This window comes from Gossypium arboreum, chromosome 9 (assembly GCF_025698485.1).
Source record: "Gossypium arboreum isolate Shixiya-1 chromosome 9, ASM2569848v2, whole genome shotgun sequence".
Taxonomy (NCBI): Eukaryota; Viridiplantae; Streptophyta; class Magnoliopsida; order Malvales; family Malvaceae; genus Gossypium; species Gossypium arboreum.
This window is the reverse complement of record NC_069078.1, coordinates 60,642,375-60,714,463: the sequence shown is the minus strand read 5'-3', so window position 1 is coordinate 60,714,463 and position 72,089 is coordinate 60,642,375. Positions and strand designations below refer to the sequence as shown.

Genomic DNA, 72,089 nt, shown 5'->3' with positions numbered 1-72,089 from the left:
TATAGTTATGGTGAGACCGAAAATATCGTATCCACGAGGACTAAAAGTACTAGTAATTACTATATTTTTATTATCTAGCCTAAAAATTAAGAGAATGTTTTATTTAAAACCAATTATCTAATTAACTAGGATTGCGATAGAGATTAAAGTTGGAAAATGCTTTTTAGAAAATCGATGGAGAAGACAATACCCAAGGAAGAATCCACCTAGACTTCACTTATTACCTTTGAATTAGACGATTTATTCACTTGACTTAATCCATAGAAATCCCTGATTTATGTTAATATCTCTTTCGAGACTAAAAACAACTGACTCTAGGTTGATTAATCGAAATCTCTTTCTAATTAAAACCCCTATTGTCGCATTAACTCGATCTATAGACTCCCTTATTAGATTTGACTCTAATCCAACAGATTTATGTCGTCCTATCTCTAGGATTGCATACAACTCTGCCTAATTATGAATGATCTACTCTTAAATAGGGATTTTTGCTCCACTGAATAAGCACATCAAAAACCTAAATTAATATCCTAGAATATTAAAGCAAGGGTTAATCTCACAATTAAGAATAAGAACAAGTATTTATCATATAACTCAAATAATAATAAGATCCATCTTAGGTTTTATCTCCCTTAGGTATTTAGGGAGTTTCATAATAATAGTGGAGGGCATCTCAAAGTTTGGAAAAAAACAAAACATAAAGAAACCCAAAGACTTCTAGGAAATTAGATGGAAATCTTCAGTCTTGATGTAGATCCTGCCTCTAAGGTGATTCTCAACTCTACGTGTCCCCTCTAATCCTCTTCTAGGGTGTTTATATAAACTTTCGAATGCCTAAAATAGCCCAAAATTAGCCTTTTTCGAGTAGAATTAGACTTGGACTCGACAGGGACACGGCCGTATGCTACGCCAGTGTGAAGGTGCTCAGGCCGTGTGCAATTCTGACTTGGATTAATGTCGACACGGCCATGACACACGGACTTGTGGATCACCCGTGTGGAAGTGCCTAGGCCGTGTGAAACACTGATTTAGGCCCAATTTTTCTATTGTTGGCCGTTTCTCGCTCTTTTAGTAATCCTAAGCTTTCCTGAGTATAAAACATGAAATTAAAGGATTAGGAGCATCAAATTCAATGAAACCAAGGAAAAATCATCCATAAAAATGCTAAACATGGGGTAAAAATATGTATATATTATGGTTTATCAGAAATATGACTGTAAAGTTACATATGGTCTATTTTGTTATAGTCGCTCTGTAAGCATGGTCCCCTACTGAACTGTTTTTAGGTTTACTGTATCTGTTTCTGCTTCAATAGCTAGTTGGTTTAATCTCACACTAAGCTCGTATAGCTTACCCTCCTCTTTTGTTTCCCCTTTCAGGTACACTTCAGAATTTTGGATGCTGGGCTCGGTATGCGGAGGACTCAGGCAGTATAAACCATTAGTTTGTGATTTCAATTTTTTATTTTGTTATTCAGTTGAAATGTAAAGTTTTAATTCTGTGGTACTATTTTGGTTTTAAGAATTAATAGTTTTATTATTCCGGTTTTAAATACTTGATATTAATGTTTTCAGAAATTGAATTAAGAGGGACTGGTTTTTGTAAGATTTTCTCACGATCACTTCGGGGATCAATGTAGCATTCCGAATTCGGTCTAAACTTCTAAGCTGGGTTTGGGGTGTTACAATTCTCTATAGAAGGAATTAAAGCTCTAAAGCATTTAAATGTGAAATTAAAATGTTGTCGTTGATGCTATAAGTCATAAGACTTTGTTCAGAAAATCCAGGAATTGCAAAAGATGATCCATAATTGTTAGCTAAGCGAGAACAGATTCAGAATGGTCAGACCACTAGTTTCAGTGTTGGTAGTGAAGACAGTTTGTATTTCTGAAATCTATCGAATGATTTGACATTAAAAGAGATATTTTACAGGCAGCTTATACTAGTGTTTATTTAATTAATCTAGCTAGCAAAAAAATGTATAATGACTTGAAACAAAATAATTGGTGGCAAGGAATGAAGTGAGAAATCTTAAAGTTTGTCTCCAAATATGTGGTATATCAGCAAGTTAAGGCTGAACATCAAGTTCTGTCTGGTTTGTTACAACCAATAATGACTCCTTAGTGGAAATAGGAAAGAGTATAAATGGATTTTATATCAGGGTTGACTGTGTCTCTGAGGAAGAAAGATGTTATCTTGGTTGTGGTCGATAGATTGACAAAGTCAGCTCATTCTATCTCGATAAGAACTGGTTATTCATTTGAAAAGTTAGTATAATTGTACGTGGATAAGATAGTTAGATTACATGGTGTACCAGTATCTATTATTTCAAATTGTGATTTGTGATTTGTGATTTACTTCCAGATTTTGGGGTAAGTTACATGAAACGTTGGGTACCAAACTGAATTTCAATACAGAATTTCATCCACGAATGGATGGTCAGCCAAAGCATGCAATTCAAAATTTAAAAGATATGTTACGATGTTTTGCTATGGGATTTGAAGGTAGTTGGGAGAAATGTTGGATCTGGTGCCCTGAGTGTAGTATTTTTGTCAATATATGCTTGTAATTTTTTTGAACAGATTGGTTAATAAAACAAATTTATTGATTAAATTAATTTACTTTGTATTATTTTTCTCACGTGATTTTTTCACACAAAGAAAAATAGAATCAAATGTTGCTCATTGGTTGTCTAAATGTTTAACTAATACTAAGCGGTATTACATGGTCGGATCGTAGCACAGAAAGACAACTTGTATTAGTAGACGAACCTAAACATGTCCTTAGTCTAATCAGAAATGAGCAAACTGATTGAAAGACTAATATGTCATCTATCAATTCTAATTAGGGAGATGCCTTGTCTTGGGCATCAGAACAGATGACTCTTAGAAGATAGAAACATAGATGTGGTTGACTGGACTGACAGTACATCGGATAGGACCCAAGTAGAATAAGATCCTGAATCCATTTATGGATTTATTCACTTGTGACGTCTATAGTGTGACATCCCTAAATCCTAAGTGGATGACAAACTATGTATGTTTGACTCATACACTTTGATGTAAGTAAAAGCCTGAGTTCAAATAGATACAGAACTGAAAGCTGATGTGTTGGGTGTATAACTTCTGTATTATGTAGAGTCATTCACAACAGTGGAATTCATATCCCAAAATATTGGTAAATGATATCCTCTCATGGACAGTACATGGTTGATGAAAAGTAAATGTGTTCACTAGTCGTCCGTCTTTGTGATGGATAACTTGATCACTATTTGATAGTGATTATAACAATCTGTTTTTAGTGATGTCAGAAACAATGGTTTCGGGACCACAATTTTGACTAGTGTGTCAGTTTTTATTAATTATTTATTATTCATAAGATTATTACAAGTTTGTATTAAAATTTGGTTAAGAAATTTTAATGTTTAGCTAGTTAATTAAGTAAAAATGACAAAATCGTAAAAGTTGGAAAAGTTAGTTTGTATTAGTTAAATGTGTTCAATGGCTATGTAAATGTAAATTAATGGTCTTAAATGGTAAATAAACCATATAGAAAGATAGTGAACAATCATGGACAAAACTTTATTAATTATTAAGTTAAATTAAAAGGATAAAATGGTAAATAGGTAATTAAAAACAAAAACAAAAGAAAAATCAAGTATCATCTTATTCCTTCATTTTTTTCCCATATCTGAATCCACCATTAAAAAGCTTTGAGAGCTTTAGTCAATCCTTGTTATTGCATGTAAGTGATTTTGATCTCATTTTTAATGATTTTTATGTTTTTGAGGTCATTTTAGCTTAGTCTAGCTAACCCGGGGGCTAATTCATAAAATTTCTAAACATTTTAGATTATGTCATTGCTGATTTTGAGGTGTTTATGAAATTTTAGGATAAATTACTAAGCTGGTTGAGAAATAGGATTACTTTGTAAAGTAGTTTTTAGTAATTTTAATGTTTAGGGATTGAATTGTTAAAGTGGTGAAATTATATGAAATTCTTGTGAAAAATTAATAATGGTGAGCTTAATAGGGACTATATAGAAATCGACTAGCTTGTATTTTGCTTAAATGTGGATAATTCGTAAGTTTCGAGTTTAAGGACTAAATTGCATAAAGAGTAAAATGTTGGGGGTAATTTTTTAATTTTATATTAAAAAGGGTTATAAGCTTAAGTTAATTATTTGATATGTTTGAATTGAATAATTGAATGAAAATTATTGTTTAGATCAAGAAACAAATCAATCAGACTTGAATTGTAGAAAAGCTAAAGTAGTGGAATAGTCATCAGCATCGTGTTTGTGACTATTTTTGTCTAGGTAAGTTCGTATGATGATTAAAATTATTATTTTTTATTTTGATTGAAATGTTAATGAATGTTTATGCTAGGTATAGCTTTAAATGATTGTTGTGTGATATTTGGTAATTGGGATTAAATTGCTATGTTGATCAAATTGATGGTTATGTTTAAAAAATGTGAATTAATTGAATGTGATTGTGAAATGGTATAATGGAAATGAAGTTAAAGGATTCAGATATATGATGTGTCCTATTTGAACCTTGTGAATATTTAGGATACAAATGACATGTCATTAGGGGTTATTTACAATTTCGGGTGCTGGTATTAGATGTCCTATTATGGCTAAGGTCATGCATTTGTTGCAGATTCTCCACAGCTCTGTGAGCAATATCGCGTAGCCCAACATCTCGACCTACAGCTCGTGTAAGGAGGCCCATTTCACAACTCGTGTGACATCTATAGTTATAGTCACAGCTTAAGTGAGCATTTTTTCGAGTATCTGATGTTATTTCATATGGTTTAATAGGTAATAAAGGCTTAATTGAGTGAACTTAATTATATGATAAGTTATAGGATTTTGATAGATGAAATGGAGAATGTTGGTATAAATGCTTTGAAATGGATGAATAATACATGTTGAAGATGTGATGCATAAAATGTATATTGATATGTTCCTAATATATATTTCATGTTATGGAAAGATTAATTGTTTTATTGTTAAACTCGCTAACTTGTAGGACTTGTGATGTGTATAGTATTTGAATGAACTTTTGAGCATGTCAATGGAATTATACATGAATCGTATAAATTGAGTCTATTTAGTAAGTTTTCATTTATGATTTTTACGAGCTAACTAAGCACTAGTTACTTATGTTAGTTGTTTTCTCTTATTGTATATCATCGAAAATCTCTACCGATTGGAATCAAGTCAGAGCATACACACTATCCATCCCTCATCTCAATAGAAGTTTTGGTCATTTTGGGTGTTGGTTATAAATGGCATGTACTAGAGCTTTTAAGTTCTTTTGTTATAGTGATGTTGTTTAAACTAGGTTAAAGCATACTTGTGTATATATCTTTGGTATTGTCTTGAATATGTCCATTTATGTATGTGCCTTTGGCTATTTGGTTAAATATGGTAGAATTGAATGTGGATGGAATGGATGAGTTGATATGTTTGGCATGTGTTTAAAGTAAAGACTTGTGACCTTTGAATGTGAATTAGATTGATGTATGAAATGTGATGCCAATGAGGGCATATCGATTAGACACTTAGGTTGTAACACCCCTCACCTGTATTCAATGCTGAAATAGGGTTACGGAACATTACCAGACTTACAACACATTTAAACATACTTTTTCCATACATTTAATCAATACATACAATCATCATTCAATCTCAACCAATTTGTCCCTATTACGAGCCTACGAGGCCTTAAACATGCTTTGGGAGTGGTTTGGGACTAAATCGATAACTTAAGAAACTTTCACGAAACTTTGAAAATTTTTCTCGACATAGGGGACACACGTCTGTGTGGCCTGGCCGTGTGAGACACACCCATGTCACAGGCCGTGTGGACATTCAAAATGGGAGCACATGGCCGTGTCTCAACCCGTGTTTGACCCCGTGTAACTCTCTGACTTGGGTCACACGACTAACACACAAGCCAGTGTGGATAGCCCGTGTGCCTTAAAAATGGCCATACACGCCCATGTGCTAGGCCATGCCATACCTGTAGGGTATACTGACTTATGCCACACGGCCAAATCACACGCCCATGTATGAGGCCATGTAGAGCATACTGACTTGATTTCAAATTCAACACTATGAGACACACGGCCATGTAACATGACCGTGTGTCACACACACCTAAGACACACGTCCGTGTCTCTACCCGTGTAGATAAAAATAGGCTATTTGCCAAGTCAATTTTACCACCCAAATTTCATGTACCTACACCATAATTCAAAGGCACCAACTCAAGGCATAATAAGCATTAAATTAATCTTATAACAAGCATATTTCATACCATTTCATTACTCATCAATACCAATCACAAAATACCACAATATGCCATCTAATTTCATACTTAAATTCACATATACAATTCAATTAACTAACACTTCTAAATGTACATCTTTTAGCTTAGTTTCACCAACAAACCAATTTCAATAAATCATCCATTTAACTCCACTTTGGTAGTGGGGGATCACTCTGGGCTAAGATAGTCTCTTAAGTACTAGCGTAGCACTTATGAAATCTATTACCATCAATCATCACACAACCATCAACCAACACACTACATGATTCAACATGCCAAAATAACCAAAATATGTCATCACTTATGGCTATTCATACAAACTAAAATATATACATTTACAAGCCAATTCATTTAACCAAAATCATTATCAAGACATAACCAAAATGACCAAAGTCCCTATACCTGTCATATACTTAAAATACAAAAGTTCATAGATGCCAAAATATAGGTGGATAGTGTGACGATGTCTCCGACGATCCCCGAATCTGTATTAGCTTTGGATTCACTAAAAGCATAGAAAAATAAATGATGTAAGCTATAAAGCTTAGTAAGCTCGTATGACATAAATTCAATATAATCATAAACACATAATTCAACAATTGATCATATGTATAAGAATTCACATCAACTAACAAACCTCTCAATTACTTATTCACAAAACTATATACTTTCTTCACCATTTCTTCGATTCAAAGCTAATATGGTTTATGCACATACCTATACCATCTCGTACCAATCTTACACACAATCTCATATTTCTTTTACTCGTTGAACCATTTGAAATAGAATTCGGATAGTCAAGGTTTTCACACGATAAGTACCTATACCATGGCCCGAAGCCAAATCAATGTAACTTATCTCCAAAGTACTGATATCATGGCCCGAAGCCAAATTAGAAAATATGCATGGCCCGAAGCCAAATCGATATAACTCACACCCGAAATGTTATATCATGGCCCGACGACAAATTAATATATTCCTTAATGACATGTCACTAGCATCCTAAACGATTCCTAAGGTTCAACCGGGATTTCAAATGTCGAATCATCATTGAATCACTATCGTTCATTTATACAGTCTCGTATTCACAATTTATGCAATATCAAAGCATATGAAATACATTTGTATTGACATTTATCACATACGAACTTACCTCGAATGTGAAAACGACGAAATAAGTTGTTTAGTCAATAACTTTTGTTTTTCCCTGATCTAGATCTGAATTCCACTTTTCTTTATCTAAATATATTCAAAATTAACTAATTTAATCATATCTATATTCAATTTAATCCAAAACACACATTAGGACTATTTTACACATTTACCCCAAAACTTTCATATTTTTACAATTTAGTCTTTATTACACAAAATCACAAATTCATGAAATTTCTTCAATACCCATGATAGCCAAATTACCATAATACCATTAGAAGCCCATATTTCTCATTTATTTCACACTTTTACCATAAAGTTTTAACATTTCTCAATTTAATCCCTATTTTGCATTTTCACTAAAAATCACTTAATAAAACTTGTATAATTCACATCAAACATTCATAATCTATCATCAAACATCAAAACACATGCTTATTAATCAATTTAAACATTCAAAATCTTTAAAAATTTTGCAACATAGTCCCTGGGCTAGCTAGAATTAGTTGCAACGATATCAAAAACATAAAAATCATTAAAAACCGAGCAAGGAAACACTTACATACATGGATTGTTATGGCCAAAATCTTCAAACCCTTTCCATGGAGATTTAAATTTTAATTTTTGGTCAAGTATGGACAAACAAAGATGATGGCTTTGTTTTTTAGTTATTTTACTTAAGTTATTTTAAAAATTACCACACTAACCTTGTTTAAAACATTAAAAATCACTTAATATATACCCATAATTGTCCAATCATAATTAAAATGGTATATTTACCACATAAGGACTTCCACTGTTCAATTTCATAGGCATTTGATACCTTTAACTAATAGAACAACACTTTTACACTTTACGCGATTTAGTCTTTTTTACCGAATTAACCAACCAAACGATAAAATTTCTTAACAAAATTTCACACAATCACATTGTCGTCTTGTATACATTAAAATAGTAATAAAATAAATATTTTTACTTCAGATTTGTGGTCCCGAAACCACTGTTCTGATTTGACTAAAAACGGGTTGTTACATAGGCTGAATGTTTTGGTTTGTTTTAAGCTTGTTTGAATGTGTTTTGAAACCATATTAATTTTTTTATTTTGGTTTGGCTTGGCACCTAAAGAATCGGTATTGTTTTGTCTTATTTTGGAAGTTATTTTAGGTGCACACGGCCTAGGATACAGGTTGTCACATGGTCGTGTGCTACACACGGTCACACCACAAGGTCGTGTGGACTATTTAATTTTGGTACAGGTTTGTCCCACACGGTCTCAAGTTGTTACATGACCTGGAGACATGACCATGTGACCCCAATTTTAAACCATACACAGTTTGGCCTCACGGCCATGTCCATGAGTCACACGACTTGGGCTATGTCACATAGCTGTGTGACCCCTGTTTTCAAGTTTTTCTATATTTTTTTTGTTTTATTTCAAATAAGTCCCTAATTGTTCCCAAATTGATTTTTAGGTTCCTTAAGCTCGATATAAGGCTCGTAATCATATATATGTTATGAATGATGATTCATTTTGAAAATTTGGTATTTAATTTAATAATTAAATAGTTTTATGTTGTCATTTGATTTGATATGTCTCGTAATACACTGTAACCTTAACCCGATGATGGAGATGAGTTAGGGGTGTTACATTTATTGGTACCAGAACTATGGTTTAGTCGGTTCTCGGACTGAATGTAGCATGTATAGAGTCTAGAAATACATGTCATTTTATAACATGTGATAAACGATTTCTTCTGAATCCAAACGAACTAATTTCGATGAAGTTGAGAGCAATGCTCAAGCCTCAGTACATGGGGTTGTTCATAGTGAGCCTATTTTTGAGGGCTGAAGAAGTGAGGCACAAGAAGCCTTCTTCTACATGATGTTTGAGTGGTTCATTGATTTTGTAAGAACTAATTTAATGGCTCGACAACCTTCACCCCCTCCCGTACCCTAATCAATACCCCTTATTCCTTAGGGTTTAAAGCAGGTACATTTTAATTGACCTCCTATTAATAAAATTCACAAATGTGGGGTTGAATTTCACGGTAAAGTCGATGATGATCCAAAAAAGGCTGAATTCTAGTTAGAAAATACTGTGAGAGTTTTTGATAAATTGTCGTATTCTCCAAATGTTGCTTAAAGTGTGAAATTTCATTGTTGAAAGACGAAGCATACCAGTGGTGGAATACTCTGTCAGCGGTTGTACCGAAAGATCGGGTGAGCTAGATATTTTTCCAAACAGAATTTTGAAAGAAATATGTATGGCAACAGTACTTGGACAAAAAGCAAAAAGAATTTTTTTAGTTGAAACAGGGACACATAATAGTAGTTGCGTATGAAACAGAATTTTTTTGACTCAGTAAGTATGCCAGAGAGTTAAATCCGATAGAAGCTACTATGTGTACTCATTTTGAGGAAGGATTGAATGAAGAAATTCAATTGCTCATTGGCGCACTCGAGTTGAAAGAGTTTGTTGTGTTAGTTGACAGAGCACAAAAAATAGAGGGCATTAGCAAAGAAAAGAAAAAGGCAGATTCTGAAGTTCGAGACTTGAGTAAAAGACAATTGGAAAAATCTTTCTCTTCTCCTTCAAAGAGAGTAAAAGAATCTCGCAGTCATATGCCAGCTCCGTCTGGATTTTCTGGTAGAGATCGAGAGGAAGCAAGTTAGCTCGAGACCTCAAGCTACCTCTATAGCTAGTGTTGGCAACGTTCGTAATGTAAACAAACCAGAGTGCTAACATTGCAATAGAAGACATTTTGGTGAGTGACGGTTGAAGAAAGGGTCGTGCTTTAAACGTGGTTCATTAGATTATTTTCTCCAAGATTGCCCAGATAAATCTGACAGGGATAAAGCTCAAAATGTGCAATCAGGGAATATGCCTTTTAAAGGTGGACCACCAAAGACTAGTGGAAATGCGAGAGTCAGTAGAAGTGGAATGAAAGACACTTCAGTTCGATCTGAGGCACGAGCACCAACTAGAGCTTATGTGATACGAGCTCATGAGATACTTCAGCACCTGATGTGATCGCTGATATATTCTCTCTCTTGATGTTACTATTAATGCTTTGATTGACCTGGGGTCAACCCATTCGTATATATGCACTACATTAGTAATATATAAGAAAATATCAGTAAAGTCAACTGAATTTGTGGTCAAAGTAACTAATCTGATATGTCAGTATGTGTTAGTTGACAAAGTTTGTAAAAATTGTCCATTGAAAATTAAGGATTGTGACTTTCTGACTGATCTGATGATATTGTCATTTAATGAATTTGATGTTATTCTTGGCATAGATTGGTTGGCCTTGCATGATACAGTTGTGAATTGTAGACGAAAATAAATTTCTTTAAAAAGTCAGAATAGTGAAATAGTCAGAGTTGAATTAGACAATTTAGACAGTGCCGCCAATATTATTTCTGCTTTGTCAACTCAGAAACTTGTACGAAAATGGTGTGAAGCGTATTTGGCATATAATTTTGATACCCGACCACAGTTTAAATAGTTTTACAGTCCAAAAACCAAATAAATTTAATTAAAAACCAAGCAAAATAATAATGTTCGAAGTCCGTCGCATGCCCGCGTGCCATGTATGGTCCTAGTCTCGAGCATTATCTAATATTATTGCAACTATGAGATAAGCTAACTAGCTCAGTGTAAATAAAATCAATAAGAACATTCAATCATACATGCAAATATCATTTACCACTATTACATTTGTAACACAAACATATCATAAATATAATAATTCATAAATGACATGGACATATCATAATGCATAATGAAATCCTACCCAAACCATCTACTACACACCACGAGTCCCCTAGAACCCGTCTACCAAACTTCAATCATTGCGAGCAACGCTCGATGTGGTTTAACCACTATAATACATAATGCAATTATATTTCCATTTAGCATAAAATGTGATATAATCGTTGTTCTCCTCATTACTCTTAGTGCAGTGCACTGAAAATATATATCCGGACTTAATATACCACCATTACTCTATGGAACTCCTCCGTGAACCACAATATCCCACCCCATGTACATGTGATATGTCATACGAATTTCAATTAAATTCACGTTTCATACATTTTCATTTCAGTAGCATTATTTATATGCCCTGATTATAATGTTCACTTATCAAGCGTTCAATTTTACCATCAACACAGTGACATTCAATCATACCATAATTTGTTATCACTTTAGGAAATTTTCCAGTGCATGTATAGCAGTTTTTCATTCAGTACATTTCATGGCATTTCGCCTAACATAGATTCCATGCATTCAATATTTATTTCCATTTTAATACATGTTATACATATAACTAATCATACATTACATTAACAAATCATTCATATCAGTATCAATCAAACAACCATTCAATCAATCATACAACTTTGCAAACATGCCATTTAGTTAGGGCTCATAACGTGTAACACCCTTAACCCTGTCCTGTTACCGGAACAGGATTACAGAGTATTACCAGTCATTACAGTACTTTTGCACATAAACAAGTATAAATGCAATATATCCATCTAAATATAATTTTAATGTGTCCACAGTACTTTACAAGTGTAATTAAAACAAATCGGGATTCAATCCTAAAGCTTAGTAAATTTTTCGTGAAATTTTAAATTTTCTTCTTTTGAACAGTACCACACGCCCGTGTGGCTAATTTAACATGCCCATGCAGCATGAGACACGCCTGTGTCCTCAAACCGCGTGCAACACTGACTTTTAAACACTCCCATGACACACGTCCATGTGGCCTGCCCGTGTACTAAACTGACTTTAAGACACGGCCGTGGCAACCAAGGCACACGCCCGTGTGACAAACTATGTGAACCCAAAATGAACCTTGTATTTTAAAAATTTACCAATCCTGTAAATTTCAATCCACAACCAATACAAATACCAATATTACACCAATCCAAACACATTTTATATATTATCTAATACTTAACTTTAAACACTTATCATGTATCATTATCAATTATCAATTTACTTATTTCACTATTACAATCACAATTCCAATATAACACACTTAAGACATCCTAGGTACATGTCATTACCGATAATTAACATGCTTTACCTTTTTGAGTTCAGATCGGCTTATGATGCTGATTTGACGATCTGTCTTTAACCTAACCTGCGCACGGAAGCAAACCGTACGCTGAGTATGAACTCGGTGGTATTTCTATAAACCCATACTTAAGTCAATAATAAATCATATATCAATGAACCTTAAGAATTCAATCTATTACTCCTAATAGTTCAATCATTTTTTTTTATATATAATGCTAAGATCTTGTTAATCACTTTCGACGAAATGTATACATTTTCAATGTTTATTCATTATCCGTCGATTTTTCATATTTATTCAGTAATAACCTGTATTTAGTATCATTCAGACATTCAATAGCAGTCCATTATTCAGTAACAATTAGTTTTTCAGTACTTTTATTTACAATTCATTTGAGTAATAATATTATTCACCTTTCATTCAATATTCTGTATTATCTCATTTCAATAACAGTCAATATTCTTTGGTAACAACCAATTGATCTTTATCGTTCAGTACCAGTCAGTCAACAGTAATAATTGGTTAATCAGTAATATTTATTATTCAGTATCAGTCGTTTATTCCGTAACAGTCAATTATTCAGTAGCAAACAATCTTTAATACTTTTCATTACCCCTATTAACATGACTCGGACCTGGACGGATACACAGATCCAACCTACACACCGGGGATAGTATACAGTGTTTTATCGGCCGAAGCCGGAATACACCGTAAGGGTAACAGTAACAGTAACGGTACACAAAGTATCTCATCAAAACAAATCGGAAACAGTAACAGTAACAGTCAGAGTACCTCTTCGAAACGAATCCGGAACAGTCACAGTAGTCGACACATATAGTGTCTCATCGACACACGGTCGGAATATCCCTGAATACTTCCAATCCTATGGCATGCCAACTATATCCGACTAGCCCGATACAGTTAATAGGGTATTCAATAAACTTTCAAATTTCAATTTCATTTGTAATTTAATTCCAATTCAATTTAATACACTTTTCCATATCCTTCCACATGCAAATCAATTTCAATGCAATATTTTTTTTTTCAATTTTCCACTCAATATTCACATATTCTATTCAATATAAATAATCACTAATAATTCATGAATTTTTATTCAATTCAATACCATAATAATAATAATACTTACCATTCATATAAATAATAAATTCAACAAATAATTATTAGATTCGGTTTATAGAAATACAAACCGTAATTTTCAAGCTAACTCCCGTTGTCTTTGTCTTTGTCTTTGCTTAGCCGAGATTTTCCGAGACAACACTAGCTACGGAAATTAAAATAATTATACCATTAACTTTCAGCACTCATTATAACAACTAATTGAATTTCTATTCAATTTACACCTTATTTCCAATTAGGTCCTAACTAATTGATTCACTTTACTAACTTAATTCATTCTCCATTTCTATTCAAATTCCATCCAAACTCAAATTTTAACTATTAAATTTTCAGCTTATCTCATTAATTTCGAAATTTCCTCAAATTAACCCCCACAACATAAAACTTATGAATTACTTAACAATTCAATCCTTATTTCATTTCTAACTTGAATTTCTATCAATTTAGCCCTTAATTCATCATTTTATTTAACATAAACAATATCTAGAAATCTAATAACTTTCAAAATCTTAACTTAATTTCATCAAAACCTTGTTCCAAGGCTTCTAAAACATCAAAATTAAGTAAAAATAGCTAAATTGACTTACTTGTTAAACTTTCAAGCTTCAAAATCCCTATTTCCCCTTTTTTCTTTCTTTCCTTTCTTTTTCTCCTTCTTTCTCCCTGTTTCATTTCTTCTCTGTTACTTTCTATTCTTTTCTTTTCTTTGTTTTGTTTATATATATATATATATATATGTAATAATATAATATTATTCTTAAATAATAAGTAAGTATACATGTATATTACAAATGTATATATATCATTGGTACACATATATATTATTATTACCACACACTTGTCTTTATTTAATTATTTACTTTAATTAATTAATTATACAATAATAATATTTACTTAAATAATAAGTAAATACATATATGTATTACAAATGTATGTACAATATTTATTACACATGTATTTCATTTATCATACACTTGGCATTCACTTTGGCTTATTTATTTATTTAGTCCCTTCAATTTTCTTTGTTCTATAATTAAACTTTCACATTATATTCAATGTAATCCTTTTTCCTAATCGCTCTTAATTAAATTAAATTCACTTAATTAAACTCTAATTGACCACTCATTTTACTTCGTAAATATTTTTAATAAATATTTACGAATCCATTTGTCAGAAACAGAGACCTGAAAATACACTTTTCCTGTAACAGTAAAATTCGGGTCATTACATAACGTACCTAATTCAGCCACTTTAAAATCATTTACTTAGCCATTTAACTAAGCCCGACCAACAAGCTTAATCAACGTTTATAACATTTTAAAATTTATTAAAGCATTTGAGTTAACAAATTAGGACCCATACCTTATTTTCGAACTACTATGGCACTACTTGTAAAGTACACGATTTCTTTTTAAGATCTTAAATCAAACCTAAATTAAAAATAGAAATTTATTGAGTTAGGAAGCTGTCAAAACCAACCTTAGAACATTCCCATAAGGATTTAACCGAATCGACTTTACCATAAAAATTTTCAGATTCAAAACGACTAGGTTACTTACACTGGTTTGATGTGAAACGTACGTGTGAATGTTTAATGGCTTCACTGTTGGTTCAGGGCGTTTAATTCAGCACCTAACACGATAAAATACTAAAAAATCAGTAGCTATTCAATCATTAAAAACCTTAATCTAATCAATTAACAACTTTGTTAGACAGTTCACACGTTAGCGAACATATAACTAATTATAAATAAACACATGCGAAATAAAATATAAATAGAATTATTTATAATTAATTTATCAGATAAGAAAATCAAATAAAACGATAATAAAAAGTTGAAATAAAAAGTTGAGGCCTGTGAAACACAGCTTCCTTAAGACATATTCGGCTGCTCCTACGATACTTGGAGAAACGTTGGCCGAATGTCTTCCAGGATACAACAACAACAATGATCAAAGTAGTAGCACCTCTACAACAATCAATGAACTAACTTTGCCTTTTTCTATCACTAGAACGTTTGAAAAAATACGGAGAGGAAAAGGAAAAGTTTGAGAGTAAAAGAGTTTCAGTGTGAGAGAGTATGAGTTAGTAAATCTCTATAGAATACACAACCTTTTATAGGCATTTAGGATGGTAGAAATTTGGAAATAACCACAAAATCTGTCATTAATGAGCCAAAAAATCAATTTAATTAAAAAATTAAATCAATTTGATTAGAATCGGATACTGTCCATATATAAGCAGATTATGTCTGCTGAAGAAAAATAAATTTATATTGGGCTTGAAATATCCGCAAGCCCATTTGGGCCCAATCGGATTGGACATTGTGCGTCGTCCACTTCGTGCGGGTGTGCCCCAACCCTGTCGGGTTTGGACCTACACCCCTTGCGCACGAGGCAAGGTTACAAGCTTAGTCATTCAATTACCCTTCAAGAGGGTTCACATATATAAACACATCTCACACTTTGGTATTTACCCAATGTGGGATCTAATCATTTACTTTTCCTCAATAATATTTCCAAGTAGCTTTCTTTGACCATCAATTTCTCATTCATTACTCAACCATTTTAAGCATATGATATACAATTGTAAAAGTCTCATTGAGTAGAATATGAAACCATAGTTTTGTGATTCAACTCTCCACCTTTACCTATTGAGAATATGCCTTAAAGTTCCCATAAAAATGCGATTTTTCCAAAAAAACTTCCCTAACAGTTGAGTCAAAACTACGTATTAACTCACAACCAATCACACTTACGCTTCCCGATTTGTCAGATCTGAGTTGTCGAACGATCAAGATCGAATTCTCTAAGTCATATATGACTAAAGGCTATTTAGAAAGGGTTTCAAGAAATCCAAAATTTGCTAAAATAATAGTAAAAATTATTGAAAATAACAGCCCCCTTTTGAGGGACCTAGGAGCGGTGCTCTCTCCACCATAGGCAGCCATTTGGGTGGTTTTGGGCCTCAATAAGATTGGGTTTTAAAAGCTGGAAATTCATCGTTTAAATCCTTAAAAATCTTTAAAATTTCATATATGGAAATATAAATATTTTATCGAAAAATCCGTCAAGAAAACAAAAGAAAAATGACACTTACTCTAGCTAGAAAGAAGTGACGACAATGGTGTCCTTTGGACAAAAATGGAGACCGATTTTAGGTGCTAATAGTTGCATATTTAAGGCCAGAAAAATATATAAAAATGTCAGCAAATGGGAGGAGGGGGATTGTGCAAAAACCTGTTGCAAAAGGAAGAAAAAATAGGTGATGAAGCTTGGTGATTTGGGTGACGACACACAAAGGAAAAGAAGAGAAAAATTGAAGAGAAGAAAAAGAGAGGAAGAGGGAGGGCGGATAGGGCTGAAAGAATTGATTAAAAGCTGAAAAAATATATAAGTGATATTTATACCTTGTTTTCCTAGATATGGGCAACACAAAAATAAGGAAAAATGAGGGATTCAAACTTGAGACCTTGATCTAATTATCTTACTTTCTTATTCTTCTTTTAACCACTGGGCTATTCACTCATCTTTGAAATAATTTCACAAAATTTTAAGCTAAAATTTGGGATGTCACATGAAGTGTTGTCATTAATGAATCAAATGTATTAATGTATAGATCGAGAATCAAATCAACTATTAGATAACAGAGGAAAATGAAAGATTACGAATTGATCATTGATGTTTAATTTTTACTACTGTACTAGGTAAATTCATATGGTGTTGCTATGTTTAATTATGAAATATTTGAATGGGAATTTATAAAGAAAATTTCAGTAAACTGGTATGATAAAAAAGAGAAAAAGTTTAAAATGGTAAAAGGAAAGTTTGGTTATATGTGTGTTGCCCAAATGAACAAATGATACAATTGGCATGCCAATAGGGGTATTTGTGTGTTGTACGAGATAAAGGGAGATGTGAAAAAGATGAAGAAAGTTTACTGAAGCTTTTTGGAATCTTGTATTTGTTGCGGATTTCCAATTTAATCTTTTCAGAGATTCTGGCGTGTTATCGGGGGAGAATATTCAACCTACAAGCTTTGCACTATGTGCATCTAGCGTGTTATTGGTTGGAAAGCTCTTATGAGCAATCTGAAGTGTTATTGGGGGAGAATATTTAACCTATGGGCTTTGCACTATGTGCGTATAGCATGCTATCAGTTGGAAAGCTCTTATAAGCAATTCGGCGTGTTATTGAGAGAGATTATTTAGTCTATGGGCTTTGCACTATGTGCATCTGACATGTTATCGGTTGGAAAGCTCTTATGAGCAAATTGACGTATTATTGAATGGTTACTCGCATATTCTTTTCTGTTTATATTGATTCATCAGGTTGAATGTTTCTAGAATAGAAATTTTGATGGTATGATTTATATGAATTGAAATAAGGTATAAATGAGTAATGAAATGGTTGGGATACATTATATATTGGAATACGATATTTTCACCTTGTATATGTGGAATGTGTTGGCAAGATAGAGAATGTAGTCAGGTTAAACATATATGGACAAATGTTTTGCAAGGTGAGTTTAATGTTTTAAACTTACGAACTTACTAAGCATATTTAGTGCTTACCCCTTTTAATTTTTCTCTTCTTGTAGAGATTTTGGCAGAACTTGACAGGTGGATTAATCCACAACTCACACTATCCAGCTCTGTTTTGATGGAATTATTTTAACTCTACGTTGGGTCTAGTGACATGTATATACGGTCTACTTAGTAAAATTGAAAATGAACTGAATGATGATGTATTAAATGTTTTGTGTATACATATGTACTCTTTCGTGATGCTTGTTCAATGTTGGCGTAGACAATTAGTACGCTTGAAATGGAAATACCTGCATATGTTAAATAGGTTAACTCATTTTGGGCAATTGGCGGACTTATAAATGCAGATTGTTTGGGCGAATAATAATAATGTAATAAGAACGTGCAGCAAATAATCATTTGGTGGATAAACTTTGGGCAGACATCTTCTAACGGACCACCTTGATGCGTTTCACTTAAAAAATTATTTTTTGAGTAGAATTATAAAACAGAACATTTGTTTAAAACTTGAAGGAGCGTAATAGTACATGAATTAGTAAAAAAAATTTAAATTTTGAAAATTCTTTTGTTAGGATATTTTGTGATTTGATTATTATAAGCTAAGTTATGCTATGAAAAACATGTTTCATATTGTCTTATTTATAATACCTTCATTCATTTTCATCCCTTAACTAATTTTTTTTTATAATTTAATCATTAAACTCGACTATTAAAAAATTCCTTCAAGTCTCAAAGCTAAGAAAAAAAACTTCCACAACATCGTTTACCCAAAACTATATCAGCATAAGTTATAAATCATTTTTTGGAGTTAAATTGGAGTAATGTAGGATCAATGAACAATAGGCTTGGATAACTATGCTATCCCTATCCCTCTCACTCCAACAGACGTACTTGTCAAAGCAAAACCACGCCCTTTCCCTTTCCCTTTCCCTCTCTTACTATATCTCTCATTCACACTGTCTCTCCCATTTTCTTGCTTGCCAAACAGAAGACAAGAAAAAAGCAATAAAGCATGCATTCCACTTTATCTTTCTCTCGAGCTACCACTGTTCCTACAACTAATTACGCCTTCCATTCTCAATCTCCCATCAATCTCCGCTTCTGTGGACTCAGAAGGGAAGCTTTCGGGATTTCTATTTTGACTCGGTCGAGTTCTGGTCGAGTTCGACTCTCGACTCGTGGACGTTCCAAGAGAATCTCTGCTTCAACTGGAAACAATGGAACTCCTCCAAAATCGTTTGATTATGATTTGATTATCATCGGCGCCGGCGTCGGTGGCCATGGAGCTGCATTGCATGCTGTCGAGAAGGTCATTTTTATTTTATTATTTTTTTCCACTCAATTTTGACGTTATTAATCTTTATCTTTTAACTGAAACTGAAAATCTTTACGTCTTTTTCACTCAATTTTGATGCTATTTTCTTTATCTTTTATCTGTACTGAAAATCTTTATTTTTTTCCACAAAATTTTGACGCTATTTAGCTTTATCTTTGAGCTGAAAATCTGAAACTGTAAATCTTAATGTACTTTTAACTAAAATTTGACTCTATTTAGCTTTATCTTTTTAGCTGAAACTGAAAACCGTTTTGTTTTTTCACTCAATTTTGACGCTATTAAGCTTTACCTTTTAGCTGAAACTGAAAATCATTATGTTTTTTTTCACTCATTTTTTACGCTATTTAGTTTATGTTTTATCTGAAACTGAAAATTTTTATGTTTTTCACTTGGTTTTGATGCTATTCAGCTCTATCTTCTAGCTGAAACTTAATTTCATTATGTTTTTTTCACTCAGTTTGACGCTATATGGCTTTATCTTTTAGCTGAAAGCCTGAAACTTACTTCCTTTCTCTCAGTGGCCTTTTACCTGGTTGTTTAGCAGAACTTCTTTGGAAATGTAATTATTTATAGACAAACTTCTGTAATTTTTCAGTTGTTTATATTTGTTTTTCCTGCTATAAGTGAAGATCAATGGTACATTGATAGTTGATTGCTGTTTTTCCTATTTTTCATGCAATTAATACTTATAATTTGATTCCTGCTTTAATTTTTCTTGTCATGCTCTGGTAATTGCAGGGTTTGAAAACTGCTATTATTGAAGGCGATGTAGTGGGAGGAACGTGTGTTAACCGAGGTTGTGTTCCTTCGAAAGCTCTCTTGGCTGTTAGTGGTAGGATGCGTGAACTTCAAAGTGAGCATCACATGAAAGCTTTGGGCTTACAGGTAATAATAAGATTGAATTGTTATGATTGCTTGTTTGAGACTTAAGCTGAGGCACACGACTTCTATGTTAGTGAGTATTGGACAACGGTATGTGCCCAACAAGGATATGGTCAGATTTTTTCTAAATTTTTTCATGTATTTGGAGGATCCTTGGAGGTGATTTCGCCATATTGTTGTGTTGAGCTCGTGTCAGAAATGAGTGCTTCAAGAAAATTGAAGGGTTGGAGCAAGATAGCATGTCATTGTTTCAAAATATATCAGTATTTGCATTTAAACTGACATGCATTTATGCTCCTAACTGAAAAAAAATGTTGATACTCTCCTAATTTTAATTTGAGCTTCAGTTTATGAGCTGAGTTCAGCATCTGTCATCCTCTGATTATTTCCTTCTGTGCTGTTCTTCATGTTACATATGGTAGGTTTCTGCTGCTGGATACGACAGACAGGGAGTTGCTGGCCATGCAAATAATCTTGCTTCAAAAATTCGAAGCAATTTGACTAATTCAATGAAGGCGCTTGGGGTAGACATTTTAACTGGTTTTGGTACTATTGTGGTAAGCCTAACATACTTTATGTAATAAAATCCATATTCTATAGGTTTTATCATCTCAAGTATCCTTAATTTTCTGTATGTGTATTTAGGGTCCCCAAAAAGTGAAATATGGGAAGGTTGGTTTCACTGACAACATAGTAACTGCAAAAGATATCATCATTGCTACTGGTTCCGTCCCTTTTGTTCCCAAGGGCATTGAAGTTGATGGTATAGTTTTTGTCTTTGAGATCTTGGTTTTCCATTAAAATTCTAAGGCAGCATAGGCATTTAATGCCATTACTACACTACCCATGATACATCAGATATTGTCTATCTTCGTCCTCTTTTACATTTTAATCACTATCTGGGACAACATGCATGAGATTTTTGAGTGGTCATATGTTATGTAACAAGAACACATGCATCAGTTCAACCGAGTGAAATGTGGGAACAAAAGTTTGGATAACAATTTCCTAGTTATCAAGTGCTGCCGAATCAATGGGAATTCTGCATCTGCTACATATAGACGATATGGCCTGAAAACTGGAACTCTAATCCTAGTCTTCCGTAGATTTTATGGGAACTGATCACAGGGTTAAATTTTATTAACAAATAATTTATATCTGTCAACTAGCAACCTGACAGAAATTTGCTTCAGGAGAAACTTGTGGACTTTAACTTTTAGAGAAGGATGCATGAGTTGCATGGATGTAATATTCTGTGTTGTTATTGTTATAGTGTTCTTTCCTCTTTATTTTTATTTTTTTTCCTGTCTCTCTCTCTCATTCTCTAATTATTAATCATAACCTGCAGGGAAGACTGTTATTACTAGTGACCATGCCTTGAAATTGGAGTTTGTTCCTGATTGGATTGCGATCGTAGGAAGTGGTTATATTGGTCTTGAATTTAGTGATGTATACACTGCACTTGGCAGTGAGGTGACACCTCATTCTTTTCTTTTTTTACCTTTGTACATTTTTTATGAAATGAATACAGGAATCTCTTTGAGGATTAAAGGACTGTACATTTACGTTATGCTTTAGATTTTATGTGTCTTTCACCTGAAATCTATAAGTCTTCGAGATGAAGATTGCATTGAAGTTATGCTTCTATACTCTAGGATTAATCTATGCTGTCATTGAAACTCCAAGCTGGGAGGATCTCTACTCTTTGCCGACTTCTATTGTGTACAAAATGACTGCGAGCTAACATAGACCGCATAAAGCATTTCCATATATCTATATTGATATATTCTCTTTGATCCAATTCATACATGGAAAAATAACCATTTACCACGGGATTTAGTCACTGAAATCTCTATTTGCCTTTTGTTATTGTTTATCCCTATTACAAAGTTATAGCATAATTTAAATGCCCCAAAGTCTTTTTTTTAACACAACAAAGCTTATATAAATGGTGTGTGCAGGTTACTTTTATTGAAGCTCTAGATCAACTTATGCCCGGGTTTGATCCTGAGATTAGTAAGTTGGCCCAAAGGGTTCTGATCAACCCAAGGAAAATTGACTACCATACCGGAGTGTTTGCAACCAAGGCATTCTACTGCTTAAATCTTTGTGCATTCTAGCTGGCTGTTCAATAAACGGTTATTGATTACTTTCTTGTTATTTATAGATCACTCCTGCAAGGGATGGAAAGCCTGTTATTATTGAGCTTACTGACGCCAAGACTAAGGAACACAAAGACACTTTGGAGGTATGTGCATATGTTCTTTTGTGTGGAATTCTTGGAATATGCCTTTTCTGTTTGGTAGTTATGGCAGCATATTTTCTTTATAGACAATGTTATCATGTACTGAATTTTCTGCCATATGATGCTTTTCCTGATGTCAAATCTATATCCCTGTTATCTTCTATTTGCTTTTCCCATTTGTTAGTTGTGGCTCTGCTTGATTGAGGTCAATGGTATCTGTTTGAGTGACCCTTTTTCTGTCATTTGCTACAGGTAGATGCAGCCTTGATTGCTACTGGAAGGGCTCCATTCACTAATGGTCTCGGCTTGGAGAATGTATGTCTTCATGGATATCATAGGATTATATGAGATTGTTCATTAAAAGGAAATGGATTTAAATTTATGTATTCCTTTTGATCAGATTAATGTAGTGACACAAAGGGGTTTCGTTCCTGTTGATGAGAGAATGCGAGTAATTGATGCAAATGGGAATCTGGTATGTTTGAAAAATATTTCTGACTGTATATTTTCCCTTGTTGACTTTCAACAAACATTTAGAGTTCGAATGCTAGGTTCCTCACCTGTACTGCATTGGTGATGCAAATGGTAAAATGATGCTTGCTCATGCAGCAAGTGCACAAGGAATTTCGGGTAAGTGCCTGCTAACTTATTCTTTGCTAATTCGTAGCTGATATTTTCATTTGGATCCATTTTATCTTTTGCTTAAATATCTTGATGCAGTCGTCGAACAAGTCACTGGAAGAGATCACGTGCTTAATCACCTCAGTGTCCCAGCAGCTTGCTTCACTCACCCTGAAATAAGCATGGTTGGTTTGACAGAGGTGAATACCGACTTGCAAACACCCTCAATTTCTGATTTATTATTAAGTTAAATTGGTTCAGTTTTTCCATTTTAGCATAATATTATTGCCATTGATTAGACCTGACAATGTTGATCATGACATCAACATAGAAAAAATATCTAAAATGGTACATGAAACACGTCACAAAAAGGTATACGAACATAACACAAATATATGAACATGTCAAAATCTATATAACAAAAATTATTAACTTGTCAAATTAAAATATCTTAAACAAGATTATGACACGAGAAATTACACACACGCTAGATGTTACAAAAGTTGCCCCATTTATGTTTTTTTCACCATTTCAGTGCTTTCCTTCATTTACCTAAAATTGTACACATGCTGTAAAATATCTGAAAATTTGACAATGCTATAACTTCACAGCCTCAAGCAAGAGAGAAAGCTGAGAAGGAAGGGTTTGAAATAAGTGTTGCCAAAACAAGTTTCAAGGCTAATACAAAGGCACAGGCAGAAAACGAAGGCGAGGGGCTTGCAAAGGTTATTTCTTGAGACCTTACTTGAACAGTAACTAAATCAATGAACATTTTAACGATATTAATAGATGATCAATGGGTTGTTTTCATTTCTTTCACATGGTTCTCCATTATACAAAAGGTTATTTCCTAATTTTCACAAAGTGCCGGAAACAAATATTTATCAGTTCTAAAAAATGACTAATTGAAACTTATAAGATATATAGGGGCTGAATTCTTAAAATAAAAGTATTGAGGAAAGAAGTTTGATTTCTTTGATAGAGCTAGAATCAACAATGGACTATGGTCTCTTTTCATCCTTTTGTTTGCTTTTGTTTTTCTCTTTTGAACTTCATCTCAATCTGTTGGTATAGTTGCTAAATTTTGCGGAAGTTATTTCCATGCAGTTGATTTACAGACCTGACAATGGAGAGATTCTTGGAGTTCATATTTTTGGCTTGCATGCAGCGGACCTTATCCATGAGGCATCAAATGCCATAGCTTTAGGAACACGAATCCAGGTGGGTCTTGTGTGTGAAAACCAAAATATTTTGGCTTCACACTTCTCTTTCCTGGAAGCTCGGTTAAGCTTTTAAATCATAAATACTTATGAGTGTTTGTTTTCACCATTCAGGACATCAAATTCGCAGTTCACGCACATCCAACATTGTCGGAAGTTCTTGATGAACTATTCAAATCAGCAAAGGTGAGTTTTGGATCCTTCTTACACTGCTCTCAAGAGTTACTGAACTTTTACCTCATAAGATTTTGTGATTATGCACTGACAAGGCATAAACTGTTACTTGGACTTGAGTCCTGAGTGTTGGATAAGGATGTGTCAAATATGGGTATGTTCAAATATTTTGAAGTTTTTCCATATGATGAACGATCCTTGGATTATCATATGCATTGGATACAGGTGTTGGACATGAAAACTTTTGAGAAAAATGAAGAGTTAGGGCAGCATAGGGCATAGATATTTGCATTACTCCAAATCAGATGCACAACAAACCTCTCAACATGCAATTTGATTTTATTGGTTGACCAGGTTAAAGCCCCTGCATCAACTAGTAGCCCAATAAGTGAACCAGTTGCCGCATAAGCTTCTCGACGCCTCCGTATATAATTTTTTGAACAACTTTGTATTAGGGAGTATCGAGGAACCTCATTTCCCTTGTTGGCGATAGACATCGACACAGCAGCCAAAGCGGGAGAGGAAATTTTTCATGTTAATCATGGTTGTGCTTATAGTGTTTTAGCAGCTGTGTCTTTGTTTATGAAGCTGTTGTGATGTGATGATAAATTATATGTTGTAAGTTGCTATTCCTTGTCCCTTGTAGAGAGGCTTTGGAGGCGTTAAAAGTAGGATAAGGAACATCCTTGTTGTCCTTTTGGAACTAGATAATCACATTGGCATTATAAAAATATTGTATAAAGGATAAGAAAGTCTGTTGGAGAAAAATGGATCTATTTGTCTTTAAACATCAAAGTTGGAACTATCATTGGCTGTTATGGTTATTAACCTATTCTTTCTATGCTGAATTAATACAATTATAGAAAAATTATAAAATTCAAAAATATTAAACACTCTAACCATTCAAAATATTATTAAAATGTTAAAAAAGAAGAATGTATTAAATATATATATTAAAACTATAAAAATAATGAAATTTAAATAAATAAATAAAAGGTCAATCTCATTTTTCCATCTGTGCTACACAAAGTTGTAATGAAATGTTTTTTTTTATATCTTGATTTTTTAATTTTTTAAAAATATTTTTGATAGTAAACGTCAACTGTTTGATTTTCTGGGGAAGAAAATGGTGACCGAAAAAGGACAGGCAAATCACCGAATAAAAAAAGCCAAAAGCCAAAAGCCAAATCTGGGTTCAGTGAATCCAAACCAAACTAGAACCGTTAAATTCTTATTTAGATTAAATAATAATGTTATAAAAAATTTTAAAAAATCAAATTACGTGAATTTAAAATAGAAAAATAAAAGTACAACAATTAAATTTTGATGAGATTAAATTTGCCTAAATTGTTCGACGTGTAAGTGATACCTTGACAAAAAGATCTCATGTCTAATATTCTTTTATTTATTTAAATACCTCAACTATGTCATTTTCTTTTCTATTGATTAAATTAAATTTGATTTTAAGTTTGTTTGGCAATTAAATTAAATAGCAATTTTCTAGTTCATGTTTAATGGTACAAATTATAATTAATATATTTACATGATTTATATTTTTAAAAATAAAAATTATTAATATGATAAAAATAATCCATATGTATTTTGTCGGTCTAAAAGGTCCTAATATGATTACTAATAAAATAACAAGAAAAATAAACATCATATGCAATTTTATCTAATTGTTCTAGTGCATATTTATTGGGTTATTCTCTTTTTAATATTTAACATATGCTTCTTATCATCATATGTTAGTCATTGGCTAAATTCAACATCATCTGAATTTAAATCCACCATCATTAATATTATCAAAATCTTCTTCTTCAAAGTATGAAACTCTCAATTCCATCTATGATTGAAGTTGAGAAATATGCAATATGTTAGCATGATCCAACCTTGTTACTAAGGTGATGTTAATAAGAAATTTTTTTTTTTTAAACAACAAATGTCTTCTCAACCATTCTCTTAAATATCTCCACCTAAAGAGCTTGCAAACTATCTATGATGTTTTTGTTTGACATCATTTTCTTAAATGGTATCATATTTCACGATATTGTGCAAGAAAACCGTTTCTATTTGCACGATTAGCATCAACCTTATAATATTTGGGTTCACAATGCAAAATAATTTGTAATTTTAATTATAAAAATTGTATGAACTTAATTTAAAGAAAGACTTATGTTAAATTATATCTCTTTTATAATACTTAAATTAAGTAAAAAAATGTTATAAATTATTCAAAATTTTCATATCGCTTCTTATAAATAATATAAATTTTTATCATAATTTTAGAAAATTATTATTTATAAATAAAAAACTGTAACATAATTTTTATGGGTTATGCTTTGGGCTTAAAGATTTCGACCTTTTGCCAGATTCAATTAAGGTTGAAATTCATCTCATCAGCCACCTTGGCTTTTGATTCCCTAGATTTTGTTCTTGTAAATATATTTTTTGGATTTTTCCACCATATCAAAAGCCACGTCGATAAAACATTTTCCATTAAACCGGCTCAAAAGTGAAATCTCAAATAAAAAAACGCAAACATTGAGGACCTTTTTGGTCTAAAATAAACCCGGTTCATCAATTGGAAATCATAATCCAATTATTGTTCTTTTAACAATTTATAAATAATACTTCGACAAACAACCCTAATCTAAGGCCTAGGCCTATTGGGCTGAGTGAAAAACCTAATCTTCCCAAACATATAATGAATTTGTCCCATTAAATAGCAAATTCATTATATCCTGATCAAAATCCATCTATTTCACTTATAATAAGATTTGTTACTTTTAATATACATGCAACCCTGCACTTAGGTCAACATCTTAGTGGGTATAACCATCACAAAATCCAATACCCTAAAACCAAGGTTTCACCTAGGTCCTAAGCTACTTCAACTATTAACTTGTATGTCCTACCATAACCCCAACGAAAACAATTACGGATCCGCAATCACTTACCTCACACTTCAAACTCTTTGAAACAGTTAGAAGGTTACTGGTATACGTCGGTTGCATTTACAAACACATCCTCAATGTCCATGTGATAAATCCTGAATGTCTATGTCTTCATGCATCCATGCAGGAAGTAGGGTCCCGGAGGCTTTGATATTCCAACTGCAAAAACAGAATTTTGTAGGTAACTTGATGAACAAAATAGAATCAACCTCTTTCGGGTTACAGACGATTCACTTACCATTGCTTGATCATAAGCCAACTTCATTCTCCGATAGTCTTCTTGTGCTTTCTTTGAGCGAAACATAGCTTGAACTCGAACAACAGCTTTCTCGACGCGTTGTTCAGCTTGTTTTCTGCTGGTTCTGTAGAAGTCCTCTTCAGTGTCACTTTCCGGCCTTTGCTCTGTGACCGTGTCAACTGTGTTAATTTGTAGCCCACGCAAACCTCTTCTCTTTAATCGCCACCGCAGAATTGCTTTCTCAAGCACACCAACTGACCAGGTAATCTTGCGGTACTGCCTCCTTACTAGGAGGCCCCGGAAAGCCGCCTGCATTAGTTTTCATGCAATGTCAATGGTCGAATAATCGTTTCTATTCCAAGCAGTCACGTGTGCGCACACACATACATATCTATACATATACTCATGAATAGAATAGTAAGAAGAAAAGGGAGAATAATTACTTGGATTTTGGTAGCCTGGTGGCGCATATTAAGGAACTCTTTACGAATTTTCCAAGTTCGGAACCTATATTGAATCCGGGCAGCAGCAGCCATCTTTCTTTTGGTCTCAAAGTTGCGAAAGGCATGTTGAATCTTCATAGCTGCAACTATACTTCGTGCTTCATCCTCTGGAGTGGAAGACTCAATTTCTTTAGTTCGTATTTTCAAGGAGTGCGCCCTGAATGCATTCTGAATGCGTGCAGCCGCATCAGCAGCAGTCCTATAAGCTGCTAAACTTTCCTTCAAATATAACTCATCTTCGTTAAGGGTATCAGTGTGTGTTACTTCTGTTCTACTGGTTTTTAGAGAGCCACTAGCATTTCCAGCTACAGCCATTTCATTGAACTGTGCCACGAGAGCCTCTTCGGAAAGATAAGCAGCTAGCCCATCATAACCCTTCAAAGATGCAAGGTCAGCAGCAGTGCAACCATTTGGATTTTGGGTGGTGGGGTCTGTCACCAAATTTGGCTTTGCCCCTGCAGATAAAAGAGCAGCAACCATTTTTTCCCTGGATGGGGATTTTTTGCGATCAGATATACAATTCGAAGCTGTTTCAAGATCGACGAAGGTAAAAGAAAATGAAAAAGAAAAACATAAGTTCAATTTCTGGACAAGAGCATACACCAGCAAACAAATTACAAACAAAAATAGGTTTATGTGGAGACAAAACACTGATTCAACGCCATTAAATTTCATCATACTCCAAAGGAAAGGAACAAAGAAATGCGTTATCAACTAAGATGCGAACTTAAGAATCGCTGACACAGACGCCTTAGGCAGCCTCAGTATTATAGCTTAGAACAATAAGAATTACTTAAAGCATTCCAGTTCTCAGAAAATTTGAGACTTAAAATATACGGCCAGCATATAAATGTTAAGAATGACGTAAAACGAACTTGCCTCCCATAATATGCTGCCCAATGAAGAGCTGTCCATCCACGTTTATCACGAAAATCCAGTGACAAGCCAGACCATGAAAATAGATGAATAGCCCAAGTATACCCAAGGATGGCACATAAATGAAGCACTCCTAGACCTTCAGTATCAAAGTCGGTTATTTTAGAGCCTTCAATTATTCTTTCCAACAGCCAGTCCTTGAGTCTGTTCTTTAAAGCAATTTCAAATAAACCATCTTTTGCTTGTGTAAAAGAAGCTCTATTTTCTTCAATTGACTTGAGCAAATATGTCCAACTATTGGATATGCTAGTAGTCTTTTGAGCAAAAGTCTTAGCCTCCTTCAAGGTATTTGGTGAAACTTTACCCGATAAAATGTTAAGGCTCTTGGAAGTAGAGAAGAGCAAATAAGCAAGCCTCATCTGCAATCGGAACTCCTTCCACCTCGACTCATCTTCCACAGGAACTAACGGATCATGTGATAAAGGAACACGATACTCAAAACTAAGAACTTGGCTGATGGGTTTATGGCCGTCAAGACTCATATACAGGTTCACTAGTCCAGGGGAATGTTGCAGTAACACACAACGATAAACCCCAACTTGAATAATTTCTGCTGGATTACATACATCACCGCATACACAAAACAAATTGGACTTAACAAGATGTTGATAAGCTTGATGAAAGAATCCAGTGACTAAAATCTGCAAATTAATAGATAAACAGTTGTTATTCAAATCAATATTTTCTAGCATCAATTCCATGATCATAAATAATCATTGCAGCAAAAGTGGGGATATTTCTAACAACCCAGAGAGATAGAAAAGAATTTTTTTAAGAAAAAACCTTTGTCTTTTCAGTTGAATAGGCCCACTCATGTGAGACTTCAGTTATGGTAAATATGTGCTCAGGAGAGGTGAAGGAATCTTGAACCGATGAAACTGATGATTCTTGCATAGAGTCTCCTGAAACTGGGGATTCAGTGATAGTGTAGTTCATCCACTTTCCAAAACTGTCCTGACCATTTAAACCATCATTGATCAAAAGGTCCAATGGATCACCGGCCCCTGTGGCAATAGAGTCTTTCTGCTGCACATCAGGATTTATTTGGCTACTAGATATTGTATTACAGACAGTCGTTGGGGTGTTGAAGTAAGTATTATTACTCTGAGCAACTGGCTCAACTAAATTAACAAGCATAGAAATTTCCATTGATAAATTATCAGCTGAGATAGGGCCACCCTGCAAAAGTGAAGCAGCTTGGGTGGTTATCAACCATTTGAGCAACCAAATATTAAAAAGGAAAATATTTAAGTGATCTTCACAATAAAAACAAATCACTAACATGTGAATCTAAAAAAGAGGATAAACAGACAAAGAAAAGATATGAATACTAAAAGAAGCCGAAGCAAATGCTTCGACACATACAAAACCTATATATGTAGGGAAGAAAGTACATATAAGATTAGATGACAAACAATAAAGTATATTTGCCTACAATGACAAGTCAAACAAGTTGCCATTAGGATAAAGAAAGAACCAATTTTATTTTTTTTTAAGAAAAAATTCTTTTCTTAAGAAAGATATAGAAATTTAGAAACTTAAAAGAGCTATGAAATTGTTCTGCTCACATAATTTAAGAAGCCATTTCCTGCTGTTTGGTTCAATTGCTGAAAGCAAGAATTATTGTCTGCCATCAAAATAGAGTGAGTTAACAATTTAGCAAATGAACAAGGGGTATTGTTTAAAATAGAAACCAATAAGTTACCTCTTCTAGATATAGTTGAGTCATTACTATCATTTGTCACCAGAAGCTCATCCCATTCAAGTGTATTAATCTCATGAAGCCTCATCTCATGATTTCTGACATCAACACTATTACCGGGTTCTGTTCACTTTTCAGGATTGCAATCAATAAGAACATGAAGTATTTATGTATAGCAAAAAACATGATAAACAATGTTATGCTGACAACTTGTTGGCATAACTCAATGTCAATGTCAATATCACCTAGAGGTCCTTTCTCACCTTCATAATATGCATTACCAGCTCCAGAATCAAATTCTTCCATAACATTTAAAGGAGTAGACTGATCAGTTATTGAACTGGAATTTGAATTCCCAGGTGTTGCTGGAGAACCCTGTGACTGTACCACAATCAACAAAGGTCAACCAATAACTGCCTCTAAGGTGTACAAAAATATAAAAGAATGCTTTGCAAGGAGAAAGTGCCTCCAAAATTTCAGTTTTTTTTATCTTAACACCAACCTCCTGTGTTTCACGATAGTGAACAAGAACTATGTGTTCCAGAGACCTGAAGCAAAATAAATAATAATAGATGGTCAGGCTAATCATGATCAGTCTATTAAGATAGACTGAAATTTGAGATAGAGGAGTGAGTTTCATGATTTAATTTTCAACTCAAAATAGGTGGGAAAAAATAGGCAATGTAAAGTTATAGATCTAAGCAACATACTTGTCAAGTAGCCAATAACACCTCCGAACAAAGGTAGGGTTATCTTGGCCATGTGCATAATATACATGAATCCTTTCTTCATTACCAACCTGAAATGTTGAATGAAATAAAATTCCAACAGATTATGTTTTCTCAAAGTAATTATATTTTAGCCAGTCAAAATAACAAATAACATAAATTCCCAAGTCATTGGAGATAAAGTAACATCATTCATTTACTGCGAGGACATTAAATTTAAAAAAAAAAAAAAAGAAGATGCAAGCCAACACATAGTGTGCCCACCAGAAGGTTCTACAAAAGTAAAACTAATCTTGCAAGCCATGAAGGAAAAACTAGCAATAGAATAGTGTAAACCATAGGATAATCTTTAATGCACAAAGAGAACACAGCATGCAGGTTTTCAGTGTATGAAAATAGCAGAATCTTACAATATTTCCCACATTATGTTGTGCATATTTATAAACAATGACAGGAGTAAAAGAAGAGAAAGGACAATTACAAAACCAAAAATTTGAATCTCAAAATTCCAGAGAAATGCAGTTATTCAACTAGCTATAACGACTAACAAACTCCATCAATAACAGGTTGTGCCATTTGCAGGGCTTATGGTACAAGAAAATCTCACTTTTAAGTGTTCATGAGCTTCTTTAACAGTCTTCCCATCCTTTTTCTTTTTCCAGTTATGACCATCTTTTCGGAAGTTTCGGAGCATCTTTCGGTCAAAAAATACAATAGTACCACCTACAACATCAAGAATACAGTTAGTTATTCTATAAGTATACTTGTTTAGTACTTTAAGTACGGAAGTTACACAGGAAACATACTGTTCATTTGAAAGCAAAGTCATAATTTCCTAATGTCTATAGCCAAAAATAACAATAATAATAATAATTTCCTAAAGCCATAAGTAATACAACAGGACATTCTCTTACAAAATGCTGACTTGTGGCAATCCATTAATACTGCATTAGATTAAACAAATATGCCTATGCTTAGTTGATGCATTTGGTTTTTGCTAATAATGAATAGGAAGCAAAAGACAAATAGCAATAACACCAAGCCTAACTTAACTCACAAAAAAGGAAGTTTATTATTAACTATTGACATAAACTTAGCAGAAATTAACATAACTGGCGGTATGAACTTAAAGAACAGTAAAGCTAAGTCATTTATTTCTTTAAGCAGACCTTTCAGCAATTAAACATAGATTAGCTTGTTGCTTCACTGAAATCAAGAAAAAAAAAAAGAAAATGGGAAGGGGAAGGGGGAACTGATTATCATCAGAAGTTACTTTTGGGCAGGTTCACCGGCTTCACGTAGATGGGGAAATACTTGTGGTTGCAAAGTATTGCATGAATTTCATTTGGACGTAGCCATCTAGACTTGGCTTCTTCCATCATAGTTTGAACATCCAAATCTGTCCTCCAAACAGAAAGACGATAAAAACTAAAATTAGCAAAAGAGAAACATACGCTTAACTATGGTATAAAGCATGACATTAACAAATTATTAGAAAAAATTAACAGCACATGAAGCTCAAAGTAACTTAATGCAATAGTTTATAAAATTTTTGTTCATCTAAATTTGTTTTCAAAGCAAATAACCACTTCTCCAGCTTTCAAAGATCAAAAACTCATAAAGAACTTCAACTATTCAAGATATTAAGCCAAAATAAAAGCCAAAAGTTAAGAAATTACTTCCAAAAACTAATAAGTCATATCTCCTTACAATTTACTGAGTGGTCAAGCAAGCTAGTACATACTTCACAGAACAATTCCTAGCTTTGTTTGGTAAATTGAAAAAATTAAGTAATTATTTAAACAGAATATAATTATATTGTTTTGTAACAGTAAATGATGGATTTTGAAAATTATTATAATTTAAATCTATTTTGACCCATCACTTAATTCAAATATAATATTTTTAAAAACAAAATTGTTCTGCTTATAAATAATACTGCTACGTAAGACTACAATTATCAAAGACACATTCACCAATTTAACTATACAAAAGTGAAATTAACAAAAAAAAGTCCGTACAACACCTGCCAAGGTACGGAAACCGTGAATCTCAGAACCGACGAGCAGGCTCGAACAGCCAACGTCCATAGCCGGAATCAGAGAGAAATTTCAATATAGCAGCTTGTTCCAACAACTGAAACAAAAATGAAAAAAAAAAAAAGAAAGAAAGAAAAACTGAAGTGGAATTCAAGAAAATTCAACGCATATAAAAACAAGATTGTTGAAAGAAAACATAACAATAACGATCAATAAACTAAATAATAAAAAAAAAAACTTAATCCAAAACCTAACCTTGTTTAAATCGAGACTGTTTTTGAGCTTTGAAAAATGGAAGCCTGACGAAAATGGAGACGAAGAGAGTGAGCTGATCAGAAAATTATTAAAAAATGGGAAAAACCTCCATTATTTTGCTGCAAAAATATTTTGGCAGCCTTAGTTTTAGACTGATTAGGTTTTATTTGTTTTTTATTCTCTTTATTTTTATATATTTGTTTTTGTTCTATTTTTGATATGTTGAAAGTAAATATTAAAATTAATTTCAATCATATAATAATTTAATATACAAATAATATTTTTAATTTTAATTTTAACATGTTATCAATACTTTCTCAAAGATTAGTCAAATTAAACTTAGTCCAACAATTTGATTACAAATTTTTACCTTCTTTAGTAGAAGATAAAATCCTTAATTTTTTTAAATCTAATAATTAGAATATTATACCAAACATATCATCTCCTTTAAAATATCTTTCTTTTTTTTTTTTTTTTGAGAATATCAAGTATGGATCTTGAGAAAATTACTAAAATAATTTATTACTAAAGTAATATTGATTCAAAATTAAATTATTGAAATAATATGTTTACTACAGAAAACCAAAAAAAAAAAAAGAAGAAGAAGATTAATGGAGGCCCACATCATATTATTTCAATAATTAATTTTGAACTAATATTATTTTAGTAATAAATTATTTTATTCATATTATTTTAATCATTTTCACATGGATCTTAGATGTATTAATAAAATATTTAGTTAATTTTGTTTTCTTGGTGAATACATAGATCCTAAATCAATGTGTGAGGCCAACCATTTTCAATACATTATTTAAAAATGAAATAAAAATAATTAATAAATTTTCTATGTTATTATATTACAAATCTTAAATAAACTCTAAATCAATATGTAAATCACTTTTCTTCTATTGGAATCGGGTTATGGATTGCTATTAATAATGACTAACTTCTTCTCATGTTGTTAGTTTTTGAGAGATAAACGGTTAGTCATAGGATAAAGATAGAATCGCCAAGTTTATAATTAAAAGATGAGATGAACAACCACCATACTGTATCTCATGATTTACAAACCACTCTTTAAGTATAATATTACAAATAGGAAAACTAAAATTAATTAATTTAATTAATTAATATTTTTTCTAAGCTAAATACGATAGATACAAAATTAATTTGTAAGTTGCACATTGACCTTTTAAATACATATTTAAGAATAAAAACGATTGATAACATAATTTTTAATAAATATAAATATTAAACCAACTCATGATAACTCATGCAAACCAAACTTTTTAATATACAACATTTAAAATCTTTTAATATTCTAGTATAAATATAATAAAATAATGACTTAGAAGACAAAGTTTAATATATATCTATACCATATATAAAATAATAATACTAATACATTTTTAGAAATTTTAAAATAATTGCAAAGTTTAATAAAATAAATTTTACCGTTTATTTTTTTTATGATAGTAAATAATTATTTATAAAAATAAAACAATATAACCAAAAACAAATACAATTATATAATTGATAGATTTAAACTCTTAAGAGAAGTAAATTTTAATTTGTAAAACAAAATCAATTATATTATTTTTCATTTTTATGTATTTATGATTGAATTTAACAAATATAAATTTTATAAATTTTTATTATTATTTAAAATTTATTTAATTACAAACTCTTTAAGCTTATTAAATATGTTGTCTTTAAATTTATATTAGAACCACTTCGTAAGGATGTTGTTTTAAGCTTTGGTGGTCTAAATTTTCGCGTGCATGTTACTTAATAAATATTAGGCATAGTATTAACACCTTTTCCCATATCTTGCAAATCATATCTCTATCAATTGAGGCACCCCCTCCGTGAATTATACACAGCTCTTTATGGAGGTTGGGGACAAAACCCAACACAAAGACAATACCTTCAATTGTTAAGGGATCGGTCGACTGTTTGGCAAACAACATTTTGACGACTTCTATAGAAGTAGTCGATCCCCCACAACAATAAAAGCACCTTTTAACACTATTTTTCAATGATGAGTTGTAAACACTCCATCATTAATACACTTTTTTCAAAATATGTGGTGGTGCACCCTCTCCCCTTGAAACATCATTGTCACGCGCAAAGAACGAAACTCTTCACCTAGTGATCCTTTCATGACACAAATCACCTTTGTAACATTTGCATTGGAAAGTTGTTTGGAAAGTCTCGATGTAGGCCACTAACCCACCTCTCAAGTGCAAGGGATGGGGAGCAATTATTATACCCCCACTAAAGCATGACACATGACAAGCTGTTAGGCAGTTTATGAATGACCTTTTGCAAGAAGCAATTCGCAAGGAACGGTCTGCAAGTGACCCTTTGTAAGCCTTGTCTAAGTCGGCAACAACTAACCTATAATAGCACTATCACCTAATCAACCCGCACAACCATGCTGGACACTATATTGTCTACTATGTGCCACTACAGGACAAGGGGGTGACCCCTCTTATATAAGCTTAAGTTCCTTAGCAACCCTTATATATCAACCTTAGAGTATCTTCCTTTTCTTTCTCTTTACATTCACTCTCCACTTGTCATAGGTGAATTGACACTCATTTTCAAAATCAGTCTATATAAATTAATAGGACAACTATGTGATTTTGCAAGGTTGGCATTTCCAAGATTGAAAGACTCAATTTTGTTCTTTCCTATCATTTCCCATTGCATTTTCATTAAAAATTTTAATTGCATGTGAATTAGGGGTTTGATAAAAGAGCTTGCCTTGTTATTAACATTTTCAAACAAAAAGTTTATTTGGAGTTTAATAAGACAATTTCAGTTTTCCCTTTTATTTAATTATCTTTATTAATTAATTAAATTCCAATAAAAAATGAAATATTGAAGAAGACCCGATGGAACCCAGATTCCAATTTCATATTCTTCCTTCTTTTCAGTTGATGCATGGTAACAACATACAATGTTAAACAGTATTGTACTTATTCTACTCACCATTTCCCTCTCTCTTTCTCTTCAATTAAACCTTTACAACTAAATTCAACTTACAAAATAAAAATAAGCTTAATTGAAATTGAAATTAAAAAAAAAAAAAAAAAAAAAAGAGTAAATGTAAATGTTTATAAATGAACAAGTATCTAAGTTTTACAGGAACAAAGCGAATTCCCAACTCCTTTCTTTGCTCTCCTCTTTTTCCTTGAATTTAAAATTTTAAATTTAATATAAAATTGAATAATAAACTACTTAAAAATTTAAAATTCAATATAATTTTACTAAATTACCCCTCATTAAGTCTAGAAATAACAGTGTGACACGGCGACTTGCAAATTCAACACTTGGTTGCAATCTATATTTTTGGTCACGAGGCATTTTTGGACCGTCAATAATGAATCTATTTTATATTTTGGTCAGAAAATAATGGTGAATAATGGATCTTACTCCACAATGACTCCACATTTGAAGAAAATCAGGCATATAGTAACAAAAAGACATCACTAAATTGATTGATTACATTACAATTTTTGTCGGCTTCAATCATATATGCATATATTCCCTATATTATATACTTATTACCGGTTAAGGTATTAACACATCTTACGTGATGTATCAAAAGATATAATATATTCGCATTATAATTTATTTGTTCAAAAAAAAAATCAAAATTCAAAAAGAGATATCCAAGCATCAAGATAAATTGAAAATCATTTCTCTTAAAAATATTCTCTATGAATTTATTGTTAAATTTTTTGGCACCTCGTTTCATTTCTTTAAGACTTTAATTTTTGTAAACATATAAATTGTAAAGGTCTTTTTGTAATTTATTCTCTTTCATTTCAGTAATTGTAAATTGAAAGAATTTTAGTTGAGTCACAAAAACTAAAATGAGTTCTAGTTAAACCATTAAAGCTAAGGGGAATGTTCCATCTTAGCCTTGTGAAAAAGATACGGATTATAAAGGTTATACTTTGTTCTTGAAATGTATCAATTTAAATATAGCGAATTGAGAAATCCTTAGTTAAGGTATACTAAGAGAGCGGAGATAGGCAATTGGGGCAGAATCACTATAAATCAAATTATCCAAACTTTTCTTTCATTCTCTTATCATTTAGAAAAATTTGTTGAGATTTTTAAAATACCAATTTACTCCCCCTCTCGTATTTTTGAGTTTAACACACACGATACAAATTTAATAACTAAAAAAGATGAAAAATTAAATGTAGAGTTAAAATAACTTTTCTTTTTATAAGGTAGAAGAGTCAAAAAAATCATTATGCCTAATATATTGTATATATATAATTCCGGTTAGACACTCATTTAATATAAAATCAAATTTTGTTACCCACACTTCTTATCCCTAATATTATATAAAACAAATAAACCTTCTTGCCCCCTCCTCTATTTTAAAAAGTTTAGCTGACATACACAATGCAGTCCAACGTTCTTCATTTTGCCACGTAAAATAAACTTGGTTATCTACATAAGTAAAATAAATTTGAATTAAGTCAAATATTTAACATTATCCTTATCAAAATTAAAATCAATTTAAATATCAAATATTTAAAAGTATTTATTCAAATTCATTAAAATAATAATTTTAATATTTTAATTTAAAATATTATTAATTTTATTTATTACTAAATTTTCATTACACCCATATACATTAGAAAAGTATTTATAAATAAACTTTTCTTTAGGCTTTATTATATTTTTATTTGTTTTATTTAAGCATGCATATAAAAATAGTTAAAGATGGAAATACAATTATATTAATATTTAATTATTTATTAAATAAGACTTTTAAGTAATTTTTATTAAGTTGATGTCTAATTGACTCATAGCATTAATTATACATATTAAAATTTCATCACATATGTATATGTTTGGAACTTACATATTTAGAACATAGATTTGGGTGTCTAAAATAATATACAATAAATAATGAAATCTATAACTTTGAAATTAATTAATAATAACTCACGAAATATGTACGATATTAAAATAAAATAAAAATTAAATTGTAAGTAAAACGAAATTTAAACACATAAATACATTAGAATAAGAATACTAAATGAATATATTGATTCTAAGTTGGAATCGAGTTAATTTATGATACCAACTCAATCAACAACATCATTAATATCTACAATGATGGATGGAATAAAGCATAGATAATCAAATTAAAATGTATAAAAAAAACCAAAATAAAATTTTGGTCGAATGGGAAATTTAATGTTTTGCCAATGGAATTGGCATGAATTTAACTATCATAAATGTATATTTGTATTGTTTTTTAAATTTTAAAAAAACTAAAGTACTATCAAATAAGTTGCAAGTAATTTTCTTATTGCAGATACTTTTCAAAGAGGTAAATAGTTGATCATGATGTATGCTCAATTTTTATAAGTCGGGTTAAACTCCTAACCTTATGATTAAAGTATGAGATGAGCCGCAATCAAACCACACCTCATGAGTATAAACTATTATTGAGCCCAAGAACAATGTTGGGCCAAAGCTAAAAGCTGAACTTTAAGTGCCCCAAGACAGTCCACTTGATTGAGGGTCTTTTCACTTTCTTGCATTCTAAAAATTGAAGAAGGTATCATGTAATTTCGAATGCATGTCTTCATTTTTTTTTTCATGTAATTGATGTGTTTATGCTTTCATTTAAAAAAAAATTATATTTTACGTTCGTAATATGTACTCATATTATATGTTTTTATTCTTGCTTCATAAGATTGGAATCTTTAAGATTCAAGCCTTTCCTTCCTTTCATTTTAAGTAGTAAAAGTTTATCATGAAAGTGATTTATTTATATCTTTATTTTTAAAAAATAAAAGCATTTTTGTGTTCTATCATATTTGTCTATTCATATTCACACTTTATAGTCTTTTAATCTTCAAAATTCAAACATTTTCCTTACATACTAAGAAGTAAGAATTTGTAATATATAATGTTTTTTAACGTAAAAGCACACATCATATATTAAAAAATAAAGGTAAGAATAAGAGAAAAATATACAAGGGAAACAAGTTAAATCCAAGCCAATAAGCTTACTCATACCTTCAAACTTATGCATCTCATCCACTTGAAAATTACAAAGAAGATTCAAAGGAACTTTAAAAACATAAAAAGAAGTGTAGGATAAGGCCACCCTAACTAGCTTATAACCCACCTTATTAACCTTCCTTGTCGCCTAATGGAATGACAAATCGAAGAAAAAACATTAAGGTAAATACAATTTTGAACAAAAATACGGAATTCAAACGTATCAATTATTAGTTAAGTCATGGCAAGAATAATCAATTACAATATTATGTAGCCTTTAAATGAAAGTCTTCTCGGATATCCATACATAATTTGCTAAAATTCATATCCATGTATATCCGTATTTCATAAGGTTCTAACTTTCAAAATTCAAAACTTTTGCCTTCTTTGCATTCTAAGAAATAAATAATAATCATCATGTAATTGGCGTCTACACTTCTTCATTTTCTAAAAACAAACATATATTGGTGTCCATATAAGCTTGGAAGCTTCGAGATTGAAGACTTTCCCTTTGCTTACATTGTAAGAAGGAAGATAGCATAAAATGCAAGCAAAATCTAGTATTAGTAGCCATCATTCATCAACCCATGAAAACCATCTCTCTCCTAATAAGTTAGAAATTCACTTTCTATGCCTTTCACTCCAACTAAACCATCCCCTTCTTCTACACCAAGATTCCCCCTATTTCTTTTTTATAAACCCAACCAAATGTTTGTTTTTTTACCCCAAAGAAAACCAACAACAAGAAGAAAAAACCCAGTATTCTGTCATCACTATGGAGGCCAAATGGCTGCTATGTTTTACAATGGCAGCACTAATGGCAGTGGCAAATGGCCAGGAATCAGTGAAGCCATTGGTGAAGATAGTTAAAGGCAAGAAACTTTGTGATAAAGGGTGGGAATGTAAAGGGTGGTCACAGTTTTGTTGTAACCAAACCATTTCTGATTATTTCCAAACTTATCAATTTGAGAACCTTTTCGCTAAACGTAATACACCGGTGGCACATGCGGTTGGGTTCTGGGATTACCATTCTTTCATTACGGCGGCGGCTCAGTATCAGCCTCATGGTTTTGGTACCACCGGCGGTAAGCTCCAGAGCATGAAGGAATTGGCAGCTTTTCTTGGACATGTCGGCAGCAAGACTTCATGTAAGAAAGCCACAAAACTAAACTTAGGAAAAAACAATGGCGTCGCCCAGACTCGAACTGGAGACCTTCAGTGTGTTAGACTAACATGATAACCAACTACACCACGACACCATTTTTGTCTAGGTTTACCATACAAAATTAGTTAAAACTAAATGAATAAAAAGCAAGGCAAAATATAGCTTCTAGATTTTCTTTTTTGGGTTTCAAAGCTTCTAGATGAATCCATACATGTTCCATTGTAGTAGTGTATGGATTATATGTAGAATGGCACTTAGTTTTGAATAATTGCAGGTGGTTATGGAGTGGCAACTGGGGGACCATTGGCTTGGGGTCTATGCTACAACAAAGAAATGAGTCCCAGCAAATTGTATTGTGATGATTACTACAAATACACCTACCCTTGCACTCCTGGAGTTTCTTACCATGGCCGTGGTGCCTTGCCTATCTATTGGTATGTGCCCTATTCCCTAACTTATGTTATTCAGACTTGTTTGCTGGAACCAAATACGGGGATTTATATATGCATCAGAAATGATTACTTTAAGAAAATTGAAGTCGAACCAACATGACGTGTTGCTTTCCTATACTAGGAGCATGTATATTCAATATCTATCCAAGATTTTCATAAAATACAATGGTATAGGTAATGGTTGAAAAGACCGCATCAGTTGGATTGATCCCATTTTGGTTGATTCCCTAATCTTTTGGTTCAACTTACATGATTGAATCACCGATTTGATTGGTAAAGGATCGCTCGAATAATCCTTTTATCAAAACTCATAATGCCAATGAAGCTTTCGGTTGGACTAATAATCACCAACTTGAATTGATTTTAACATGGACTTCTTATCTTGTTGATTTTTTGTTACTGCAGGAACTACAACTATGGAGAAACAGGAGACGCATTGAAGGTGGACTTATTGAACCACCCTGAATACATAGAAAACAATGCAACCTTAGCTTTCCAGGCAGCAATCTGGAGATGGATGACACCGGTGAAGAAACACCAACCGTCGGCCCACGATGTGTTTGTCGGCAACTGGAAACCGACCAAGAACGACACGTTGGCCAAGCGGGTCCCGGGGTTCGGAGCTACCATGAATGTGCTCTATGGAGATCAAGTTTGTGGGCAAGGTGATGTTGACGCCATGAACAACATCATCTCACATTACCTTTATTACCTTGACCTAATGGGAGTTGGGAGAGAAGAGGCAGGACCCCATGAAGTGCTCACATGTGAAGAACAAAAGCCTTTCACTGTATCTCCTTCTTCTGCATCATCATCATCATCTTGATCTGGTTTTGGATTTGATATTGGGTGATTCATTTCTTAATTAGCCTCGTATATCTCCATTGCCAATGGAAGGGCCACTATAATATATATATAGATTATTTGAGAAATTCAGTGTGTTAATCCATATTACCCTTAAAAAATTATGGATGCTGTGTAAATTTTGAGACACATTGTCTTCACTTCAATTGTAATTGATTAATAAGTGTGATTGAATGAGTCACATATAGCCATTGCCAAAACTTGGAATATATGATTTATGCTTTCATTTTTCTTTTATGAAAACCATATAAAATTTTTATTTAAGTTATCCAAATATATCCCTTAAGAATAAATTATTCTTAAGGGATATATTTGGATAACTTAAATAAAATTTATATAATTTTAAGTTTATTTTTTTAAAAATAAAATAAAATTAAAAGAGTTTATTTTTGTTATTCTTTTATATTTAAGGGCTATTTAAATTTAATTTTAAAAGGAACAGACCTAACATATAAATATACCATAAGTTTAAAATCGGATGCCACCAATCATGGGCACCCTTTTTTCATCCAATATAAAAGAGTAATTGTTTCATTAGGTCCCTGAACGTCTTATATAATTACACTTCGGTCCGATGCCGCCAATGGTAACAATAATATTTAAAAAAATATTTTTTTAACACCAACCAATGATTGGTCAATGACAATAACAACAACGAAATTCACTATTAAAAATGAATCATTTTCATAAATAAATAATTTATTTAAGTTATTTTTGAAAAAAGCCCAACAACAAGGAAAAAGAAAAGGGAAATTAAAAAAGAAAAAAAGAAAAGAAGAAGAAGATAATGTTTGCAATTGTAGCCTTAGGAGTTGGTGGTGGTGTAAATTTAGATGAGAGTTGAAGACTTCCAATCCTTTGGAAAAAATTATCATATTTGTCCTTTTCCTCTAGAGAGACAATAATAATAATAATAGTAATAAAATATAAAAATATTTCATTTTCTTTTAGTTATGTTGTTTTGTTTGGAACAATCCAAAATTGATAGAGAATTCTAAAAAGTTCTATTCTCTAACAATTCATATGTATTTATTTTGACTTGAATGGACGTTGGTTAATGTTCTTGTCAGATACTTATTTGGCACGGATTTAAATCATGTTACTCCTACCTCTAATATTGTATAAAAAAACAATTCATATATATTTATATACTGGGTAAAACTAAAAAGACATTTTAGGGTTATAACTTAATTATAATTTTTGAAAAATTAAATTGTGATTTTACAATGTATTAATTTATAATTTTATAATTTTAAAAGGTTTAAGTGCAAAATTTATAATTTTCAGGGCGATGGCTCATATTCCATAACTATCCAGCATAATTTTTTTATTATCAAAAGTAAGATTGTTGTTTAATAAATTAAAAAACCAAGTATCAATTTTAATTATGAAATCTATTTAGTATATTATTTAAAATTAAGTAGCGAGTATAATTGGATCATTTAATAAATGTAAATTTTAAATTATGATTTTTTTATTTTACATTTATATTCTTACATTTTAAACATTAATGTCATTTTAAACAAAGTTTGAATTCTTAAATGATACTATATACATATGATGAAATATTTGAAATAAATTATATTTTTATTAAAAATATTAAAAAATAAATGGAGAATAATGTGAAATCCTTTGTATGAATACACATACACCCATAACAATAACAAGTTTCAACCATTAAAAACATAAATAAATAAAAAGGAAAGTTGAATATGCTTACAATGAATAAAAACAAAGGACATGAGCTAAACCATAGATTTTAACTATGTAAAATCAAATATTAAAATAGGAATATAAGAGATTCTAACTTTAATTAATTTTCCAATTTGAATATTGATGTTTCAGAAAAAATTATTATTAAAAAGGGTAGAAAGACTTGTAGAATAATTTTAAAATAGCTAAAAGGATGATATAGTCTTAAATAAATAAACTTAACTTAATATATTATTTATGAGAAATTATTTAGTATATTATCAATGGAATTTTTAAATTCTATAAGTAAGGCAAGTAGGTTGACAAGTATCTTATTAAAATATAGTAAAATATTAAAATAAATAAAAAGAGACACATGTCATTTTTAAAAATATTGTCTCTTTTTAAAATGTTTGTCATCTAAAAATAAGTATACTATTATATACCAATTATTCACTCCTTATTTATTAAATTATAAGTATTTTGAGAAGTTTTATTATTATTATTTTTTGGGGGAGGGTTGGGGTTGAATAATCTATTCATAAGTTGTATTATCCACTTAAGTTTGAAAGATTTTTGAAATATGTATAAATTTTATTAAAAGTGGGAGGCCCAAAAATGAGTTTAGACAATAAAATTAGGCTCCTTTAAAATATAAGTTACGCTTCCACATTTAAGGCTTGAGTTTAATACAGTACATTTTATTTTTTTAATATATTTTTATTTTATTTTATATATTCTAAATTTGATATCACATAAAATTAAATATATGATAATTCAATACTATCTAAACATAAAATAATTTATCTTAAGTTGTCTAAATTTAAATTTTTAATAAAAGATAAATCATCTAAAATATTAAATATTGAATTAAAAATAATATATTTTCAAAATTAATATGAATAGGTATAAAGCTAGCTTGGGTTAAGGTTAAGGTAGGGTTAGTTCTCCATTTCCACTGGCCGTTAAAAAGAAAAATGCTTATCAAAAATGTTTTTGAAAGTTATGATAGAAAGATGATGTGAAAAAGAAAAAGAAAAGTGTTTTGCATTAATGCTAAAAATTGTGGTTAAAGATTGAAATGTTATTTTAGACATGATAATGAAAAGTAAAAAAAAATTAAATTAAATTATATTTTAATATTTTAATATAATGGTACATAAAATTTAATTTTTAAATATTTTAAAGTAATTAATATAAATTATTTGTAAATTAAATTATACATGAAATATTTAAAGATATTTAAATATAATAAATAATATTTAAAAATACTCTTAACCACAAAATTATTTTTCAGGTAATTTCCGTTTTGAAATGAAATTATCAAAATACTCTTTATATATATATATATATATATATATATATATATATATATATATTAACTATTTAAAAGCATTTCTATATTTAAATTAATTAATATTTTATGTTTCAATATTTTAAATTATTTAAATATGATGTATCTTTATATGAAATTATTTAAATATCATTTATCATGATATTTAATTTTTATAATATTTAATTTATCAATAATTTTACAAATAATTTATATTAATTTCTTCAAAAAATTAAAATTTATATTTCATGTATCATAATATTAAATTATTTAGATATTATTTAAATTAAATTTTTTCAATATCATGTCTAAGATAGACATTTAAATTCTCACACTGAAATTTTTTACAATAATAGAAAACAATTGAAATTAACAAATCACACTCTTCCGCCTCACCTTTTCTATAAGCACTTTTTTTACCGCAACAATAATGGAGAACTAGCCATTGGTCATTTGCAATTGGCAAAATTTTTAGACTCATATTTAGGTTAGGCTGAGCCTAGATAAGTATAAAATATATTAATAACATACATAACACTAACTTAAACTTGATCTAATCTAATGCATGAACATCTCTAGCTAGGATTAAACTTAGTGACTAAAATGTTTTCTTTTCGAAAAAGCTAAGAAAATTGGAAACAAATGTAGATAATTTAAAGGTTTAGCAATTAATCCTTTTTCGCATCCAAAAAACTCGACTTGTTTAATCCAAACTTTAACATGATTGAATTCAATTTAAACAAAATATTTAAAGAAAAAATCGAAAATAAATGAAGAAAATTTAAGGGTATACCTATTAATTCTTTTCCAATATCAAAATCTAACCTGATTAACCCTAAATCCAATCCGATTGAATCTAATAGACAACGAAAAGCCAACAATTCAAACTCATAAAATATGAACTTAAATTAACCTAAACACAAACTAACCTAAATTCGAAATTGAGCTAAATCTAAAATGTGCTAACTCAATTAATCTAAACTCATCCCACCCAAACTTAAATTGACCTAAACCCAATCTAACTCTAATAAAAATAATTTAAAAATAAAATGACCAACTTGAACCCAATATAACTCAAAATGTTTCAAATCTAAAATTATTAAAATTAAAAATATCTAAACTCATAATAATCTAATAAAAAATTCAAAATTGAATTGAATTATAAAAAGTAGATCCAAATTAACTTAAACCAAAATAATTTTAAAATATCAACCAATTAAATTCAAATTAATCAGAATAAAAATCAATTTGATGGTATAAATAAATATTTCTTAAAAAACATAAAATAGATAGGTTTATATGAAAATAGGTATCTAAACTATGCAAATTCTTTCATTTAGGTATTTTTAGGTGAAAGTAGGTACATAAAATTATGTTCTATTATCATTCTAGTACCAACCGTTAACTCTCATTAAAATAAAATTTATGAACCAATTAAATTATGACACATGATGTTTTTAATTAAATAAAAATTAAATTAAGAATAAAAATATCATCTCTAAGTCTCTTTCCTTCCATCTTCATCTTCTCTACAATTTTTAAAATAAAATCTACTTCAAATTTACTCCATTACAATAAACCTCCATTTTGAATATTAAAATAAACTCACATCTTATTTGCAATTAAAACAAATCCTCAGTTTCAATATTACGAACTCAAAATAAGAATGAAAAAGGAAAACCCATTTTTTCTATAGAGTTTTTAATTTCACACATGATTAAAAAGAGGATGATAGAGAAGATGAAAAAGGAAGGGGAAGGAGAGATGGATTTTTTATTCTTAATTTAATGTTAATTTTAAATATTTTTATTTAATTAAAAATATCATGCGTTTGATTGGTTAAGGATTGATACCTAAATTGATAACGGTATAAAAATTTTGGTACTTAAATAGAAAAAATTGCATTGTTTGGTACTTATTTTTCATATAAGCCAAATAGATATTGTCTCCACGTGGCGCCCTCCACACGATTCTCACTATAAATACTCCCCTGGCTCGCCATTTCATTTCCATTCGACCAATAATACAGGAAGCAATATAAATACACAAAATATATATAAGAGAGAGAAATTTCGAGAGAAGGAAGTGAAGAAGGTTCATCGTCGACGGTGGCGATGGAAATGCGAGACATCGACAATCTGCCGAAGAACGCCGCCAACTACACGGCGTTGACGCCTTTGTGGTTCTTGGAACGAGCCGCCACCGTTCATCCTACTAGGAAAGCGGTGGTCCATGGGTCTCGTACATTTACTTGGCTGCAAACTTACCAGCGCTGCCGTCGCTTGGCTTCTGCTCTCTCTAACCTCTCCGTCGGCTTCGGTAGCACGGTAATTCGAATCGCCATCTTTCTATTTTTATTCGCACTGAAATTATCGGGAGAATTGAAAGCTTTCAGTTCCTACTTCTGGTTTACTTTGATGCATGCTTGGTCAGTGAACTAAAATGTTACTTATAATATTTTTTAAAGAAAGTAATTATTAATAACTTTATTTTTTATGAGGCGATTAACTCGTGGAAACATTAATTCTTGTTCTGTTTAGTTAGTAAATTAATTATGATGAATAAAGAAAATAGTCGGATTGAAAGTTAAAAAGAGTTAATTCCAAAAAATTTCCCTAAACTATGACCTTCATTTTAAATTGGTCCCTAAATTTCAAATCATTCTAATTATGTCTCAAACTATTGAGGTTATTCTTACTAAAATCGTTAATTTAAATGACACCTTAAATCTTATGTTACATAATTTAAAATGAAAATTTTAAGAAAAAATAAATGTTATAAAGACGGATGTTTTAAAAATCTTAGGTTTTTGAATATTTTATAGAAGTTTTATGTTTTTTTTCAGATTTACTTTATTTTTAGTTTTTATTTTTGAAAATTATACAACAAAGTTTTATTTCTTTTAATTTTATTTTAAATTTAGTAACATAAAATTTGATGTGTTATTAAATTGTTAAATTAATAATTTTAATAATGAAAAGACCTTATTGGTAGAACATTGATAATTTGAGATGTAATTAGAATGATTTGAAATTTGAAGACTAATTTAAAATGAGGTTCATAGTTTGGAGATATAGTACAATTAACAACAAAGTTCAATACAGGAGACTTTCCGTCACCGGTTCAGTTCTTCGCTTCTAAAGGATCAATTAAAAATAAATTAAATATTAAATATATTGTTTTGAAATTAAATAAGAATTAAATAGTAAAAAAACAGAGTTAAATTAAGTGGTATGGTATTTTGATGTATAACTAAGACGTTAAACTTTAAAAAATAAAAATAAAAAAACCGTAAACATAAATTCGGGATTTTACCAGTTCAAAAAATCATTTCACCGGTGGAGCAGGCAGTTGTATTATCTATCAGAAAACCTTGTTAAGATTTTAAGGATGAAATTACAAATGCTAATGATTTTGCAAACTTCTTGACTTATTATTAATTTGTTTTGAAATCTGCGTATCATAAATTATTGGATGTTTTTGGCTGTCTGTCAGACATTCTTTAATTCAGATTTTTAAGATGGAATTAGGATATGCTTCCAATGATTTTGCATGAATGGCTTACAACTTTACATAATGGACTGTTGTATGCAACTTGAATGGTTATTTACTGTTTTTCTTTTCTTTATACTACCGGCAGGTAGCAGTAATCGCGCCAAACGTCCCTGCTGCATACGAAGCTCACTTCGGAATTCCAATGTCTGGTGCTGTTATAAACCCTGTCAATATTCGGCTAAATGCATCGACCGTTGCATTCCTTTTGGGTCACTCTCAATCAGCCGTCGTCATTGTCGATCAAGAGTTTTTCACTTTGGCAGAGGATTCCTTGAAACTCATGAAGGAGAAAAGCCAAGGCAATTTCAAGCCCCCACATTTGGTTGTCGTTGCCGATGAAAGCTGTGATCCGAAAACACTTAGGTATGCTTTGGGACAAGGAGCTATTGAGTACGAGAAGTTCTTAGAAAGCGGTGACCCTGAGTTTTCTTGGAAGCCTCCACAGGATGAGTGGCAAAGCATTGCTTTGAATTACACATCCGGCACGACAGCCAGCCCTAAAGGGGTCGTATTACATCACCGTGGTGCATATCTCATGTCTTTGAGTAATCCTCTTATATGGGGCATGAATGAAGGAGCCATATACTTGTGGACACTACCCATGTTCCATTGTAATGGATGGTGTTTTACTTGGGCACTTGCAGCTCTTTGCGGAACAAACATATGCCTTAGACAGGTAATTAGTAGCAAAATAATTTTGTCACTTTCACTTTGGTTTATGAAACAGATTGGCTTATTTGTTCTCGAATCATCTATCGATCTAGCTCAAGGCATAATTATGTCGAAATCTGGAAGGTGTATATTCGGTATAATCCTACCGTGCTACAAGGTCTTCCGATGTTCTGCTCTCATTCATGTCATAATTTGAGACTCAGTTCTTACATCCCTTGTCCGTCGGTGTCCGATGCTAAGGTGCATAACTATGTTGAAACCTGGAAGCTCTGCATTCAGTATAGTCCTATTGTGCTATGAGGCCTTCCGATGTTCTGCTTTCATTCATGTCATGATTTGAGACTCTGAGCGTTCTTTCATCCCTTACGAATTCAGTCTTGATGCTAATGTTTTCGCTCTTAAATCTCCATTAGCTATGGTCATAGCGTGTTACTTGCTTATGTCCAAGTTTGTTCCTTTTGCATTTGCAGGTAACAGCAAAGGGCGTCTACTCAGCCATAGCGAAGTATGGCGTGACTAACTTCTGTGCTGCACCTGTGGTGCTCAATTCCATAGTTAACGCCCCATCCGAGGACACGATTCTGCCCCTTCCTCATTTGGTTCACGTAATGACAGCCGGTGCTGCCCCACCCCCTGCTGTTCTCTTCGCAATGTCTCAAAAAGGTTTCCGTGTCACCCACACATATGGTCTCTCAGAAACCTATGGTCCTTCAACGATGTGTGCATGGAAGCCTGAATGGGACTTGTTGCCACCTGAAACCCAAGCTCGCTTAAATGCACGTCAAGGTGTCCGATACATTGGCTTAGAGGGCCTAGATGTCATCAGTAGCCAAACTGGCCAGCCCGTTGCCGCTGATGGAAAAACGATCGGAGAAATAGTGATGCGCGGTAATCTCGTGATGAAAGGTTACTTAAAGAACCCAAAAGCTAACGAGGAAACATTTGCTAACGGATGGTTTCACTCCGGGGATCTGGGTGTGAAGCATCCAGATGGCTATATCGAAATAAAAGATAGGTCAAAAGACATAATCATCTCCGGAGGCGAAAATATCAGCAGCGTGGAGGTAGAAAATAGCCTCTACTTACACCCTGCAGTTTTGGAGGCATCGGTGGTGGCGAGGGCAGACGAGCGGTGGGGAGAGTCTCCTTGTGCTTTCGTGACATTGAAGCCGGGAGTAGCGGACAAATCCAAGGAACAAGAGTTAGGTGAGGAGATAATGCAGTTTTGCAGGTCAAAGATGCCTGCTTATTGGGTTCCAAAATCAGTGGTATTTGGTCCATTGCCAAAGACAGCCACAGGGAAGATTCAGAAACATATATTAAGAGGCAAGGCAAAAGAGTTGGGACCTGTGAAATTGAGCAAGTTATAACATAGTAAGATAAGGTCTCAACTAATTCAAAGTAATACAACATTTATTGTCTCTATATACAATATTCACATCCGAAAGTGTAAACTACTATGTTTTATGTCAAATATTTTAAATTTGCTACTCATAATTATTAGAATGTCAAAACTTAACATCTGCAACCCATCTCTCTTTAACCAAATGAATGATTAATCATTAAAATTAAAATTAAAAACACTTTTTTTTATGAATAATTTAAATTTGACCAATCTAAATTCATAAAATTATATTCAAATTTAGGTCGACTATTTTGGACTTGTCCATTTTGTATACATATGTACTTTAACTTCTTCTTTTTATATAAATAAAATAGAATCATCATATTTCTCATTCTATTAGCCTGGTTTTTGAATTTTAAAACATTGAAAATGGATAAAATATAAAATAAATTTAAACATTTACAGTCAAATTATATATATTTATTATATACATTTATAACTATATTTTTTTACTAGGGTTTTATTGGTAGTCAAATCACCGGTTTCATGTTCACGTTTTATTTAATTAAATAAAGTATTAAAATTGAAAAATAAAAGTAGAGAAAATCAATTTAACTTTTAATTCCGCCAATTTTTAGCTCAATTCAACTAGTTTCAAATAATTTGTTGGTCAACTAATCTAGCTCTTCTTTTCGAACCGATATACCAACCGATTCATAAGCTTTTTTTTTTTTGTCAAATGATAAATATATTTCCATTTAAATAATATGTACCCAATTTAACATGGTGTACCACATTAAAATTGCTAATATTACCGAATATAATTACTTATACGATTATAGTTAACTAAACAAATATTAATATGTAAAAAGCTAAACAAATATATTGATTTTTTTCATATATGATTTCAATCACTTTAAAATAGGTTTTTTTTTTAAACAATATCTTTTCTTTAATACAGTTTAGAACTACAAACAATATTTCCTATTATTTTTACACTTAATTAAGTTTTTAACGTTAAAATATTAGCATTATCAAATTTTAAAAATATTTTTAAATCTATATTAATATGTTATAATAACCAAAAACAATCTAAATTTATAAATAATTTAAAATATTATTAAAATCTATAAATGAACATAATTTATAAGCATATTAAATTTCAAATTTAATAATGTTTCAAACTAATATGAAATACTTTTGAGAATACAAAAAAAATTTAAAATTTAAAATTAAAATTTTTAAATAGTTTTGAACAGAATATTTTAAACACACAATAAAAATATTGTTGAAGTTCTAAAACATAATAATGATGTTTTAAATAATTAATCACATACCATCATAAAATTTATTAAAATATAAAATAATTTAATATATTTTAAGTTATACATAAATAATGCATGGGTAAAAAATAGTTTCTCATTTTATTAGTCTATTTATGAATTTTAAAACATTGAAAACGAATAAAATATTTTTGTAAACAAATAAAATAATTAAATAAACAAATTCGATAAATTAAAAAAATCGGTTTACTTTTTTTTTGAAAAAAAAAAAGAAATTGATATTTTTAGATAATTCACCCTTTCCTAAATGGACCGCTTATAAGGGTTTTTACGAGGGCTTTTGGAAGTTGAAGGTGTTTCTTTGGGGGTTAAAAGCGATTGTAAAAGTTTAATATTTTTTTTGAGATATTTATTGGAGTGAGTCAAGTAATTATATAATTTTTCATATTTAATAGGCTCATTAAGAGGTAAATGCTAGCCACAAGTTTTAAAACTGTCCTATATTCAGAATAAGAATTAAACCCTCAATCGCTGACTAAGGTAAGAGAAACTCTTACCATCTCACCTAACTCCTGTAATTAAAAAGGTCGACATTTTCTTTCTTATTTAAAAACTACATATTATCATATTTTTGTTTAAAGACATAAATATTTTATTTTTATATACTATCAATCTAATACTAATATAAGATGTTTGACTAAGTATAGTGGCTCAATCAACTAAATTATATAAAATTCAAATTAAAAAATAAATTTAAGGTATTTAGATTTTTATTTTTAAAATAACTATCCACTAAAAACTATGGCACATCTTACAAATTACTTACTTTCCTTCCTTTTGAAAAATAACATATTTTTCCTTTAAAATATAATAATACTCTAATTTATGTCATCAATCTCTCTTGTGGGTTTTTTACTGAAATAATTTTAAAAAAATTTGTTTACCAAAATAAGTTGTCAGCCCGATTATTTATTAAAATGGGTTGTTTTTTTCATTCGTGCCTATCTAACAGGCACGATTCAATTTTTTATATTAAAAAAAATTATTTTTTAAATAAAATATTATTTTTTATTTTCGGATCAATATGACCCGCATATAGATACGAATACAGGTTGCGCCTATGTCAGAGGCGCGACTAGTTGAGCCTTTCTCAGAGGCGCGACTAATCGTGCCCATCTCAGAGGCGCAAATGGTAGGGCCCACAGGAATTTCTGTTGCTTAAAATACAAAATAAGAAATATTAGTGAATCTGCTAATACATACTTCATCCGGATAAAGTATGCATTATTAAAATTAAATTAAAATATTAAATAAGAAATAAAATTATAAAACAATATGTTATTTGGAAAATAACTATTATTGTAATGACATACATGTTTTATTAGGTATAAGTATTTAAATTTTTATTTTTGTAATGTGATACATGCGTAAATATATATATATATATATATAATCATATTAGTGAATCTGCTATACGTACTTCATCCGGATAAAGTATGCATTTTAATAACACATGAAAGATGTGGACATTAATATTTAAGGCAAACTTGTGGATTATATAGTCGATGAAAGTTAGTAATATTATAAAGTTATTTTTAATACTCGGTTTTATTAGGTATAAGTATTTAAATTAATTTTAAAATAATTACGAACACAAAAAAATTTAATATAGACCTAAATTACTAACAAATTAATTTTAAAATAATTATAAAAACAAAAAAATTACATTCATACAAAATATTAATCCAAAACTATAAATACTAAACATAAACATTTTATAATTAATAATTAATAACAAAAAATTACATGCATGCAATAATAGAGGCTGCAGGAGAGCTACTATGAGGCGCGGCAGGGCAGCGGGTGTCTGCTGCAGGAGGGGGCCTGTGCGGGCAGCCCATTCGCGCCTACCTGTCAGGCTCGATTAATCGGGCCTATCCGACAGGCGCGACCCGTTTTTACCCCTATTTTGACCCGTTAGATCGTATTTTTACTTGTATATATATTTAAATATTTTTAATAAAAATAAAAAAATAATATTTTATTAAAAAAAACAAAAAAATTTAATATAAAAAATTAAATCGCGCCTGTCAGATAGGAGCGGATGAGAAAAACAACCCATTTTAGTAAATAATCAGGCTGGCAACTTATTTTGATAAATAATTTTTTTTAAAAATTATTTCAATAAAAAACCCATCTCTTGTACTATGTGTAGGTTGCTAATTTAACTTTTGTGATTTAATTTAATCAATTTTACTCTCTATATTTTTCAACTTTTTACACTTTAGTCGACCAAACATTATCCACTAAATTTATTAATATTGTTATTTCTATATAATACTCAGAAAAAGCATTTCATTTTAATTAATGAATTTAATGGCTAGTTGCTATTTGAACCACTATTTAAATTTCAAAATTTGAAAAATATAAGGATAAAAATGATCAAGTTGAAAAATGGACTAAATCCACATCTTATACATAATATGAGACTAATAGCAAATCTAATGAATTTAGTTGCTATAATATGACCTAGGATTGAAATTTCAATCTTTGAAAAGTAAATATATTGAAATTGACCAATATAGAGTATAAAGATTAAATCCTTAACCTTCACATAATATAATGACTAATAGTAGAATTTGACCTAACAGATTTAACTGTTACCATTTGGGTTAAGATTAAAATTTCAAAATTCAAAAAATACATGGACTAAAATTGACCAAATTAGAGTATAGAGACTAATTATGCTACGGATGCATAGTACATGAACTAATAACAAATTTTGACCTAACAAATTAAACTATAAACGTTTGAGTCATAATTAAAATTTTAAAATTCAAAAGAGTACATGGATTAAATTGACTAGATTAGAGTATAAGGACTAAGTTTGCAACTTACACATAGGACATGGACATGGTCTATTAACAAAATTTGACAAAAATTACAAATTTTATTTTTATATAATGTCTACTTCTACCCAGCTTCCCTTAATCCACTAGAGGAAAAGATGCACTTAGGCATACTGGAATTCATGTTTTCTTTTTTATTTAATAACAATGATATCAATTGAACTAATAATTAATTAATTAGTATAGAATCCAACCCATGGTAGTCGGTACTGTACTGTTACATACCATTCCGGTCTTAAACTGATACCAAATAGTTTATGTTCCATTTTGGTTAAATTTTCGGTATGTTTCATTCAGTTTGGTGTATATTGGCCCTTTTCGTGTAACACCCCCTAACCCCAAACCGTTACCGGAACGAGGTTATGAGGTATTACCGGACATATCAGACAACTTACGAATAATTTACAATTAATATAACTTTCATAGTATAATATAATAATTAAGTCCCTATCTTGAACTCTCGAAGTTCAAACATATATTAAAAGTAGAACGGGACTTGTTCGAGTATTCCAAATTTTTTATTTATTTATTTTATTTATTTTTATTTATTTTTTTATAAAAATTTCGGCAGCATTTCTGTTTATTTTTACCTAAACCTCCTGCAAATTCAAACCAAAACAACCAACACCAATATTTCACATTCATATACTAATATTTATATTATTAACAAAATTTTAATTTAATAACTATCATAGCATCATTCAAAATTGATTAAAAACTTCATTCATTTAACAACTTAATGTTCATGTATCAAAATATCATGTACTTTCCTTACCATTTCATTTAACCATCTAAATTTTATAATTCATCCTTCACTACCCAAAGTAATATACATGTTCAAGTGACTAAATAACACCTATGTACATGCCACCTTTACCCAAAAGAAAATATACATCACCAAGTTTGTGTTGAGTCGGGATTGTTCGGATGCTTTGAGCCGGACACTTGACTTCTACTAACTCAAGCATCGAAATAACCGTCGCAATGAGTATGGATATACTCAATGGTAATACTATAAACCAAGACTATTTAACATTAATAAATTACAAACATCAACCATAAATTTTATAATTATTTAAACTACTTTTATATAAAATTATTTTACTTCATAAATCTTAAATTCATAATTTATTTTTCTCATACTAACTCAATTCATAATTTAGTTCATACATTCTTTCTCGTACTTTTCAATAGTGCTAAAACAAATAATCTCATTTTCAAAATTTCATTTCAATTATTTACCCTATTAACAAAGCTCGGACTATGACAGATACGCAGATTTCCACCCAAACACACCAGAATATCCAACCCAAACACACTCGGAATATTATAAATCCTCCATAACACACCGGTATGATATATCCTCCCAAACACACGAATAAGGCATTAAATGCCTATTCGGATAAACCGAAGTATATAATAATAGAAACATCTTCTCGGCCGAACTACAATCTCTTCATCACATCACAAATCCAATGGCATGCCATTTGTATCGAATCTAGTCCGACAAGTTAATAGGGTATTATTTTACTTTTTCTAATTTCAATTTCATTTACACAAAAATTTTCAATACTCATTCAATTCAAATATTTATAATCTTAATTCATATACAAATTAATTTTCACACAAGTGTATACCATCAACACCATACATTTGTCACAATTTATTTATTTTCAATCAATACACTTTTCAAATAATCACATATTCCATAATTCACTTATTCAATTCGATTTGATTCAATTTATATCACTTTCATTTTCACTCAATATTCATATCAATTTCACATACTTACCTCAAGTCTTATTTACCATACATAACAATTAAAATTTCAGCAATCAATAATAATTAAAATTTGAATTATAGTAATACACACCGTAATTCTCCCGTTTTAGTCCTCGATGACTTTCTCCTTTCCTTTCGATGCTGATGCTTCAGGTTCTTTGTTGGCTACGAAAATAATAGTAATTTACATTATTATTTACAGCACTAATTATAATAAATAATTAAATTTCTAAACAACTCCTACCTTATTCCCAATTTAATCCTAACTAAACTTAATTATTTTCTTAATCCAATTCACTCTCTTTTCTATTCAAATTTTGTCTAAACTTATATTTAACTATAAAATTTCCAGCATATTTCCCTAATTTCGAAATTTCTTCAATTTAGTCCCTACAACATAAAACTTATAGCATAGTTTACAATTTAATCCCTTAATCAATTCTAACTTAGAATTCATTCAATTAAATCCCTAATTCCATAATTTTTTTCAACATGAGCCCTACTTGGAAACATATGAACCCTTGAACTATCAACTTAATTTCATCAAAATCTTGTTTCAAAGCTCCTAAAACATCAAAATTAAGAGAAAATGACTTAATTGACTTACCTTTTAAAGCTTCAAACTTTAAAACCCTAGTTTTTCCTTTCCCTTTTCTTTCTTTCTTTTTCTTTCCCTGTTTCGAAATGCTTCTGTTCTGTTTCTTCTTTGTTTCTTTTGTCTTTCTTTTTATTCTTTTATTATTTCATTTATTTTACTTATTTATTTTATCATTTAACTAATATATATTATTATTAATTTAATAACAATATAATTAACACATTTGTATACATGTATCTTTGTACATTTGTACACTATTATTACCATCCATTTGTCTTTCTTTTATTTATTTAACAAATAAAAATCTTATAATATTAATATTTAATTAATAAATATCTTTAACTTAAAATTTAAGTAAATACATAATTATAATACAAATGTATATATTCATATTATTACAAATGTCATTATTTAATTTGTTTTTCATACCAAAAATCTTATAATTTAATTATTTAATTAACAAATATCTTTATACTTAAATTATAAGTAATTAAATATTTAAATTACAAATGTACCCATACAATTCTTACACATGTATATTTTATTACCATACAATTATCTTCTATTTAATTTATTTATAATATATTATCAATTAAATAATCATAACAATTTAATATAAAACCATAATAATAATCATTATAATCTATAAAACCCCAAAAAATCTTTGATTTTATTTCACCAATATGCCACCTCATTTGTAGTCAATGGCTTAATTGCCATTTTAATCCTTTTATTTTCTATTGCTTTATAATTAAACTTTTACCCTTTATTCAATTTAATCCTTTTATTACTTACTCTAAATTAAGCTAAATTCACTTAATTAGATCCTAATTAGACACACTACTAGGCTCATAAATATTTTTAATAATTATTTTCGAACTTATTTCACTAAGACGGAAGCCCTATAACTCACTTTTCCGGTGCCCGTGAATTTCAGGTCATTACATTTCGGTCAATATCAGCTTGTAATAGTGCATACCGGTTGATACAAAATTTTAACATTTTAAACTAATTTTTAAATTTTTATCTTAACCATTTTCATTTTTCAAAATTACGTTTAAAATGAAAAGTTGTTAAATTGAATTATTCAACCTAATTAATAATTTTAAAATTTATATTTATATAAAAATATATTTATATGGATATAATTAATATATATTTGCATGTTAATATAATATATACTTTATTTTTAACCAAAATAACATATAATTGATCAAAATTAAAATAAAACTATAAATATATATGTGAAAAATATTTAAATTTAAATATAATTTATCAAAAACTATAAGTTAAATTATAAATATATAAAAAGATTTAAAAATCTGAAATAATACATTGAAACCGAGAGTAACATGTAGTAATACCAAGATAAAAAAGAATGGAAGCAGCGGAAGTGACTGCGTTGATCCAACTAACCCCTCACCCACCATCTTTCCAATTCCCTGCTGGTTTCTACAGATTTGGTATTTTCCCCTTTTCTTTAGTGCAAAAACTCCAACCATAATTCCTCAAAACGCTATAAATCATTTAAATATCAATGCTAAATTCATACCTTCACATCTTCTTTTCCTAAATATTATATATATGTAAAAAACAAAAACATCACTAAATTTTACATAAATGCCCAAATTTATTTATAAATAAGGCTGCATTTATTTTATGGAAATTGATTGATAGAAAACGTTTTCTGTGTGTGTGTGTGTTTTTTTTTAAATGAAGAAAAGGTCAACAAAAATAATTTTAAATCCAACGGAAAATAAATTCATTTTTCAGTAAATTAATTTATTATTGTGAAAAGATAAGTATTTTTAGAAAAGAGTTTATATGTGAATAGTTTTATTTTTATATAAAATTAACTTGAATCAAGTTTCATATTATTATATTAATAATTTTTATTTTATTTTAAAAATATTTAAAAATATGAAAATATTGATATCAAATATTATAATATTTAATATCATTAAAATTCATATTTAATTATTTATATTTATTAATATAATAAATTATTTAATATTTATTTAGTTTCATTTATTCCTTCCAAATTTAATCTGTCGATATTCATGTAATATAAATTAAGTTTTAATTAAAATTATTTATTATTAAATTTATATATAATAATTTATATTATTATAAAATAAAATTTGATGGTTAAAAAATATTATAATATTTTATAACAAATATATTTATGTTGTGTTTGTTTTATTAAAAACAACTTTTAAAAATTACTATAGAAAAATTTGTCAAACAATAAAAAATATTTTACATCATTCACAAAAAAAATATCTTTTAAAAAAATCTTAACTCATTTTCTAAAACCATTAATTCAACAAACAACTACACCAATCATGCATTTTATATATATATAGTTGCCTGCTTCTTACAACCCATAATTTTTGTTCCTGTCTCACTTTCCTACTCAAACACATCCCTTTCTAGCTCTTCTTCTTTCCCTTCCCTTGTGTAAGGTAATGCCATAAATCCATCCGCATGATATGAATATAATATTCTTCATTGTTATTAATATGTTAAGAATCAATGGCGTTTCTCTTGTTTTAACAGGTTTTCAAATGGCGGACTTCAAGCATGGTGAAGACGACCACGAGGTAAGATTCACTACCACACACTGTTTTCTTCTTCCAAAGACCTCCCTGCCGGAACGCCGCTTGCAGTGAAGGCGGGCAGGGACTAATTATTAATTTTATTACTACGTTTTCAAATAAGAAAATTATAATTTGATGAAGCGAAGCCCATTTGAATTCCATGTTTTCACGAACAGAGCTGAGTCCCATCTAATCTAAGCCTTCAACTCTTTTTTTTTTTTTTAAAATATGATTGATGAATGAATCAACGGTTCTAATGTTCCACATGTGAAGCTCACATGGAATTGGGTTTATCCTAACATAAACTCTCTTTTATTTGGTAATAAATTATTTAATTAATTTCCAAAACTAAAAATAATACTCAAATAAAACCCTTAATTAATTTTATTATCTCTAAATCCATTCACTTTAATTAGAAATCATATTTATCAATTAATAAATTATATTGTAAAAGTAATTTTGTAATTTTTTATAAAATATCTTCAAACAAAATAACTATAACCACCTATTATTATAAATAAAAAAATCTGTAACAAATACCTTAAAATTTCCTTCTAAAAAACCACTTCAACAAAAAAAAAACCCTTTAAATCGTATTGTGATGAAGTTATTTAAATTAAAATAAAATCCGAAACTGGGCTCAAAACGGCTATTTGTGATTTTGTTTGGTACGATTTATGGTGGCAAAGCAATTCAATTTGTCAATCATATCTAATACATGTAGGGCCACCCATATCAACGGCTGTCATGATGACACGACAGTTCTGACGGGATGACGTGTATTATGAGACATTATTTTCTGGAAATGTGGGCAGTGATTATTCGTACTACCACAACCGCACGTTTATATGGTGCTAGTTAACCTGTCACCCAATCTCACGTCATCCGTTCCTATTTTTTACTTTTTTTTTAATTATAATCTATAAATAATGTTTTAAAGAGGTATAATGATAAATTTAATCGTTAATGTTTACTTTTCTATCAATTTGGTCTTTATTCTTTTAAAAATAGTTTAATTTGATCATAAACTTTTTTAAAAAGAGTCAAATTATTATTTTTAACGAAAATATTGATTAAAATGTTAGATTCTTAAACATGACAATCTACATATACTTGATACTTTTTATGAACTTTTTAATTGTTTTATTTTTAAATTATTTATTGGCATGACATATAAGACAAATAATGTCATATCAGCATGAAATACACCTGAATTGTTATATAGGTTGCCATCCCAACATCATCAAAAAATCAATGTTTTAGTCACCATTTCCATTAAAAGTGTTGTATGATTCCTTTTAAAAAAATTAATGATCAAATTTAACTAAAGAAAATAAGAACTAAATTAACAAAAAAATATCCATAGCCATTTAAATATCTAATAAAAAGTAAAATTTTGAGTAGATCATATTAATAAAAAAATATACATTTTTGATATATATGTTATGATTAATTTCTTATTGTTACTCACAACTTACTATGTATTGTTATAGTTGACAAAGATTGAGGCTCTAGATTTTTAAATTTTATGTTCAAGTTCCATAATTTGTAATTGTAATTTTGGATCTCTCATCTTGTGGATTAATTCAGCTTTAGTCTAATTTTTAGTTTATCTTTTTAAACAAGGTCGATTCATTTTATCACATATTATTATTTAATTATAAAAATAAATAAATGTTAATTTATAAAAATAAATAAATAATTCAAACCCCACAATCAAGTATGAATGTTGAGTGAATAAACTTGATCATCATTTTGTTTTTCAGAATTTTAAAAAATAGTGAATGCGTAATTTATATTACAGGGAAAAGCAGCGGCCAAGAAATATGGAGGCCTGGTACCAAAGAAGCCGCCCTTAATCTCAAAGGTATAAATAAATAAATAAATAAAAATATTTGTTTTGAAGGTTTAAATTAAAATAAATATATGTAGGACCATGAACGTGCTTTCTTTGATTCCGCAGACTGGGCTCTATGTAAGGTATTTCTCACATTTCAGATTTATATATTCTTCAATTTATTTACAATAATTATCGTTTAATATTTAAATAATATATCATTTTCCTCATGCAATGTAATGATAATATAAGTGGGTGAAAATTATTGTTTATCAAATATCTATTATATATTAAATTATTATTGAATTTGTGTCACGAGTTAAATGAACATCAATTTAATTAAAATTTATTTTTATAAAGTAATAAATATATCTATGAAGTTTTTGCTTTTCCCAAAATAAAATTAGAAGTTAATTACATAGTACATTTTGAACCTAGGTGATTGGATATCTCAAAATTTTTATTTTACCCATTTCAACTAAACCTATTCATGAGTCGAGTCACTTGTCTTGGCCCGAAGGCTCACACAAAAAGTGAGAGGATCTGAGTAAAAATATAGACCAAAAAATAGGCTTAGAGAAAAACAATAAAACATGTTTAGGAAACGGGCCAAACCTCAAGTAAGGTCTTTTTGGCCCTCTAGCTCGGCCCAGCCTGAATTTGTTAAAAAAATTATCTTTTTTTTTTTTGTTTTACTGTTATTTTTTTGTTATTTTCTCGCTATTTTTTCTACTATTTTGTTGTTCTTCTTTGAATATTGTATAACTCTTTTTTTTGTTAATTTTGTTACTATTTTAGAGGCATTTGCTTGTTTATTTGTACCTATCTTAGTGTTATTTAAGTATACATTTTTTTTTTAAAATTTTATTTTCAATTTGTTGGGAAACATTTATTTTAATTTTTTATATTTTGATGTCTTATATATATTTTAAATTTCCATAGAAAATTTAATACTGGTGATGAGTCCAAGTTTTAACATTTTTATTCGGTTGACTTGGATAAAATTTTAAACTCATTTTTCAAGTCGAGTCGCCCAAACCTAAGATTTATAAATATATGTTGTATATAAATTTTTATACACATTGTGAGTGCGTTATAATCTAGTGCCTATAAAATTGTTTATATTAAAAATATACAAGAATTTAATTAAATTGATAAAGTTGAGACTTTAAAACTATCGTAGCTTGTTTTCAAATCAAATGATATGTTAGATTTAAATTTATTTTGTCAAATCATATCATTTAACAACGTAGGAGAAGAATTTTAATTTAAAATAAACTTTTAATTCAAATGATATAATTTTAAATTTTAAACAAGTTTTCTAATTTATTTTTTAACAATTCATTTCAATTTTTTAACACTTTATCTAATTATCTTAGGAACTTTATTTAATTTAATCTAAATAGATTAATATATATTTTAAATTATCTAAAACATATAATACATAATAAAATTTTAAAAATATTTTTTATTATTATTTTTATCTGGCTGGGACTATATACTTTTAAATAATTTAAAATTAGATAAATTATCTAACATTTATAAAATCTATTATTTTTTACATTTATGAAATCTTATTTATCCCTTACAAATATGTACATATGTTAAAATATGGTATAAAGATAAATTTATTCATCAACATTTATTTGTTTTCATCATTTTGACCCTCACTTTTAAATTTAAATTAAATTGTTTTTTTCTAACGAAAAATCTAACTAAACTGTTAAAATTTTAATGACATTGATGTGACATCTCACGTGACGCTTTATATAACTTCACTGGTAACATGAATAAATATTCTTAAAGTTCTTATGAAATTTTTTTATTTTTTAAAATATTTTTATTCTTTTTAAAATTTGTATGAATTATACTTGCATTGCTACATTAATGACCACATCAATACCGTTAAAATTTTAACATTTTAATTAGTTTTTCGTGAAAAGACATGCAATTCGAGTAAATTGTAAAGATTGAGAGCCAAAACCCTAAAAAAGAATAAAAGTCAAAATAAATTAATAAACATTATGAGCTAAAATTATCTTTATGCCTTAAAATATTTGTATATTGTGATTATCTATTAATTGCTTATATTTTAGCAAAGATTGAACCATTTATGTTTATTTTTCTATATTTTTTCTTTTAATTTTCCATTATTTTATTTTAATTTTAAAATTTCTAAGGAGACGTATATTATAATTAATAGCTAAAATATGAAATTTTTTTAATATATCATCACCATCTTTGGTGTTTTGATCAAGATAACCAAATATTATTTTGGTTATAATTGTATTTTTAATTAAGGTAAGTTAATAAATAATTTTATAATTTATTAAGATACTAAATCTTAATTTATTTTTTACTATTTATTTATCAAAACATTTAAACAAACCAGATAATTTTTATATTTTAAAATTATGAAAAAAAATCTCTTATATTGTTTATTTAAAAGTTGTAACTATTTAAAATTTATTAAGATAGTATTTTTACTATTTTTATTTATAAAAAATTTAAATAAATAAGATGAATTTTTATATTTTAAAATTATGAAAAAATCTCTTATTTATTTATTTAAAAGTTTTAATTATTTATTAAGACTGCATTTGAAAGAGATGATTTTAAATTTTAGTTATTTATAAATTTGTATTTTAAAGGGATTTAGACTTTAGATTTTAAGTTTGATTATCCTTAGGTTTTTGTTTTTTCAAAGTTAAAACTCTAGCACCTTTTTTTAGGTTTTAGAGCTTTGTTTTAAAAAATAGTACATGTTATCATTTTCAGGTTAGTTTTGGAGTTGTCCTAGTTATTGAATCACAGACATAGCAGGGGTATTATATAACCTTTTTTTATGTCTAACCATACTCTTGAGCCTGGAATCGAGTGTGAAGTCATGTAGAGGCTCAGGGGCTATGGCCCCCAAAGTTTAATTTTTTTTCAATTCAATCCTTTGTAAATATACTATTATTCTCAAAAAAATGTAAATAGGCCTTTTCAAGGTTTAAGATTTTTGCAATTCCCCCTTTTGTATATATATTATAGTCCTTCTAACTATATAAGTAGGCCCCTTCAATATTTTTATAGTATTAAAAAATTTATTCTTGATAAAAAAAAAAGAAAATCTTCTTAAAGAAGCTAAACTACACGCGATGACTTTTGAATGATGTTTTGTTAAATAATAAATTAATTTTTATTTAATATTTTACTTAAAATAATATTTTATAAGAAATATATAAAAATAATAATATATATAAAGAAAACAAAATAAAAGAAAAATCTTCATCATTTTTCCTCCAAAATTTAAGTATAAGGTATGTTTTTCTCCAAACTTTTCATAGATTTTGAATCTTTAAAGGTTGTTTATTTAAATTATATGTTTAAATCGATTGCCTAAAATAGGTTACATAGCAAGTCTAATTTTAGCTTCTCCAAGATTAACATATTAACTCTACCACAGTCTGAAATTTGGTGATGAGACAATACCGGATTAGTCCTTAATATGATCAATCATGTTAAAAAAATCAACCATAAAATTTCTTCTAAATTAAAATTATGCTTTCATACATATGTTTAACGTCCGATATATGGGCCTTACGGATCAATCATGTAAAAAAATCAGCCCAAAACATACATTGTTTAACGTCCCTTATATGGTGGTTTGGGACCAAACCGTAAACATATGAAACTTTTGCAACACTTAGAAAATTTTCACACTTTGGAGAGTCACACGCTTGTGTTTTCAACCCGTGTAACTCTCTGTTTATAACTTCATCACCCTTGTCAGTCGTGCACTTCATATAAATAACAAGAAATGTGTATGGGCTTAATTCTCATTAAATTTCTCATATATATACACAATTTCACGTTATGTAATCATACAACATATATCAGCCATATCTCTGTAATCTAAATATATTTTCATAACAACTTATCTTGATTTCAGACTATTTCATATTTAAGCTTAAATAATCAATGTATTTGAAATATCATCTTTATGCAAATAGTACACATGCGGTATATAATTCTATAATTATGAATAAACACATTTATCAAACATTTTCCATGTTCATATATCAATGTCTCATGTCTCCATATATCAATAACCGTCATTTTCATGAATTCCGAGTTCAATTTCATAATTATTTGTCTCGTGTTCAATTTATTCCATATCGGAATTTTATTCATTAAAACATTTGAATTATCAATACATATGGACAGTACATTCAAGATGAACAATTATATAATCACAAATGAATTCATTTATCAACCAAGTTCTATACTCGTATCTTATCAACTCGTACTTCCTTGTATCACATAATTCCATGTAACACTTACCAAACTTTGTCAAATTAGTGAACGTCTTACGGAATTGAGTACTTCGTTTTCTCGATGCCATAGTTCAACTGTGGTCTTACACATCTTCACATAATGATGCCATAGCCCAACTATGGTCTTACACATATTCATATATCGATGCCATAGCCCAGTTATGGTCTTACACGAATCACATATCTCACTGATGCCATATCCCAGATATGGTCTTATACGGAAATCACTTTTCACTTGTCACTTGGTCTTCTACTACCACTATTCATCGATCGTAGCCGGAGCTACCATTATTCATCGATCGGTGGCCGAGCTACCACTTTTCATCGATCGGTAGTGAAGCTACCACTTTTCACTTGTCATTTGTCATTGATCGATAAGTGTAGCCCGAGCTATCACTTATCACTTTCACTTTTCTTGATCGATAAGTGTAGCAAGCTATCACTTATCACTTGTTGCCATGGTCCAACCATGGTCTTTTCCTTCAATTCATCTTGTCACTGAACTAAAATGCTCAATTTGATCATTTATTCAATTTTCATGCTCTTACACATCTTCACGTAATGATGCCATAGCCCAACTATGGTCTTACACATATTCATATATCGATGCCATAGCCCGCTTATGGTCACTTATCACTTATCATATGGTCTTGTCATTGATCGTAGCGATACCAGTGTAACCATTTTTCATCGATCGCTATTTCATCGACTTATCACTTTCATTTGTCCTTGATCGATAAGTGTAGCCAAGCTATCACTTATCACTTTCACTTTTCTTGATCGATAAGTGTAGCCAAGCTATCACTTATCACTTGTTGCCATGGTCCAACCATGGTCTTTTCCTTCAATTCATCTTGTCACTGAATTAAAATGCTCAATTTGATCATTTATTCAATTTTCATGCTTTTACGTTATTCACGATTTTATCATCAATACATATGAAATAACACATCATGAAATTCATAAAATTAACAAATAATCACTAAAATTTAGCCATATAAACTCACAAGTTCAAATTTTGTATTATAACGATAATCATAATTTCATAATAAATATACCAAATAAAACATTATATCATTTCTAATCCAACACTTATTGATTATAATCGGGCATGTGATCAATTTATACACGAGTCATTCATATATTTTTTTATATTTTCCTCCTCCTCGTCTCCATCCACATCCTTAGTATAAACAACACACTTGTAGGTAACATTATCCATAATTTTCACTATCTACTTATGTGAATATTCAAGCTATCCATCTGTGTCATAGTCACTAAATTATTTTTATCTTGAGTTACAGAACTCCAAATTAAGATCAATAAATTTTCCCAGTAGCTAGACTCATATGTCTTCTTACCATAAAAATATCTTAATTTTTGGTTGGGCCAATTAATACAGTTTATTCATTGAAGTCTCCTCTGTTCTGCTGTCTGACAGTTCCGACCCTTCTTCACTAAAAATTAATTATCTTCTCGTACAAGATTCGAATGATGTCCTCGTTTGTTTCTCTTGAAAATAGACTCATTCAGGATTCTAAAAATATAAATTTAAGCCTCTAATTATTTTTATCCAATTTTTTATGATTTTCCAAATTCAGAACAGGGGAACCCGAAATCATTCTGACCTTGTCTCACAAAAGTTATTGTATCTCATGATTTACAACTCTATTGCTTACATAATTTCTTTTATAAGAAACTAGACTCAACAAGCTTTAATTTCATATTTTATTCATTCTCTAATTTTATTTCTACAATTTTTGGTGATTTTTCAAAGTTAAACTACTGCTGCTGCCCAAAACAGTTTTAGTGCAAAATGTTGATTTCCATTTTACCCCAAATTTCACAATTCATACAATTCAGTCCTTACTCAATTAACCCCTCAATTAAGATAATTTTCTCAATTAATACTTTTTATAGACATTATAAGTTATTTCATAACTATTGAAATTCAGAATTTCCACATAAAACTCTAAATTCAAACTATTTTACAATTAGGTCCCAAACATTCACTTTCTATTCAATTCTTTCAATAAAATTAGAATATAAACAATTTAAAGCTCTAATTCAATGCCAAATCATCATATACTTCCAGAACTCATCCACAAAAACTTCAAAATTTAGACATGGAATAAAAAACTAATGAAATAGTAAGTTGGACCCAATTGTAAAAGTCCAAAAACATAAAAATTTCAAGGAGAAAGCAAGAATTAAACTTACATGAAGCTAGAGTATGAAAACCAGCTTGAACCCTCCTCCATGGCTGTTTTTCAGCTGATGAATATGAAGAGAAATGAAGAGAATTCTAGATATTCCAATTTAGTCCCATTTTTATTTAGTCAATTTTGTCAATTTTCCAATTTTGCCCTTATTTCACCCATTTCCTGATTTTTCTCAGCTATTGCCGCCCAAAATATCTCCTTTGGGCTTATTTTCACTTTAGGTCCTTCCTCATTTGACAATTGATCTATTTAATCCTTTTAGCAACTTTTACACTATTTTCAATTTAGTCCTTTTTATTTAATTAACCACCCAAACGTGAAAATTTTCAGACTAAATTTTATTACTACCTCACCAACACTCCATAAATATTTCTAAAAATATTTATGGCTCGATTTATGAAGTCGAGGTCTCGATACCTCATTCTCGACCCCATTTACCTAATTAATTCTTTTAAATCACCAAATTCACTAATTCAAAAATGCTTTTATATTCACATTTGACTCATAGGTATTAATTTATTAAATTTTCAACTCACCCGTCGGATTTAATGATCTCAAATCTCTATTCCCGATACCATTGAAAATTAGGCTATTACAATTAATTTTTATGATTGGGTTGGGTTGGGTACATGGGTTAATATATATTAGATTGGGTATTTGGGTTTATGTTGAATTGGGTTTGAATAAATAGTGGACTATTTATTTATTATAAATTTATTTATTAATATTTTCGGTTAAACCGAAAATATTCGGTTACCCGACCGGTTTCGAACCGAATTAACCGTTAACTGAAAACTCAAAAAATTATTAACCGACCCTCGACCGAATTAATTCGGTTAACCGACCGATTAACCGAATCTGGTCGATTAACCGAATTTTTTCAGTTTTACTCGAACTTTGCACACCCCTAGTTTTAAATACACCTAATTAAAATTTTTAAAAAATTTTAAGAATCTTAGTGAGAATTTTCACGAATTTTGATAGATTTAATTAAAACTTTCAAAATTTTAGAGATTTTATAAAAAATAAAAATTTGAAAAATCTAATTAAAATTTTTAAAAATTAAAAATATATATATAACTATAATTTTCAAAAACTTTGGAGAGTCTAATGAGGATCTGCCTCTATATATTATTAATATATATGATATATATAGTTAAAGTTCGGACTTTTGTATTAAAAAAAAATTCAACTCAACTTAAAATATAATTCTCAAATTTTATCAAAACTAATTCATATTTATAAATAACCAATTTAAATCCATTTAAGCCGCTCATTAATTTTATTGATTTAAGTTTATTTAGGGTAATGAAACTTAAATCAACAATTATTTTTATTTTTTCATCCACATCATGAATATACAATAAATTTATATATATATATATATCCTATTTGTATTAACACAGACAAAAGAAAAAAAACAATCCTCCTACATAAATAAACATGTAATATATAAGATTGTATTTTATTTGAATTATATATGTAATATATAAAATTACATAATTGTAGAGAACACCACACCCTCAGTTACCTCCAAGAAGACCTGCTTGCACTTCTGGTGGAGATAACACTGTGAGTTATTGATAATTTATATGTATGTATATATTCTCTTTTCTTGAATGAATTATTTTGGATACATGATCAATAACTTGTGATTGATTTTTGTTTCAGGTGCAGTAGATCTGAAGCAAATAATTTGATGAAGTATGCTTTTTTTTTTTTTTAGTGATGAAATTTGATACATTGCTATGATCACTACTATCTTTTAATAATAATAAAAATAAATGTCTTCAATTTAAGGTTAAAATATTTGTTTTGATGGATAAATTTAATTTACTATTTAATATTTAAAAATATGATTGTTCATCGAGTCTTAGTTTAATTGTCATGAGTCTTGTTGTTAACATAAGAAGATGTGAGTTTGAGTGTGTTAAGCCATTATCTTCCTATTTATGAATTGGGAAAGACTATGAATAGTTTTAGATATTATGAAACGATCAAATTAAACAAATATAAAAGTATGCAAAAAAGCTAGATTAATTAAATGTAAATATATACATATATTTTAGTACCAAGAATCTCATCCCTTAAACCTTCCCTCACAAGGATAGGTTTTGCATACCCATTTATATTGTTTGCTTCTCTTCGACTTTGGTTTAAAATTGAAAATCAAATCAAATAGAGGAACACAACCCAATCACAATAAGAAGGATCAGCTAACAACCATATGATTTATTTCCAAAATATTAATGAAATACATGAACCACATGATTAAGGTATAATCTTCATATCTCTCAATCTCTCAACCCACATGGGAATACTTTTGAGGGTATCTGCATACCCAAAGAACCCATAATCTCTACTCTTATTCATACTACAAACATGTTGAAACCCAAAATGTAACACGTTGTTAAGAGCTGCTGCACATGTAATTTCCTCCAATTTCGTCTTATACAATCCATGCATTACCACTATTTCATCCCATACCTTGCTTTTCTCCTTCATCAACTCAACAAAATCAAAGTTTTCCAACTCCACGAAAGGGATAAATTCGAGATCAAATATGTCGCACAATTTTTTCCATAAGCTTTTCCAAGTGAACATGTCACCGTTAGTGCAATTAAAGGCTTGGTTCTTGGCACTGGGAGTCACTGCGGCCCATATATGCTGCTCGGCGAGCACGCGTGCATCGGACATGTCGCAAAAATGCTCCCATGTGTACCGGGTACCTGGGTATCGAAACGGTAAACCCTCGTATCGACATATCAATGCGTACACTGCCAATGTAAGTAGCGCGTTGTACACGCTTCTCGACGACGCGCCTATTATGATCGACGAGCGGTGCACAGAGTAGGTCAATGATGACGCGTATGACTCCAAAAGATCTTCTAGCGCGTAGTAAAAGTTGGGGTAAGGCAAGCGGGGCAAATCCTCCCTAAACGGTGGTTCATGGGGTTCGAGACCCTTGTCCGCCTCCGTCGGATTATGTATCGGACCCATGTATTGTTGGGTACCTGTCTGAACCGTGACATGGCTGAGCCTTGAACCGGTTCCGTTGCTGCCCGGGCCGCTCTTCAAAACATCGAGAACGTTGGATAACATAGTTGCGTTAACTGTAACATTTACTTGTTCACTTTCATGAACTTGGATTGCCACCCAGAAAACATGGGTGACTTCCCCGGTGATTGGAGTGAGTGTATCAGCGGTGTTTCCGGCGTCGGTGGCGTCAAAAGCGATGTATTTGTCGAGGAGCGAGGAAGGGAACCAAGTTGGTATGGGACGTGAAGCCGAGCCATAAACTTTCCAAGGA

The 72,089-nt window shown here is 30.2% G+C and overlaps 5 protein-coding genes, 1 long non-coding RNA gene and 1 other non-coding gene across 7 annotated transcripts in view; 4 read left to right on the top strand and 3 right to left on the bottom strand.

Moving 5' to 3' along the window:
- Nucleotides 1-19,054: 19,054 nt before the first annotated feature.
- LOC108456762 (dihydrolipoyl dehydrogenase 2, chloroplastic-like) lies at nucleotides 19,055-25,510 on the top strand. Its single transcript, XM_017755415.2, has 15 exons — nucleotides 19,055-19,573; nucleotides 20,339-20,485; nucleotides 20,905-21,039; nucleotides 21,128-21,245; nucleotides 21,831-21,955; nucleotides 22,444-22,569; nucleotides 22,650-22,730; nucleotides 22,980-23,042; nucleotides 23,128-23,202; nucleotides 23,279-23,357; nucleotides 23,448-23,548; nucleotides 23,960-24,073; nucleotides 24,456-24,569; nucleotides 24,683-24,754; nucleotides 25,097-25,510. The coding sequence occupies exons 1-15, from the start codon at nucleotides 19,277-19,279 to the stop codon at nucleotides 25,148-25,150; spliced, it is 1,701 nt and encodes a 566-aa protein (XP_017610904.1). The 5' UTR covers nucleotides 19,055-19,276; the 3' UTR covers nucleotides 25,151-25,510.
- A 1,785-nt stretch (nucleotides 25,511-27,295) lies between these two features.
- Nucleotides 27,296-34,325, bottom strand: LOC108456761 (calmodulin-binding transcription activator 5). The gene is made up of 14 exons (XM_017755413.2): nucleotides 34,101-34,325; nucleotides 33,833-33,942; nucleotides 33,080-33,205; nucleotides 32,414-32,529; nucleotides 31,789-31,877; nucleotides 31,581-31,626; nucleotides 31,342-31,459; nucleotides 31,082-31,201; nucleotides 30,945-31,003; nucleotides 30,160-30,555; nucleotides 29,320-30,017; nucleotides 28,381-28,927; nucleotides 27,938-28,246; nucleotides 27,296-27,858 (listed from the first exon to the last, which is right to left on the bottom strand). Exons 2-14 carry the CDS (start codon nucleotides 33,894-33,896, stop codon nucleotides 27,811-27,813), a joined length of 2,736 nt encoding a protein of 911 aa, XP_017610902.1. The 5' UTR covers nucleotides 33,897-33,942; nucleotides 34,101-34,325; the 3' UTR covers nucleotides 27,296-27,810.
- Nucleotides 34,326-40,839: 6,514 nt separating this feature from the next.
- LOC108454324 (chitinase-like protein 2) lies at nucleotides 40,840-42,829 on the top strand. The gene is made up of 3 exons (XM_017752739.2): nucleotides 40,840-41,296; nucleotides 41,588-41,747; nucleotides 42,171-42,829. The coding sequence occupies exons 1-3, from the start codon at nucleotides 40,924-40,926 to the stop codon at nucleotides 42,589-42,591; spliced, it is 954 nt and encodes a 317-aa protein (XP_017608228.1). The 5' UTR covers nucleotides 40,840-40,923; the 3' UTR covers nucleotides 42,592-42,829.
- TRNAV-AAC (transfer RNA valine (anticodon AAC)) lies at nucleotides 41,334-41,407 on the bottom strand. Its single transcript has one exon. It is a non-coding gene; the product is annotated as a tRNA-Val (tRNA).
- Nucleotides 42,830-47,656: 4,827 nt separating the features above from the next.
- On the top strand, nucleotides 47,657-51,378 carry LOC108454854 (acetate--CoA ligase CCL3). The gene is made up of 3 exons (XM_017753457.2): nucleotides 47,657-47,981; nucleotides 49,295-49,885; nucleotides 50,352-51,378. The coding sequence occupies exons 1-3, from the start codon at nucleotides 47,769-47,771 to the stop codon at nucleotides 51,249-51,251; spliced, it is 1,704 nt and encodes a 567-aa protein (XP_017608946.1). The 5' UTR covers nucleotides 47,657-47,768; the 3' UTR covers nucleotides 51,252-51,378.
- An 8,743-nt stretch (nucleotides 51,379-60,121) lies between these two features.
- On the top strand, nucleotides 60,122-70,586 carry LOC108455071 (uncharacterized). The gene is made up of 6 exons (XR_008270723.1): nucleotides 60,122-60,263; nucleotides 60,358-60,401; nucleotides 62,203-62,265; nucleotides 62,331-62,378; nucleotides 70,289-70,351; nucleotides 70,451-70,586. It is a non-coding gene; the product is annotated as an uncharacterized LOC108455071 (long non-coding RNA).
- A 405-nt stretch (nucleotides 70,587-70,991) lies between these two features.
- LOC108456078 (3-oxo-Delta(4,5)-steroid 5-beta-reductase-like) overlaps nucleotides 70,992-72,089 on the bottom strand; it is a 1,326-nt gene continuing 228 nt past the window's right edge. The window contains exon 1 of the mRNA XM_017754672.2: nucleotides 70,992-72,089. This exon is cut by the window's right edge and continues 228 nt beyond it. Within this exon, the coding sequence (XP_017610161.1) occupies nucleotides 71,051-72,089 (1,039 nt within the window). The 3' untranslated portion in view covers nucleotides 70,992-71,050.

Coding starts and splice junctions, on each gene's coding strand:
- LOC108456762 (XM_017755415.2), top strand. CDS start 19,277: ATGCATTCCACTTTATCTTTCTCTCGAGCTACCACTGTTCCTACAACT. Junction 23,203..23,278: donor TTGATGCAAATGGGAATCTG/GTATGTTTGAAA, acceptor TTCGAATGCTAG/GTTCCTCACCTGTACTGCAT. Junction 24,074..24,455: donor AAGGCGAGGGGCTTGCAAAG/GTTATTTCTTGA, acceptor ATTTCCATGCAG/TTGATTTACAGACCTGACAA.
- LOC108456761 (XM_017755413.2), bottom strand. CDS start 33,896: ATGGACGTTGGCTGTTCGAGCCTGCTCGTCGGTTCTGAGATTCACGGT. Junction 33,206..33,832: donor CGGTTTCCGTACCTTGGCAG/GTGTTGTACGGA, acceptor TTTGGAGGACAG/ATTTGGATGTTCAAACTATG. Junction 31,627..31,788: donor TGTTATTGGCTACTTGACAA/GTATGTTGCTTA, acceptor ATTTTGCTTCAG/GTCTCTGGAACACATAGTTC.
- LOC108454324 (XM_017752739.2), top strand. CDS start 40,924: ATGGAGGCCAAATGGCTGCTATGTTTTACAATGGCAGCACTAATGGCA. Junction 41,297..41,587: donor TGTCGGCAGCAAGACTTCAT/GTAAGAAAGCCA, acceptor GAATAATTGCAG/GTGGTTATGGAGTGGCAACT. Junction 41,748..42,170: donor GGTGCCTTGCCTATCTATTG/GTATGTGCCCTA, acceptor TTGTTACTGCAG/GAACTACAACTATGGAGAAA.
- LOC108454854 (XM_017753457.2), top strand. CDS start 47,769: ATGGAAATGCGAGACATCGACAATCTGCCGAAGAACGCCGCCAACTAC. Junction 47,982..49,294: donor CCGTCGGCTTCGGTAGCACG/GTAATTCGAATC, acceptor TACTACCGGCAG/GTAGCAGTAATCGCGCCAAA. Junction 49,886..50,351: donor CAAACATATGCCTTAGACAG/GTAATTAGTAGC, acceptor TTGCATTTGCAG/GTAACAGCAAAGGGCGTCTA.